This window comes from Tetrao urogallus, assembly GCF_951394365.1.
Source record: "Tetrao urogallus genome assembly, chromosome: 15".
Lineage (NCBI taxonomy): Eukaryota > Metazoa > Chordata > Aves > Galliformes > Phasianidae > Tetrao > Tetrao urogallus.
The window spans coordinates 14,326,448-14,398,536 of record NC_136828.1 but is presented as its reverse complement, the minus strand read 5'-3'; the positions used below and the strand labels follow the sequence as shown (position 1 = coordinate 14,398,536).

Sequence of the window (72,089 nt, the reverse complement as noted above, 5' to 3'; positions counted from 1 at the left end):
GAAGAACCAGAAGTATTTGCAAGCTGAATCTCATACACTTAAGATGGAAATACTAAAGCTTCTGCTGAAGCTTTAGTCCATCCTTAGTTATTGTAGTTATTTTCTAATCCCAACACCTGCTCTCCCACAGCCATAGAATCATAGAAGTGCTCAGGTTATGAAAGACCTTAAAGATCATCGAGTCCAACCTCAGCGTAACCGTACTCCCCTACCTCTAAGAGCCCTCTGCCAAATCACAGCCCTGAGCACCACATCCAAACGGATTTTACACACATCCAGGGATGGTGACTCAACCACCTCCCTGGGCAGCCCATTGCAGTGCTTAACGACCTTTCTGTAAAGAAGGGTTTCCTGATAACCAACCTAAACTTACCCTGGAAGTGAAGAGATGTGGAGATGTGGAGCTGATTTTTCAGTGCACAAACAACTTTCCAAAAACAGAATCCAATGACAGAAATGATGAGATTGCCAGCTAATTGTTAAAATTTCCAAAACATAAACATCAATCAAGCTCTTATTCCAACCGCAAATTATTTACATGAGGAATGAGATCCTCTGCAAGAATTGCCTACGCTTACTTCTCTTAAACATGCATCATCTAGTATATTTGTATTTTCATATCTGCTATCCATTTGGCCTTCATTCTCAGCATCTCCTTTTTAAAGTTTTATTTCTACAATGTACAAGATTGTTCACCCTCAGAACTCAATTAATGACTTAAAAAACAGGAAAGCAATAAAAGTTTCTACTTGAGCACAAACTGGAACGATATTAACTCTTTTAGAGAAACATAAGCCAGATGAACATTAAATTTCTAGAAAGGGAAGTCTCACACAAACATAGTAAAATAGACAACACTGCAAAGCACAGCAAAAAGTTCTGAATTTTTCATTGCAGGGAACAGAGAGTAAACAAGATTTCTCCTACCTATTTGCAATGGATAAGGATGTTCATTAAAATTATGAAGAGTAATATCTCATAAACAAGAGATCAAATCAGGATTTTCAGATGAAGTTACAGAAGCCAGATTAACACTTAAAAATAAATAACCACAGCCTGGAAAAGTAGGCTGTAGATGGGAAGAATCTCTCTAAAATAGGAGCTAGCTGGAGGGTCTGAAAAGCTTTTTGTAGAGCTTCCCTGCTTCTGACACTACTCTGCTGCTCTCAGATGCTAATTCTTTGCCTCCTCTGACTTTGATTTCTTGCCAGCATCCTTCAGTGCTTCAGCCACTCTCCCCAGCACCAGTGCTCTGAGCTCTCCACAGGCAATGCTATTTTGCTTTCCCATTTCTACTACCTTCTCTGAACTAGTGTTCTAGGTTATTTCACTGTTTCCCCTCCCCAGATCCAAAAATTCTCTTCCAGTCCAGTCCCCTTTGAGCTCCTGTACCCATTTGTCAACCTCTCTCTTAGCTCCCGTTTTCATTTTTCTTTCAACTCCCACAGTCTTTCTGAATTTCCCCTTACCTGCTCTGTTACCCCACTTTATTCAGGGCTTTCCTCTACTTCTTCCTGCAGCACTGCATTCTATCACAGCAGGAGCATTCACTTTGGATTCTGCACACATAGTATTGCAATTAGACAATTATTTCTCCCTCCTGTCTCCAGTCTTTTACTTCTCTGCTTATTAATTTTTTCTTAACATTTTGCCACATTTATTTGGTTGAGACAAAAAAAAGATGCGAGCAGAAAACTAATCAAACAGATCATACAAGATTAAAAAAAAAACGAGGGAAAGATTTTAGAAGAATAAGGAAGAAAACTTCAGTTTGAAAAAAAGGTTGTGTTTTTCATTCGTGACACCACAAAAAGAGGCCTGGAACAGATGGTAGAAGACTGCCTTATACAAGTTCTGCATTAAGAAAAGCAGAATACCGACAATCTGACAGATATTTCTCTATCTATTCTTAAAAAAGAAGATTTTATAACCTCTGTAGTTAGCCTGTCAAAGTGCTCTACTACTTATACTCATTAAACTTCCCTAATAATATACAATCTATAGATAATTATAATAAGACCTTGACTCTAAATATCACATCGGTTTCAAGTTAAGTTCATCAATTTTGTTGTTGTTTGGTTTTGGATTGTTTCAATTTCATTTTTCCAAAGTTTTATCAGGTTTTGGAAAACTTTACTTCCAATCCACTCAGACCACACGAAGAATAAGAACAGACACATAGGCAGTGGAGTACTGTGTCACTGCCCGTCTCTTGATAAACGCCTGCCACTTTGCACTGCTCTTTAGAGAGATCGAGTCTGCTTTTCTCCAGCATGGACCCAGAGGTAACTTCTGGTCCTTGCAGCTTTGGGATAGCATTGCATTGGCTGCAGAGCAACATAAAACCAGGCAATAAGGGATGTTAAGAAACATGCATCCAGCACCAGTGCCTAACCCCATAGCTGCACTGTGGTGCTTCCGTGCTGTCTCCTGTTTGCAGCAGCAGCACCAGCAGCCTGCTTTTTACTGATCCATCTGCAGACGTCCATGTTCACTGCAGGGAAGTTGGACCAGATGACCTTTAAAGGTCCTTTTCAATTCAAAGGATACTACGATTCTGACTACTTCTGCTTGCCTGATCGTGGTATCAAGCTACAAAGAGCCGCATTATTCTCTCCTCCCCTCTCCCTCAATTTTAATAAACCTACCTCATTTAACTTTTCTTCACAGGTCATCATTTCTGTACTTTTTGCTCTCCGAAATTTGTCAGTATCTTTGACACTGTTGGACATCAGTGTGACTCCCAAAGCTGAACATTATTTCTGCCTCGTTAGCACTAAATAGCACAGAATAATTACCTCCTGTTTCCACATACAACACGCTTGTGGCTTCAGGAAAGTCCCTCAAAGCTGGCACACAGTCTGTTTGCAACACACTCCACTCTGGGATCCGTGCTGCCGTGTGCTGTAAGGCCAACAAACAGCATGGTGTGTTTGTGCTGGGTGTTTTTGCTTCCTTCATAAATTACACTGCATCTCTATCGAATTCTGCAACATTAATTGTCATGTTGCATACAAGCTGTACATGAGTACGATGGAAGGAAATCAATGAAAGAATTGGTGAGTGAATAAAACCAAATTATTCACAGATCTCACGGTGACTTAAGTCACACAGCATCTTATACATTCAATAATACACTTCTGTGAAGCTCAGAAACTGGTGCAGCTTATAAATAGAAATTCAGAAAATTCTTCTGAAAAGACTTCTAAGAATAACTTATAACTTTGCATACTCAATCTCAAGCACTTGCAGCAACTACTTTCCAGAAGTCTTCAGATTTGAACCTAAGTGATGGGAAGTTAATAATCTGATCTCATCCCAATATTCTCCTCTGTAAGAAGGAATTTAAAAAGGAACAGCCAGTTAACTGAAATAAAAAAATAATTTAGATGAAAGGCAGAGCATGCACAAGCACATTTTTATTGTCTTCAAGCTTCATAAAGATGTGATGCAACGTATCCAAAACAGGCTTCCGAGAAAAGAAGCATATATGAAAGCAGACTGCCAAAGGTAGAACAGAGCCTAGCTGAAGTGATACAGCTCTAATCTGCTTTGAAGTGTCCAAAGCTTGTTTAGGGAGTGAAAATAATTTATAGGATGCCAGCACAGCTAAAGAATCAAAAATTCCACTTTTTTTTATAGTACGTCTATGGCATATTTGGGTGCTTTGCTCTGCCTTGTAACTGTCAAACATGCACGTTTATGAAAGCTGATGTCAGAACACAGCAAAGCCTCTAATCCTTGAACTACTTTGGTCTTTTCTGCCATGAACCTCAAATCTCATTATCGTTACTGATGACCCAATACAATTACCGACCAAAAAAAGAGCAGCGTCTCCTGTCTTCATCTAGAAGTATGACATTTAAAATCAGTAATTAACAGTTACTAAGCCTGTCTGACAGACTTTCATCAATACTGTCAGGACTTGTTGCAGAGTTTTGATCTGGATAATGGGGAGATAACAGGACAGAAAGGAATCATAGAATCATAGAATCACTAAGGTTGGAAAAGACCTAGAAGATCACCCAGTCCAACCGTTCACCTATTCCCAATAGCTCCTACTAAACCATGTCCCTCAACGCAACATCCAGTCTTTCCTTGAACACCCCCAGGGTCGGTGATTCCACCACCTCCCTGGGCAGTCCATTCCAGTGCCTGACCACCCTTTCTGAAAAGTAATACTTCCTCATGTCCAGCCTGAATTTCCCCTGGCGTAGCTTGAAACCATTCCCCCTGGTCCTATCACTAATGACACGAGAGAAGAGGCCGACCCCCAGCTCACTACAACCTCCCTTCAGGAAGTTATAGAGAGCAATAAGGTCTCCCCTGAGCCTCCTCTTCTCCAGGCTGAACATTCCCAGCTCCTTCAGCCTCTCCTCATATGGCCTGTGTTCCAGACCCCTCACCAGCTTCGTTGCCCTTCTTTGAACACGCTCCAGGGCCTCAATATCTTTCTTGCAGTGAGGGGCCCAAAACTGGACACAGTACTCGAGGTGCGGCCTGACGAGTGCTGAATATAGGGGAACAAAGCAAGAAGCAGACAGTACTAGTTATATGGCCCATAAGTAAATTGCAGCACAAACAATGTTTGAAAGTCATTCAGCGGCTCTACCCAAAAAGCTGAGACACAATTAAGTTACACCAAGTCAAATCAGCATAAATAACCAACAGGCAATAACCTACTCCAAATGCAACATGATTCCACTGCATGGTAAGCCACACCAAAACATGTTTCTAACAATACCCCCATACTTCTTCCTGCAGGAAATACCTCACACAAGTTATCTGTCTCAGTTCCAAAAGCAGATCTTTAAGTCAAGTCTGTCCCTCTCTCGTTTCCCCCTTTTCTGCTAACATGATATACAAGAGCCACTCCAAATTAACGCCTCCTACTTTATGTCAGCCCACAGCATCAGAGGTGATGCCAGTGGCTTTAAAATGAAGAAATTAGAATGTGCAGAACAGAGGTCCGTTGATAGTCCCAGCACTGAAGGACAAACAGCAGGAAAAGATGCACAGAATCTCCAGCAGAAGTTTTCAACTCTAGCAAGTGTAGCAATATTTTATTCAAAAATTATCAAATTCCTATTTGTTGATAGCTGATGACCACTATTACTATTAAAATTATTTTAGAGCAAATATGCATTCTTCAAAGCGTGCTCAATAATGGCAAACAAAAAGTCAACTTTACCAGAGTGATTTGTTTGAAGATTTAGTGTAAGTATTACTTTGTCTTTTTAATAAGTGCTCATGTATAGGAAACAGATTAATACGAATATACTTGGAATACTTTGTTACATCTAAAGGTTGTCTTTCAGAATATATTTTTTAATGTGCTGACAAAAATATTCAGTCTTGGCACAATTCATGACTTTCTTTTCAAGGACAATCTAAAACATTCATTTCCTTCTTCGTTTCCAGTTTTTTGACTTTCTGAAAAAGCTCTACAGAAAAAAATGCAAAGTTCATGGATGCTTCTGATGTTTGTGATGCTCAGCTGTGGAAATGGCAATTATTCTTTATGGAAAAAATATACAATGAATAGATAAAATATTCTCACATACACTTCAGAGACGAGCAGAGATTCAGTAATACAAAGGAAGTAGCAATAAAGACTCAATTTGTCAGATGAAGTAAAAATAGCTGTGCTGAAACTTAAAAAAAGAAGCGCTAAAAAAAAATCTGACAACTTCTCACATACAACTTAATTGCTCTCAGAATTGGGTGCTGTTTGTTTGTTTTTAAATATCTAAATATGGTGACAGAGATCTATTTTTAAAGATCAATTCCTACATCTTCCTGACAGCCCCAGAGATGTTACACACAAAAATTGTGAGACTTTGTCTTCTTCCTCAAGACATCAGAACCCAACTGAAGATCATGCCAGTTTTCCCTCACTTAAGCATCTTCATCTCAGAAGATCCATCTTTTATCCATAGCACAGTCAACATGGCCAGCCTGCTACTGTGCTTTTTCTTATTCTACAGCATTGATGCCAGGTATTTTTAACACGATTTCCTGAATCGCAGTACCTAAAAGTACCAAATATAAAATATACATAAACATATATAAATAAAATGTGCAAGTGCACACAAAGTACTGCGCAGTTTTGTCTTTCAATAACCTTTTCCAAACAGAAGTTTCAGTTAGGTTCCGCTGGGCGTACATAAACAAAAAGCCAAAAGAAAACGTTTCCTCTAAAAAATGTAACGCTTTATTGAAAATGGTTCCAGAAGAACATTCTGAAAATTACTCACAACTCAGAATCCCTGCCATGGTTTCATGTGAGAGAGAAATTAATTTTTATTTTATTTTTTCCAGCATCTCTTGTGATGCTGAAAGGGGCCAGAACCAGGACAGCTGATAGGATATTCTATACCACGCGACATCGAGCAAAAAGAAAAAGTGAACTTTGCAAACTGTGGGGAGTTGGCAGGGGGACAGCTTGGGGACTGCTGGACATCAGCCAGCGGGTGGTGAGCAACTGCTTTTTGCATCACCTGTTTTGTATTAATAAAGAGATATACATATGCATATAAATACACACACACCTCTGAAAATAATGCTTCCTGTATGTTTCCTTGGAATCAACAAAAGAACTCAACACCACTATTTGACAGAGCACAATCTCAGCTGTGAAGCACTGTTTTCCAGCATAGCCACCATGAGCCATGCATCTCTGCCAACAATGATCAGCAGCCTGCATTCCGTGCTCGTACAAACCTGCACCAGCAGAGTCACTGCTGCCACAGCTGCCACGCACCGGGCTCCTTCACAATGCTGACACCCACTATTCAGTCTTCAGAAACATTCACAAGCATTGGTGAGAGTCAGTGGGGGCCATTTTCTCCACAAGGAGGAATTCAGCTCCACCCTTCGCTCCCCCCACACTTCCATGTCAGGCGCCATTCTGTCCCAGTGCCCCTCTGCTGCCATCTGTCACACAGCAACAACCTGTTACGGAATGTTGGTGGGCAGGTTCAGCCTCTGCTGCCATCCCACCAACAGCTGCCGCTGACATCAGGGCTGACATTATAAAGCAGGAGGCACCTGGTCCTACACTTTTTCAGAAGTAACTAAAAAAATGCAACACCAGTTCTCATTGAACAAGTGCCCATATAGCAAAACGACTTCTTGTACAATAACTGATAATTTTACTGACAATCTTGGAGGGGGGAAGAAGGGGAATGGTAGGGGAACGCATGGTGAATTCCAGTGAATTAAGTTCTGTGTTAAATTCCCTCCTGCCCTAGAATTTATGGAGATAGAATCGGTAATAACACTTCTCAGTGTTAGTGTGCATGCTACTCAAGTTGTGCATTTCTCTTTAAAAAAAAGATTCTCTTTAAATTCCCACGGTAGCTTGCATGAGCACACGAAGCTCACATTGAATAAAAACCACAATCAGATGAGTACTAATGACTGCAAGAACTACTGTACCGGTGCCATTTCTCACACCCAGTTTTCACTCAGTGTACATTAAGAAGTCACTGTCACCTCTCAGCAACAGTGTAATGAATCACCATCAGGATTTAGAGAAAATTTCACAGTGTAGCAATCAAAAGACAGTTGAATATTCGCTGAGTATTTAAGAGCTGCAGAAATGTAACCTTTTATAATAGTTGTGAAAACATTTTATCAGTAACGGACAGGGCACTGATGACATTACAAAGTGCAGAATGTGTTACTGCTAGGGAATGCGTGCCTCCAAAAAACCAACAAAATAATTCTGAGACTCAGCATTCCTCAGGCAGATATCAATCATACAAGAATCAAAACTGATTATGCCCCAGTAACAGTGCTTGAAGTATTAGCACTACCTCTAATGCAACTCAGCATGTAGTCCCTTCACTTCACTGCTCAAAATGTCCAAAATCATTTGGAAATATTCAGAGAATGTAAAAGGAACAACTTTTATCTGATCTGCATGCTAATCTGAAACGCTATGAAGTGCAGGTAGGTAGGCAAAAGCTTTCAAAGTTGACTGTTTGAAAAGCCCAGAACAATCAAAAGGCAGCCATACGGACAAGTAGAGAACCTTAGCCATTCATCTACTGCATCTCCGCGCGCCTTCTGACTACTGGGGCTCTACAGCTGGCACTTACCCACGAGCACAGTTCTGTACTGTAGTGTCTGTATGCACCAACTCGGGAAAGTACAGGAGTTACTTCACTGCCAGCACCCCAGTCACTGTCATAGCACCACACACACACAGGAAAATCAAGTTCAAAGTGATTCTGGGAAATGAAAGAGCACTCTAATGCAGTTCAGTGTCATGAAGGTCTCCCCTGGGCTCTCATTTTTCTTTTCACTAATATTTTTTTAACTTAGGTTTCACAGAACTGCACATCAGGATAACGAGAAATTTAGCTATGGCATTCTGCCAGGTAAAAACCCTGAGTATGGTTTTGAATCTTTATTATTGTTTATTCTACCACTGTGCTAGGTTCACTTGATGACAAGCCTGTTAGTATAGAGACCCACTGATAGCACAGATGTACCACACAAATCTTACAGCAAGGTCCTGTGGTGACGTGGCAACCTCTGCCATGTTTAAGATCAGCAAAAAAATCCCATCAATGTCCCCAGTGAAATGTGAAGGGAACAAACTCAGACTAGAAAATAACGTTTCCTACCATAGGGTATTCCCTAGAAAGTAACTTACCTGTGTCCGATTTTGCAAGCAAATTCCATGATATTGACCAATTCTTGCTTTTTTTTCTTTTACTTTTCTATGAATTATTTATAATTTTATTGTTTTCATCACTGAAGTCCACTTAAAAGCATATTGTCTGGGTACACTGCGTTCAATTAATCACAAAGCTTGCTTTTGTCAAGTAACTGATTCACCACACGCACTAGGCCATATTCCCCACATAGTGAGAGGCAACCATGACTATGTACACTAGAATACACTCAGAACTTTGAGAAAAGAAAAACAAATCGTAAGGACAGCAGCAGCTTCTCACTGCTGCTGGGGCTTTGAGCCAGCAGAGCCCACAGCTGTCACGTTCAGGATGCTGAAGTCTCAGTCTTGTGACTTTTTGCAGGTTTTTCAGTGCCCTCTGTTTTTATGTTCCACCCAAAAGGGGAGCGAAGGAGTGACCAGATTTGTCAAGAAAACAGCAGTTAAAGATGTAGGAAATACATGAATTTCACTAGCTAACTGCTGCTCACTACTGCAGCACATGTCACTCTCACTCCTTGCGGGAGGAACTTTGTTCTCCCTTCACCAAGACTGCAAGCCGACAATACATTTGCAGTGAAATATTTTGTAAATGGAAAACAAACATTTACAAGCAATTTTCTCACGAAGAAGAACAGCAATTGAACTACTTGGGAATTGTTGCTCTTTGTTGGACAGCAATTAATTTTTCTGCCCGGACCCTGCAACTGTAGCTTTCACCATGACAAAAATCATTACACAATAAATGTTTGGGTGACTTCAAAACCTATTATTTCCTTGCCTCCATTGCTACTTAATTCCTCAAGAAAACGCTGCCTGAGACATCTGAACTGAGAGCTACATCACACTGTTAGTCTGGACAATTATTTAAAATACCAATAACAATGCACAAACACCAGAAAACAGACTTCTTTCCCATCCTTTTCTAAAAATATAGCATACACATATGTTTTCAAAGTGCAGTCAGTAAGTTACACCTACAATTTAAAAGAAATGAGGTTTAGCACTGAAAAATTACATGCCCCACACACTCTTGAGGATGTAAAACACTAAATTCTCATTAAAAATGAATCAGAATCCAGCATTTAGAGTCCTTCCCTCTGAAGATAGGCAACTCTTCACTGAAACATTACAAGCTTTGGTGAAATCATGTACTTCAGAGATTTTGGCTCCCAGCTTTGTGTTCTCATCTTGCTTCTGCAGAATCAGTCAAATACCAAGCACAATTTGAGTACTTTTTGCAAATACAACTCTAAGAACATGAGGAGTTATGAGTTGCATGTTTGGGAACTCCACGGTCTCTTCCTTTAAAAAAAACTCCTGCTTTTAAAAGTTTAATCCTGTATAAATGAAGTCGTTACTCTGTAATGCTGGGCTCCGGCGTCAGCTACACGATGAGAAATAAAGGCAAACAAAGCAACTAAAATAAAGCTCAGAAAGAGTGAAAAAGGGAAGGATAAGGTAAGAAGCTACAGCCATTATGGGTGCCTATCTATTCCAAAGAGACTGAACTGCTATATTAAGATTTACTAGAGCCACAATTCACATTAAGTTCATACCCAGCATGAATACATCATCCACTACGTAAAATAGAAATGAACACACGTATACATGCCCTGCGTAGTGAGACAAAACGCGTCATAAAAATCTCCAGTGACACTTCTAATCATGGACAACCCTCTTAGCATGTACAGTGTGTCATCTCCATAGCTCAGCAGCAGCTTGGCTGTGTCCCAGGCACCCCAGCGTTCTGCCTCACAGCCTCTCCTCAAAAGTAAGAGTGCCAGCGTGCTGCAGAACAAAGAGAAACACTGCACCAGATGAAGTCAGAGATAAACAGCTTTGCTTGGTCTCCCAAAGCTAATATACAAGATATGCTTCCAGCCAAACTCTTTATTTAATGCAAGAAATTCCAGGTTGCTTTACAGCAGCAGCAGTTTCATAGCTGTAGAAAATTAAATTGATCCCATCTCTTAGTGAGCAGCACACATGATTTATGTTGCAATGTAAAGATTAAGTCCCTTTCTTGTTTAATTAGGATTTGTCTTGTAAAGCGATTGATAAACCTGTCAACTTACTGCTGTTGATTATACATTTGAAGGACTGGTTGGATAACTTTAACATAATGCTATTTAATTATATTATCAAGAGTTTGCAGTGATTCAGTCTGAAGTTATGCGCTAGAGACATGGTAGAAAAAGGACTGGCCTTTTTCTACCCTAACAATTAGGTTAAAGGAAAGAGTACTTTCTTTCCCCCAAAATCGAAGGTAAAAGAACAAACATCGTCTTGAGAGCCCCTTGAACTGAAACACCTCTATAGCATTCCTTGCAAGCCCATCTCACATAACCATTTTATTAAAGTCAAGTAGCATGTTTTCTTACTTTCAGCATTTATTTCAAAACTTTAAAATCACCTCTTCAGCTCAGTCCTAGATATTACCTATCAAAATGCTAAGTTACACTTGAAGCAATTATAGCATTTCTGTCATCTTTATGTAGCACACACGTTTAAGTCATGTTTTCCTGATTTTTCTTTAATGTTTTAAAGCATTAAAGAAACAATAATGCACCAAACCAAAACTTAATTTGAACACTGTACAAAATCACAATTAAATTAAATTAGGCTCTCAGCCTAAGTACTCTTTTGAATGGCCTCTCACCCCAGGTTTGACTAATGATATTGCCTCAGAACAAAGCACAGCATCGCCAGCCTGCCTGGCAACTCCTTACTGTAACTGTCCACTAGTGGCAGCATCCAAAGAGTTCCAGTAATAATGTTCAACTGAAAAACTTCCTTCTTGGAAAACTTCCATACAGATTGATCAGTAGATACCCTGCTAGCCCCTTGCTATTTCAAGAACCTGAAGAACTCATTACATATATAAATAACGAAGCTGTCAGTCTTTCCATTAGCATATCACAAAAAGGAAAGCTCCTCCTGAAGGTGCAAGCACTTCACACCAGTGTAAGTGAACCTTCTACAAACACTCAAATGGGAAATACCCAATCTTCATGTAAGGGAAAGTTGGTATTTCTTTTCATACCTGGTGTTATCACTGTCAAGCCCCCTCTAAACCGCTTCCTCTCTTCTATAAAGGGCCCCTCATGGCCATTTTCTCTTTTTCTCCTCCTCAAGTTCCCCCACCACTTCCATATTATTAAGCTGCTAAAACTGTGATGGCAAACAAGCAAAAATCTGCAGCCTTTACAGCCCTGGTCAGCTGTCATCTTGAAATGGAACCTTTATCAGCTCAGCGTACATAACGTGCCTGGCCAGGACAATGTCTCCTGTTCACTGCCTGACTGAAACTGTCTTTAACAGAGCTACTTTTGCTTTATAGGGAAGCGTAAACAGGAACATCTATTGATCTTATGTTCCACTGTGTATTCTGCTTATTGCTGGGGGCAAATGTTAATCATCTCTCACAGACTTCAGTCACATGACTTACCCTGCAATGACTGCTTTCAAGTTTTTCTTCATATTCTTCCTAGCATATTCATCCCCTCCATTTTCTGCCTTGGAAAACTTAGAATCACTGTCAGGATAGCCCTGGAGCAAAAACGGTGAAATGAAGTTCAAATCCCCCTACTGCAACTGTCTTACAGCCAGCTCAGGCATTTCCTCATTCCCAAGCAGGAGTGCTGCACGGACAAGCAGGCTTTAGCTGTCTAAATCTACTTCAATCACAAACCTGCTGCAGAAAGCATGGCTCCCAGCCATCACCATCCTCTGCTCCACGACCCTCCTCATCTTGTAGCTACCACCCTACCAATCTACCCTTCCATGACACATCCTACATTTCCCTTCAAGTATTTCCCTTCACACACAGACATTCTGTGATCTTGTTCTTAACTGCCAAAGTATACAGAAAGTTTATTTTATTACATCAATTATATCAAACTTAGAGTTCATCAAATATAACCCAATTTACACCAATATCTATACTTCACTTCACACCTACATAAATATCTATACTATCCAATATTTACAGGACTGGAGGGGTGGGAAGGAATCTCCTGATCATTTAGTCCAACCTCCTGCACTAAAAGCAGGCCTCCTACAGTATGTTGCACAGGAAAGCATCCATGTGGGCTTTGACTATCTCCAAAGGAGACTCCACAACCTCTGAACAGCTTGTTCTAGTGCTCTGTCACTCGCAAATTAAAGAAGTGCTTTCTCAAATTCATGTGGAACTTCCCACATTCCAGGTTGTGCCTGTTTCCCCTTGTCCCGAGAGGTGTCAAGGACCTGGCCTCATCCATTTGGAATCTCACTCTACTCTTCTCCAGGCTGAAGAACCCAGGTCTCAGCCTTTCCTCATGAGATGCTCCAGCCCCCTCATTACCTCTGTGGCCCTCTTCCAGAGGCTCTCCAGTAGTTCCCTATCTTTTTTGAACTGTGGCACCATGGTGCTCTGCTAGCTCATGACATACCTGTTGACCACCAGGACATCTAGGTTTGTGCTCAGAGGTCCTTTCCAGTAGGTCAGCCCCTAAAGTGACAAGACTACCTAAACATGAGCTAACTTTTTGCTTAGGAAATTAATAATCTTTCCACTATTTTTATGAAGCTGGTGCAAAAATAAATGAATAAATTACAGATATTTGCTTCACAGTCACTTGAAGAGAAAATAACAGGCATTTCTAGCATCACATACAAAGAACGAGGCACAGAAGACAAATGTTCTCGATATGAAACATTCTGCAGCTGTAGCCATTTAAACAAAAGTCTGTAGAAGTACGTGTGATGCACAAAGCTTTCAGAGCTCTACTTCTCAAAATGACAGGAAGATACATAAAATAGGTTACTCAAAGCATTCTCCCCCCAAACTGGAAAGATGACACATAAAAGATGTCAGTTAATGATCCTCTCTGTGTTACCTACACAAGTTAAGGCTGCCATCAGCTGACACTGAGGGATTATACTTCACTTCAGAAGGAACTGTACTTGTACTTGCTCAGCTTTGATTTGTTGCTATGGTGGATCCTCTGAGCAGTCATGCAAAGACTTAAAGCCAAGTTTACGGTCTGCAACTGGAGAGAGAGCAACCACATCGCCAGCACCAGCTTCCCTTAGAGCAGGCGTGCAGTAAAGGCAGGGGTTCTGCCACTCCTGGGACTGAGCTACTCACATTTGTCCCCCCGCCCTCTACACTGGCATGGAACATTCAGTACAAAAACTGAATGTTTTTGTACAAGTTTCTGAAAGTACAAAAACTTCCCCCCCACACCAGTACCTCTCAGTAGCTTTAGTAAATCAAATTCATCAATTACAATAGTCATATTATAGTCACTGATTAATATAAAAGTAATATCCATCATTTTTCAAACACATTCGAGACACTGTGATAAATAGGAAGATTCTATTCTTACACTCAGTGGTTGCTAACACATGAATAGCAATGTGAAATCTGAAAAATTATGTGGTTTCAAATCTAAGAGAAGATCTATATCATCTATATCATCTATTCTACTATCTATATCATCTATTCTACTATCTATATCATCTATTCTACTATCTATATCATCAAATCTTCTACTTAGTATCTATCCTGCACATAATTAAGGCTACTAAAGATGCATAACCTTCAATGACAGCCTGTCTCATTCATTATTTACCTTTGAGCTTCAGCATAGATCACCAAATACTATCTGTCCCTTCGGATGAATGAAGTATTTTTTACCCTCATTATCCTTAAAGTTTTTTCTGGACAACAATCTGAACATAAAAAGGTCAGAAAAGCAAGAACAATTTCTAAGGTTATTCAATAAATAAACAAATACATAAATAGAAAGATTGATATGGGAAAGTGCAGCAAATGTTGCAGTCTTTGCAGTCTGGTTTGACAAGAGAACAAACTTGCCAACTTCCATCAGCTGTGAAATTCTTACTGTTAACCTGAGAGAACGTATGACGGATTGTGAGAACACTGGCTTGTAAGTATACGAGAAGAAAAATCACCTTCTTGTTTAATTGCAAACAATTCCTTTCCTTTCTCAGTCTAAAACTTACTAGCTTCTAACTAATAAATACAAGTTGTTGTATGCTATTAGAACAGAAACCTGGAGGTATTGTTAGTGAGACTCTGGATGTTAAATACTTAATGCAACTTTTCATAGGTGATTAGAATGAAAAGTAGGTGGTGTATGAACATAAAACAAAAGCAGATGAACAGTTGGTAATGAATGATGACTAAAGGTGCTTAATAATGAATTCATGTTAAGTTATAGTCAGGTTAGTAATTGATTCCTTTCATGTTCTTCCTCGAAGACTATTTATCAAATGCAACCTCTCCATACTTCTTGGCAACACTGCTTCTGGTATAAAGATTTTCTTTCAAGTTGAGCACAGGGAAGCTAATCAGTTGCTTTACAAAAACTCATGGCTAGAATTCCATCTTCAAGTTTTTAATGAATCAAATGATAACCAGTACGACCTTCACATTATATGTGCATCATCAGTACGGAAACAAGTTATGAAATCAGCACTCATTTTGCTTCAATACAAAACCAAAAATATAAAATTACGCTAGAAATTGTCCATAGATGAAACACGCTTATGCTTAAAACATGGAGGTTATTACAGTAGAATGACGACTACTATAGATTTTCCCAAGGCGGCTGTGGATGCCCCATCCCTGGAGGCATTCAAGGTCAGGCTGGATGCTCTGGGCAGCCTGGTCTGGTGGTTGGCAACCCTTGCCCTGTCCCTGGACGTGTTCAAGGCCAGGTTGGATGGGGCCCTGGGCAGCCTGGTCTGGTATTAAATGTGGAGGTTGGTGGCCCTGCATGGTGGCAGGGGTTTTGGATCTTCATGATCCTTGAGGTCCCTTCAGCCATGGCCATTCTGCGATTCTGTGTGACCCTGTGCATAGCTGGGGGTTGGAACTAGATGATCACTGTGGTCTTTTCCAACCCAGGCTATTCTACGATTCTGTGATTCTATGATTCAAGCTGCTGCTGAAGTTAAAAAACAACGTGTGTTGCAGTACATCACCAAATTCATGTTATATATATATATAAACTTTCAAAAACATAAGTTCTTTCTTGACAGCACAACTCTTTTTCCCTTTGTAAGGAAATCTTTACTAGTTTTTTTCTTGCATTTATTGGAAAAATAAACAACACCTAAAACCTATTCCCCTTACTATACTGTATTTTGTGTGTGAAAAGAACCAGGCAGTATTTCAAGCCTGGAAGTCCTAAGAGCTGTTACTTTCAAGCAACACCATTTAGAATATAGTATAAGTCAGTAGACTGCAATTTGAGGACTACATTTGTTTTTTGCATGACCCTGGGCAAGTCATACAGCAAGAGGGTGACTGACCCGAGTAAAGAGACATGCTGATGTTGTACAGCTTTGGAAAATTGAGCTGGGATACCTGCATGAACTGCCTGGTGCCAGGGACCCAGATTGGCCCATTCAGAGCAGAAATGGAGTTCACAATGGCCGTGCACAAAGCAACAAAGACAATCTGAACATGCTCTGAATTGTTGTATGCTTCAGGAGGAAACATCAGCTCTGCACTTCTTTTCGACATGGTTACTAAGACAAGGTCACTTGAATAGATTGAATCTATACAGATTTCACCTAACCTTAAGAAGAAGCAACATACACTTAGCAAAAACAATTAAGACAAAGTCAAGAAAATAAGATTTGACTAGGTTTATCTTTTCCCTAGCTCTTTCTTCCCTGGGCAAAGGAGAGTTTTACTGAACAGTGAACTCTGGCAGTTAACCTTCATTTCAGGGAGTAATACAGGGGGAAAATCCTATTAGGACAGAATAAGGAAAAGTGAAAAGAGATGGCCTCACATTATCATATATCTGCTTCTGCGTAGAAGTAGTCCGGAATTTTTTGGGTTACTCCAAAATGAGGAACGGTTCTAGACAACCTAGTTGACCAAGAATAGCTTGAACTGCTGAAGACCTTTCCCTGTAATCACCTCATACAGGAAATAGTCTATTATGGATTAGGTTACATAAACCCTGTTTCCACACAGGCTTCATACACTGCTTCACCTTTCATAACATGATAACAAAGCAAAATAACATTGCTTTCTGTAGTTATCAGAGGAGGACTGACAGAAGCATACAAAACAACAAGGTTGAAATAAACAGCAAAGATCAACCTTGGAGACTTCAATACGAGCAACGTTCCTAAAACTTAGAATTTGCAGGTATCAGGACTCTAAGATTCAGATTTATCATCAGTTTGATTGCTAACACCTTCTGCCACACTGAACCCTCCAATATAGCATTAGTTTGGAAAAGTCTGTACGCCCTGTTTCTCCATCCCTGGGCTGCTGCTAAACCCTCATCTATTCAGGTGTTCTCCCTAGAGGACGACAGCACAACGTGTTCTCATGTTCTCAAAACTCTGCCTGACCTTTTACTCACAGTCACCACCATGCAGCTGGCCCCACGTTTGACCCAACCTCTGGGGTCTCTACTCATCTGACCAAAACACTGTACAAACGCTTGCCTTTAAATTTAATCCCATGAAGATCCACTTGAAAAGCAGTCACGTTATGCTACAAGAGCTTTGGCCCTGCTTTTCATCACATCTCTGCTACATGTTGACAAAAACAGTTCATCTGCCTGAGCTTGTTTTTGAAGATTTGCCTGGTATTACAGGCAAGTTACAATGTTAGTAGCACCATACCATCCTGGTGGATAGTAAGATATTAATACTTGAGCACTGTAGCAAAAAGTGATATTTAAGTTTCACTGTATTCTCTTTCTCCTCAGGTAGCCTATGAAATGAAAACAGATTTGGTATTATATTTTGTCCTGGGGTACAGAAATAGGGAGCATGTAATCAAAATGCACCAACTTTTTTTTTTTTTTTTTTTTTACTGAAGTAAACTGGAATTCTCTGGAGCCTTGAAGTTCATAGAAGGATACAGTTCCAACCTCCTGTAAATTTTAAAATCTATATATTTTAGAATAAGCTCTGTTTTATTACTTCCTGGCTTCCAGTGCAGTTACTGCTCTTGAATATCATTCTTAATACACCTTCAGGCAGAAGTGAAGTCAGCTGATTCCCCTGAGTTCTTGAGACAAACACCATTTGGGGAATGAGAATAAATAGCTCTGAGAATCTTGAATTATTGAAACGGACTTCTTCCCAGCTTCTGTTTTCCCTTTTCTGCATTTTCTGCTGGTTGGTTAAAGACCCTTCTCACCCTTAGTCCACAAACAGGTCAACGCCTCCTCGTTAGTGCAAGCCAACACGGAGAAAGGAGGTGCCACACAAAGACGAGGAATGGCACTGGCCAAACCCCACCTCCTCCCCACAGACTGGGGGACGTGGGGCAAGCCGTCACCACCAGAATCCTCCAGGAAAGGGATTCTCAAAACTGCACTGGACCTGTGGAGTACACTAAAAGTCAATCAGGACCACGCATTTCCAAACCCTATCACAAAACTTAGGATATGTGTGAGGCGGCATTTATTTGTATAAACTCACCACTGAGGAAAAAAAGACTGCAAGAAGTTGGTTAGGGATGTCATTGCTATCAACACAGGTGGAGAGTAAGGGCAACTAGTTAAGTGAAGAGAAGCTCTTTTTTTTCCTCTCATGCAACTCCTTGCACTACTGATTTTCTGTGCTGAAAAGGAGGATGAGGCCTTGCCTAAAATAATCATACTGTAGAAAAGCTTGAAAAGAAAACTGACTATAGGTCAGATCCTGAAGAAGATGAGAACAGGAACAAAAGAGCAATGACACTGCTACCATGAAGATCACAGATATTATTTTGCTCATTAATTGCTCGTTACAACTCATTAAAGTAGCTATTGCTTCAAATTGTAGCAGTGCCCCCTGGAAAAAGGAGCATAAAGCAGAACTGTGATTCTGTAAGTGTAAGAAAGAGAAGTATTTTAACAATTTAAACAGTAGTGCTCCATGTTAGGCTTGGTTGAGTCCTTGGTTGGAGGGCACTCGGCAGAATTTTAATTAAGTAACTCTTCAAAACTTTGGTCTTATCAAGCAGAACAGTATAATTCTTTAAAAGGAGAATCTAAAAGCACTTTGCAGACATCAGCGATTCAGGCCTCTGCACAACTTTGAAATTAAAGGAGCATTATCACCTCTCTGACAAGAAGGCATGTTTTCTGAATCATAACTTAGCACTCCTGTTGCTGCTCATTATAAAACTTATTGTTATTCAACCGACAAAAAAAAAAAAAACAATTGATCCCAACTTCTCTCACTGGCTTCCAAGCAAACCTGTGCAATACACAAAACTGAACTCCAGGGAAACCGAGGCACAATGAGCACAAGGGATAAGTACCCTAGTAGCAAGCAGCCTTGTGACTGAGGGAGAGGAAGGACACAGGGAATGACTCGGTGACAATAAGTAAACAGCCTCCAGCTGACAGACAAAGGTGTTTAAACAAGACAATAAAGCCAAGAAAGAGAGAAAATAAAGAAGAAGTTGTGTATTATAACCCAGAATTGCTTTATTGCATGATTTTATTGTTTCAGTTAATAATTTCCAGCAATGCTATCATATATTTAAGGAAAAATTTCTCTATCCTTGAATGTTGTGCAATAACAAGTTGATCCCAGAGCAACACAATGCACGTGCAATCCCTTTCCTTCAGGAAAAACAAACCATTAATAAGCTGATCTCAGACTGCCTCTATCTGCAGTGAGTTTAGGCCTTGTTTAAACTAAAATCAAACTTCAAATAACTTTTAATCCTGAGAGTCTTAAAAACTGAGCAACAGTAACTCAGTGGATTATACAGGACCCTGCCATGTGACAGAGGTGAGCATGAAGTACAAACTCACAGAGCACAAACTAAATCATGCAAGTGTAGCTAATAGCCATGGACAAAGCAAGTCACCAACCTATGAACGGCAAGTCTGCATTTTAAATACACCTGAGAAAGAGTTGGAGAAATACCCAAGTAATTCCTAACACACAAGAAAACCAACATGTTTCTTTTTATCTTCCCTCTGCAGTCCTCCCTCTTACATATTTTCCTATAAGTTTGAAAGATAAGGTTTTTGTTTGCTTTTGGAGAGGTTTGTTTATTTGGCTGGTTGGTTTTTAATCTGTATAAGACCTACATCCTTATACTGTGGTACCTACATTCATACTGGCACATGTCCTCAAACCTAAGGCTAAACATAGAGCGAAGGAGTACAACACATTGCAGCCTTCTGACTGTAGAGCTTCACATTAGATGCGACAAAGTAAAATCAGATTACATTCGTGCAGCTTAAGAAAATCTGCATCAAGTGGATCACGTTGCCTTAGATTACCCATCTGTGGACTACAGTTCAGCAATTTGTACACTAGGCAAGTGACAATTCATCACCTCAGTAGGTAATAACCCAAATGCGAGCACATACATGCAGCACAGAAGGAGGTTGTCTGAAACCAGAGGGAACAGGCAAATAGCTAGCAGCGTACATCACATGTACCCCAGCCCCCTGCAACAAGCTGTACTTTATCAAAGCAGACAGGTACACCTTCAGGCAGTGGCAAGTACTCATACGATATTTACTAAGTCCTGAAGTTTCCTGGAAACAGTAAAAGCAACATTGAGGCTCAGCATGAAGGGCTGACTTGCAAGCCAAGTTAGTGAACATCAGGAGCAAGCGAGCAATCCTGCATTTTGCTCCTCAAATGATAACGACAGCATATGAAAACCAGTTCATGCAAGGAGGATCCACATAGTTCTCAGAACTTATCCCTTAATTCAAGAATTGCTCAAGTATAGAGCTACCAGGAGCAAGGGGAACACCCCCCCCCTCCATGGTCACAAAAGAGCTGCACATCCTCCCATCCATAGCGGGCTATAGGACACCTTCCCCAGCCTCACCCAGCCCTACTCTGGCATATCCAAATTCACTTTTGTTGACTGTAAAATGAAAATGCATCACAGCATTCAAGCAGCCTTTAACAGGTTGCATTCTAGCTTTGGTTTTTGAATTTATCTTCCCTCAATTTCCAGAGTCTGTGCCAGAGCTGCTGAGAGGCATCTAGTTGCTAATGCTGCACGTTAACTGTCACAACGCTTCAGTTTAAGTGGGAAAGGTCTGGAGAAGCCTGAAAGCCCAAATCCTTCTATATTAGTGCTGGCAAATCACCTTTAATAGCACCTCATCTGACTATAATAGAAGCTACAATTACTTTCTTTTATACAGAAAATACACTTTGAAGTATCGTATCAATTATAAACAATAGCACTTGTACCACATATCTTCATATTATCTTACGCTTTTCCTATTAAATCTGGTGAATTTCTGAGATGGACCACATAGCACAGGATTAGGGTCACATCCTGATCTGAATTTAGAGCACTGACTTCTACAAGAGGCACTTAGATGCTGGTATAGCGCTACATAGATCCTAAACTCTGAGCATTTGTTGTTGAAGTTATAAAGCTTATAGCAAGTGAACTGAAATGTGCAGACATCCATTTTTTGCAGTAGCATTACATAAAAGAGTGAGACCAGCCCAGGGAGGCAGGTGGCCCTCCAACAACTTGGAATTATATTTATAGCCATTACTGCCATGGAGAAAAGTACAAGTGAATCACCAATCACCAGAGAAATTTATAGCAGGAAAACACCTGCCTTCCCACCTGTTTCATTGAGTTCCTTTGTGCAGCCAAAATGCAAGCTTTGTTTTAAATAGCAATATGTTAAAATCCTCACGTAAGTAACGATGTGTTAAAGAGGAAATAACTGAAAATTGAAGCAGACCCTCAAGTTCTGAAATACACTTTTCTTACCCAAACTTAAGGTTATTTTAAATCCTAACATCCTCGAGTTATTCCATGATTCCATGTGGTTGTTCAAAATGAAAGAACAAACTTCGGGTGACCTTCACCAGATTTGTTTTTAAGAGGGTAGATCTGTGTAATTTTAGAGCATGAGAAATACTGGTAAATTTGGAATCTACTTCACATGCAATCAAAGGAGAACATACAGGCAGCACAACATAGTCACTACTTTTACTTTCTAATTAATCTCACCACTATCCTGAATTTTATCTTTACTTAAACCATTAGCTGTTCAACTATAAAAATGACAAAGCTGCCTTTTTTTTTTTTTAAATGCAGGGTGCACAGAACAGAAGCTGTATTTGGCATTAATTTGCATTAAGAGATTAGCTCTTCCTGCTTGCGAATTATCTCCTCCGTACGCAGAAAGCAGAGAAGGGAAAATATCAAAGGAAAATACATAATCCCATAGCAAGTGCTACAACTGGTCAAACAGCACCCGACATGTAGTTTCTCTAACTGTAAACTCGACAGCATTTACTAACTTTTGTTAAATTGCTCTATGAAGATTGCTGGTAAGCAGAGATCATTCCACACAGTGCAGAGATAAAACTCTAGGGTAAAACAAAGCAGCTGTTTAATGAAGCACAGCAATCCAACATAACATGATTTTACTTCAGGAGCAAGCCTAGGGAAAAAAATATAATCCGTCAAGGAGTTTCTGGAGGTTAGGCCAAGATTCTGGTCCTAATCATTGCATTACTGGCCGAAAAAAAAGAAAAAAAAGAAAAAAAAAAAAAAAAACAGGCTTTCTGTATTTGTGGGGTTGGGGTTTTTTTCAGCAAGCACTTCCCCATACACTTGCACTTTACTAGGCCGTGGCTTGCTGACAACTCTAGAGGAAAAACTCCTCCAAATATGTGATTTTTAGTACAATTTAGCTATTTCTACTCCTGTGATCTGGACTACACTAGCCTGCTTTAACACGCTTACAGCAAAATAGCTCAAGGTTACATGGCTCCTCGCACTGCATTAGTTTCAGATTCATTACCAACATGGAGAAGTTAAATACAACGGATGACTGGGAAATAGTTTCAAATAAAATGCTTTAATGTAATAGAATGAACAGTATTATTTGAATCACAATCTGTTGATAAAATCCTCAAAGAACTCCCCAAAAGACTTCAGGCAAGGACATTTATCCTAGAGCTGATCTTACCCTAAGAGGAGTGATCTGGAATAAGCTACTTGTCCAGGCAATTTACTCTCCAGCACTGTATCCTGTATTTCCAAGGACCATATGCCAGAGCAGTCATCCATACGCTAGAGAGGAAAGGAAATGCCTGCTAGGTTATCTATTCTTCTATTAGGAAGTCTAAGGTTCTACCCACTAACATCACAAATCAGTTTGTATTTCTAAAAAACTGAAATTCTTGAAGAGCTTCACCGCCAAAGAAAATATGCCATTATGAATAACCTGAGTGACAGCTGACTAATTTGGACACAGTGGTTTCTAATGGACAAAGCAGTGACATTCAGAGACTGACCTTACTGCTTGGATTCTAAGCAATAAAGAATCCTGGAAAAGTTTTTAGTGCTTTCTAACACAGATAAACATTTAAACCCTCTTCAATTGTAACATTTCAAAGCAAACATCAAGATACAAAAGCTAAGAGGATTAAGAAAAAGAAAACAAATTTAACAATAACACTTTTTAAAACAGTATTCAGAATGATACTGGTTTGTTCTTGAACTTTGTAGTCTTAGGTCTAGTCAAGGAATCTCCATCTGTCTTCTGTAAATCAGAGATTTAGCTCATCATGGCACTGCCCCAGCTTATAGATAGAACATTAGTTCACTCTGGCTATGCATACTTCACACCACAGTGCAAAGTCAGGAGGTTAAAGCAGCTAGTGAAGAATTTAATGTATCTATTTATCATTATACATTAAGTACACAAACAGTATACACAATACATTATATGTTGTTATTATTACTATTTTTTTTTTTTGTATTATTATATATTATTATGCAATGCTCAGAAATTTTACTTGAAATTAAATTTAGTCTCATCCCCTGGGCTGAATATCCCATCACAGCTGTGATTCAGAGCTGCCCAAGCAGCTAGCCATTGGCTTGGACTCTTGGCTCTCCATTAGGTGTCAAAGAAGAGCTGCTATGCAGCTGGAACAGCATTTCTTTCATTTCTTTCACACTGAATCTAGTACTAGTACACCAAGACTGCTCTGCGAGCCAACATGCAGTAAGTGCTGGAGAAATTCCAGAAAAAGTGATATTTCATTACTAGGAGAAGGCGTTCTTACCCAACTCACATACGGAGTACTTTTTACTACTAGCTAATCACACTCTCATTTCATCCCATATACATAAACACTTCATATACACAAAAAGTTGTTTGCTCAAAATAAAATATCTGCCTTGTATGTAGAATGTTCCATAGCACCTCACTTACTGATTAGGAAATCAGTACCTTAAATACTAAGACTTCACATTGCCCTTCCCATGGGCCTTGACGCATCAAACACAAATCAGAAAGATGTTGTGATCACGTCATTTTTCTTTCAGTAACAAATGAGCTCTACACCTTTATTTGCCCTTCTTTATTTCTAATTATGTTCTTGTGTCAAGCAATATAGGTATCCCAGTCTAATTAAAAAAAATGTAAAGGCTATTCTCAGTATCCATTCTGTTTAAATTAAAGGACTAAAGTAGTCAGTGCATAATTTCTTTCCATGATTCTTCAATATTTACTGATCACCAAAGAAATCTATTGTCTGCACTTAGGACAATAATAAATGAATAATGCAGCTCAAAGCTTTCTCACGGCATTCCAAGACGGGCAGAACTGAAGAACAGTAATAGTCCTGGATCTGAAGCAGCTTGCTGATTTCTGCTGTTCTTTTTCTCTTTAGAAGAGAAAGATAAAAAGCAAAAACAGGAAACAGTGAGATCCTGAAGCCTCTCCACAGAGTTTAGCCGCCCAACTACTACTGAAGCTAAATAAAGGTAATTACTTGCCCAAATACTTTAGCCTCCCAAATTACCACGCATAAGCCTTGAGCTCAACCCCAGCACTTCACTCAGCAAAACAGAACAACTGATCTCGAAGGTCTCATACACAAAGCCCTCAACAGTCCTTCACCACCCAGCTATGTAATAAAAGCCTTCACATCTCTGTTGTAGATGAGTTACCAGCAGCAGCAGGTTTGGCTTAACTACTAGGCTTTCATAATTTAAACACACTCAGCCTGCCTGTAAACAATCTACCAGCAATATAAATAAGTGATGGCAGACAGGCTTGGTTGAGGCTCCAGGAAAGTGACTGATGAATCGTGCCCCTCAGGTGAGGAGAGGCAGCCAATACAAATGATGCTTTTGAAACATTTGTGTGCTGCTGCTGCTTTGTAAGCTGCAGATTAGTTCAGGAGGAGCTGTCTCACCGTGGACCTGATAGTGGTGACATAATGCAGGAAGAACGATCTGATCTCTTTGCACAGGAGGTAATGTCACTTTCTGTCACTACAGCACTGCTTCAGGATTAAGAAAGTGAATTACAGACAGTACAGCTCAAACAGCAAGAAAATCTAAGGCAATTCATACTCAGTAAGGCATTACAGCTCCCAGCTCCTCAGCAGTTACCAGGGCCCCTGTGCGACTACACAAACGTTCACAGCCTGGAGAACACACCACTACTGACCTCTGTGTTTTGCTTTGGATAAGCCAATACCATTTCTCCAACTGGGAAGTAAAACATTACCATTAGATGCTGTTAGATTTATCATCAACTTCCTCTCAGTGTCCAAGAAACACTCCTGGACAGCTGCTAATCCATCTTTCAATTTATAGGTTGAGTTACTACATCACTGTGGCAGCAAAAAACTGACTTCCACAAATTCACCCATTCCTCATGGGAAGTCTTGAGAATTCTTGCTGTGTTTACTCACAGTGGCTGCTTAAACCCAGGCAAAAACCCTTTGCAGAAGTCACATACCAACTCTGCAACTCAGGGAAAAATGAAAAGCAAGCTCATTCTCAGCCTCATTTGACAGGAACAGTCGTTTAAATGAAGATAGTCAGAATTATCCATGCTTTTAAACCAAACTAAATAAAAGGAATGACACTCTGGGAGAGGGAGGCAGCACCGTGCTCAAGGTGTTTGGAAGACATTCTAGCAAAATACACTACAACAGCTTGGTTTTAGCTTTCACCAAAATACTCTGGTTTATGACTCAGTTTTTCCCTCCATATGGGCTGCGAGAATGGGGGCAGATCATAGAAAATACAACTGAAGGAATCTCACAGGAGAAACGCATCATAATCAAGGGGAAAAAAATACTCAAGCTTGGATTCTTGCCTCCATGCAAACATAGTTCATTCTCAACAAGCACAGATTCAGTTGTAGAAACTGCTCTTTTGTTCCTGCCAAACACTCAAACAAAAACTCACTGGGGAAATTTTTAACTAGCGCTCTCCACACACACACTGCAAAGCATCCATCCCCATTCGCTAAAGACATAAAACGCATTTTGCACAACAGCTGTACTTCTGCCTCAGCTGGTACTGCTGTAACCATTTCCCTGTCCTCTCATAGGAAGGAGAGAGAGTTCACACACACAATGCTAAGACTATTAACATACAATAAAGGAACCAAAGAGACTGAAATCCTTTGTTATCATAAAATCGTTCAATTACTACATCCTTACTGAGGGTTTTTTCCAATTTAAAACTGATGATGAGGCGGAGCAAAAATAATGCAACATGCCAGGCTGAATATAACAGGATGCCTCTCACAAAGAGCAGCATGCAGCAAGACCAGCATGCAGTATCATCAGGAATGAGGACCAGGTGACAAGGCAACCAATCCCCAAGGACATCAAGTTCCAACCCCCTGCCACACACAGGGCCACCGACCTCCAGGTCTGGTACCAGACCAGGCTGCCCAGGAACCCACCCAACATGGCCTTGAGCACCTCCAGGGACAGAGCATCCACACTCTCTGGGCAGCCATTCCAGCACCTCACCACACACTATGAAGAACTTCCCCCACATGGCAAGTTCAGATAGAGAAGAAACTCTTACAGCATCTGAATGTTGAAAAGAGAAGTGAAGAGAAACTCAGCACTGCATGTTCTGCATAAGGAAGCATTTGTATAGAAGAATGAGAGATGTGATCAAACCTTGGTCAGAACCAAGCTACATCCTGCATCTCAGAGAACTTTAAGTTTAAACAAACAGCACTACATGCACTGAACATAACACACACAGTAGTGCTGGTATTTCCTTTAACATGCACTTACTCCATGCTTTTTCTTTCTGTTATTGTTTTGGGATTACAACAAACCTGCAGCTAAACTAATTGTGCCACAACTGCTAAGGCTGCGTCAGCACTTTTCTTTGTAAATCTTTTTCAGTGGACTTCCTACAAAACAAAGTTTCTCAAGGACTGAAACTTGGAACGAAAGACTGCATTATCTTTAGAGACTTTAAAGAACAGATTCAGCTTGGCTTAATGGAAGGGGGGAGAAAAGATCGCTAGTTTGGGATATATAACTTTCCGCTACTGATTTTATACCAGCACCATGTTTATCCTCAATTAATAAAATGTAGAGAAACGCATTTCCTAGATGTGATTTTAGTTCAGTTGAGGAAGAAAAATTTTATGAAAGCCACCTTTCCTAAGTATGATAACTTTTCATATAGTGTACATAATGATTCTTTTTTTCTGAACATCAAAATCTATTGCCATAACCAGGTCCTGATCATACCATGCGGTTACAGGAATATCAAATCATCTTCAAATTACCTATTTATTTGAAAAAATAAGATAAATCCCTTGTGGTATGCTTTTGTTCCCTCAGTTTCTCTAACTATACTTAGAGACCTTCCCTAATTAGATGTCCACAAAAAAGCGTTGTAAGACAACAAGAAACTGGTATTACCTACAGTAGTGGCCTGGCTCCAGGTGGCAGGAATTCTACTTTAATAAAAGACAGCTCTTTTAAAAGAAAAAAAATCACACCTAGATCACCAAAGCCATTTTCTCTAAGCAGTGCTTTGAGAGCAGTTTGCACAATGACTTCCAAAAGTTAATGCTACTTGAAAGTCAAGAGCCCTCAGACTTGAGTGCCAATAATCTTTAAACAGGCAAGACAGAGGGATCGGGCACATGGAGGCTCTTCTCAAAAATCATCACTAGGGCTATAGAAGAGCCAAGATTTCACTCCTAGATTTCATGGCCCACCTAATGGCACACAGACAGAAGTAGGCTTACAACCCCTAGAACAGTTTCAGCAAAGGCTCTGCACATCTCTTTCTCCTTGAACAAAATCCCTCAGTGAAAGATTTTTTCCTCATATAATTAGGTCAAGCTCTGTCCTTTGACTTTTTTCTTCCGTACCTCTTTATTTCATTCCTGTAAGAACACATTTGAGAATTAAGAATAAATACTACAGAGGAACTACTCGAGTAATGCTTCATGTGGAAATGATTTCACAGGGGCAGACAGTGCCTGTGCTCCTGAGCAAACAACTGGAGCCCTGCCACACTACATAGGAGATAAATGTTCTTTATGAAGTGGAAAAAGACTCAGATGAGGCAGACACAGTGCTATCAAAAGAAGCCTGCATTATTTTTGCTTCAGGATGTCATGTCACGTCAGAATCCATAAACCCCTTCCACCTCAAAAGGCACTCAGCCTTCACAGTAAGGACACGTGTGCAAGACTTCGTTCAAATGAAACTTCTCACACTGCCTCTCTACAGCATTGCTGGCCCGCCTGGTAGCTCTCCATCCCACTTCACCTCCTTTCGCCATACAGCATCTGCTACTTACACTGAATGAAGTTTAGTCCAGGGAGATTCTGCTCAGACAAGGTTGGCTCAGCTTCTCAGAAACAGCCTGTCATATTGTAGTCGTGCGCATTTTAAAAGGTGCATGGCACACTGTTACTTACAGCTTAAAATAAGAAGATAAATATTCAAGTCAAGCAATAGAATGCAATTCAATCCCCACTTTGCTGTCAGAAATCTCCATTTAATTGACCAGCAATACCAAATTATATATAAAAACAAACCACTTGCTATTGGAGAGAATAAAGTGACAAATTATTATAATTTGAGATTTTCTTCTCATCTTCAGTACCTATAGTGATTCGACCCCATATTAAAGAAGCATTTCTTCTGCAGCATATTCCATTACAATGGGGAATCCCATAATCAGAAGAACATTATTCATAACAAATGCAGATGAATTTTCAAAATTGTCATAGTACTGATCCACCAACATCCAGAGACACTTGGTGGATGCTGGAATCTGAGTCCTTAGTCCTCATACAGGAATCCTATTTAGAGCCATCAACATTGGGAACTCATTGAATAAATACTACTGAGAAATACAGCAAGGATTTCATTTTAAAATAGGAGGAAAAACAAAATCAAAACTGATATTTGAAATACATGTTGTACACACAACAAAGTAGTGAGAGTCTGGCATAACCTGTGCATACACAGATGTTTTAAGGATAGTTTACATATACAAGGCCATGATGGACAGGATTCCTCATGACTACCTACACAGTTTGGGGGTTTTTTGGTTTTGTTTTGGTTTTTTGGGGTTTTTTGTTTGTTTGTTTTTTTAATTATCTACCTCTCCAAGCTTCTCTCAATAGTTGCAGTTTTGTTCTCAAAGTCTGCCCATAAGAGGCTATCCTCAGAAACGAGCCATTTTTATATAACAAAGATGGGAAAGGGGAAGTGCAGCCCTTGTATGGCATATCAGAGGTTGTCAAGGAAAACCATAAACACCAATACGTTCCAAAAACAGATATTAAATATTGTAAAAACTCACTCCTGGGAAATATGAAACAGTTCACCTCCAAATCATTTTTAATACCACAAATGAAAATGAAGTCTTTGCTTCAGTACCCTGGAGCACAGGATGGGCAGGCAGCCTGGAGCTGAGCATGACTAGGTAGGCACAGGCAGTGTCCTTGCTGACAGAGGGCACAACCCCACGGTACCGGAGCAAGAGGAGCACAGCTGGTCAGAAATAGCAGCCAGGGCAAGGCACACCCCAGCAACAGTCACCCACCCATACACAATTGCATTCGAGTCTGGAAATAAAGTCAATGGGTCAACATCATGACCAGTGCAGTAAGTGACCCAGGGGAGGCAAAAAAAAAAAAAAAAAAAAAAAAAAAGCTCAAGAAAGTACAACGAGACAGAGGTTAAAAGCAGCTCCCAAGGAAAAATGAGGTTTTCAGAAGTTCCAGAGTGCTCCATTCACAGCAGTTTGATCCCATGTCACAGTTATACCACATCAAACCTGGCTTTGAGTAGAGGCAGCCAAACCTGCAGGATGGGGGAAGGGCCTGCCACCTACTAACTGAGAACAGATGCATTACAAAATCCTGAATTTGGCAGCACCTGGTTATATCCACCAAAGGGTTGACTATTAAACTTATGTACCTAATTCTTAATTAGCTTGAGATTTTGGCTACTGAGAAACTTTGAAGTTCAGCAGCCAAAATGCTTACAGAGCGACAGATAGGTGCAGTAAGAGCTGTGAAGCCACAAGCACTGAGGCTATGGAGACCAAGAAACCCAGATTCCCACAGGTACAATTTAAGATATTATCAGAATTTCCAGGTTTTATATGGTGCTTCAAGGACTCACATTTACAATGGAGAATGTTTATGTATACATGCATGCACCAATATACATCCCCTACATATACAGGCTATACGGCACACAGTTATCGCTTTCTTCTCTGGCCTTAACTTTTTAACATGGAAATTCTTTTTGTCTCGTTGCTTGTATTTTTCAGCTATGTGCATAGCAAAATGTTTTGCTGATGCAGGATATCAGTGTGGTATCTTTGTTGCTATCCTGAATATTCAACATTAGCCTGCCATACAACAGGTGCGAGGATTACAGACAGCTCTGAGTCACATGCTTGCCCTGCCACTGTCTCTACAGTTAGACACCAAAACACCATTCCTTATATACAGTGGATGTTTATTACTACATATTGTTTTAATTCAGTATCTAATGTGCAAAGTTATTCCTCCTAAAGAATACTAAGTCCGCCCTAGCCCAGCTACAATTGAAACTGAAGTTAGAATTGCTCCCCCTCTGCTCTGCTTATGTTGCAAAACAAACAATTCATCCAGGTAATCAAAGTTGGTGCAAGAGGATACTGAAATGGTATTTCACACATTGTCAAGAAGTGAGATACAGATGTTCTCCCTCACGGCTAAATTTGTCAGTTGTGGCAGAGAAAGGGAACACTGCGCTGCACTCTGCCTTCAGATCACTGCTGTGAAGAAGATTTTTCATCTTCTTTACATAGTCTCACAAAACTTCACTCACACTAGAGGAATTAATCCTTTCCTAGCTACGTTAAAAAGTCACTAACTCAGTGCTATTAAGATTTAATTGAAGTAACGTTTGTGATCTACCTAAACTACTAAAGGGCAGTGCAGCAAGAAGTTTTAGGCCATTAACAAGCTTGCAGCTACATGTAATAGGAAGATGAGTTTAAATAAAAACCGCTTTCAAGTGGTTAATCAAGGAATGATTAATCACTGCTGTTCTCACCTTCATTTCTGCTCTCTTAGCAAAAGCTGTCAACCTTTCTGCCAACTCTAATGGTGAGTTTCATGCAACTGTACCTGATATTCTTAAAATTCATTAACTAGCAAGGCCACATTTTATTTGAAAGGGCAGGACGGAGTTGCATTTCATTCACTTCCCTAAGGATCTCATTATAAGGTCTCCTCAACATACATGACAGCAAGATCTCCTATATGTCATAAGGAATTGTTTAGATACTGTAGACATTCTTCCAAATCCTTAACACAGAACAGCTTGAGGTGTTCCAAGTTTCCAGTAGAACCCCTTGCTAGCCTCAGCTGGGCACTCAGACACCTGCTGCTCAAGGAAACCAGCAACCACTCACCACCACAAAAACAAAGCTGTAACAAAGTTAGTAACTGGACTGCTGCAGAAGCACCAAGGAAAATGGAGAAAGAAGAACATAGTAAAGATTACATAACTCCTAATAAATGAAAAATAAAGATGTTAACTCACTGATCTTGTTTACTCTTCCTTAGCTCCAGTTCTTCTTTTCTCTGCCCCCATGTATCTGAAACCCAGCAATTTCACTGCAACAAAAATAAGACTAGGATACACAAATACCACCTACTTCCTAAAAGACAGAACTCCTTCCTGTCTTACACCAGCCTAAAGGCAGTGGAAAGAAGAAATGGCTCCAACTTAGACATTGCCATTTGCTTTCAGAATGGAGCTACATGCTAGTCATAACAAGATATGAAAAAAGTTTTGCGTAGCAGCACTTCTAGAAAGACTATACAGAGAGTGAGTGGGGAAAAAAGAAACAGTTCATTTAAACTTGGGAAAATGACCCTCAGAAATTACCCTCAGAAGTAGATTTTGCCTCAAGTCTGTGCCAGACCTAGAAGCTCAACTGCCACAAAACTGCAGTTTGCCTTCAAAAAACATGCACACAGTGAACACTAAATGCAGCCTTGGAAAGTGACAGAGCAGCTGCCGGGTACTGAGTTGCTACAACAAGGCTTAGATTACCTCTTTGTAGCTCCTGGAGATCTCAGCTTGCTTAGGCTATGCTCTGATTTGTAGGATTTGCCCCCAAAGACAAATTTAAATTAAAAAAAAAAAAAAAAAAAAAAAAAAAAAAAAAAAAAAAAAGAGGTGGGGAGGGGAAGGGATAGAAAAAGAAAAAACAGAAAGAAAAATAAGCTATTTGACTGGCTTCAGAGCTCTTCTAAATTGGATGATACAGGGTGCATCAAGCAATAAAATAGCTTCCATAGCAACGCATACTCTCCCTACTTATTTATTTCTAGGGCATCTGTCAGTGACTCTGCTCCCTGAACACAGTTGCAGGGAGTGAAGGTTGCTTGCTGACTTGTAAACAGCCACCTACATTATTTCAGAAGTGCATCTGCACTGTTGTCAGAACGTACCTTGAGAAGGCAGGAAGCAGAAAACTGCTGTTCCAAACTGATTATAATACAGATTTGTTTCCCAGCATTTCCCAAACAAAGATTTCAGTACGGTCTACAAGTAGCCAAGAAGACACCCTGCAACAGCTCAGTATTACAGGCTAAACTTCCTGAAGCCAGAAATTATACAAGATCACACAGGTTAGCTATACAGATCACATTTCCATGTCTAAGTGGAAGACAAGTCTCTCCTCATAAGGAAACAATCTTAAATATTTTTAAGTCCTTCCGTCATCTGCTTTTCCTGACTGCATGTCAGATGCTCTTAAATATTCAGCTACATCTAAATTATAACAAACAACAGAACTTGAAGTAAAACAAATGCACAAATTCACAAAAACCTGTGCCAATGTAATGCTTTAGTTAATATATAGCATTTAGCCTTCAGTTGGATTTTCTTGTGCTAGTCCACGAGTTACACAGTGTAAGTAGCTCTCTTCATTTTCATCACCCTGGAAACACCACTACGCACAGGAAATCGAGTCCCAGGAATATAACTATGGATTTACTGCTTATAATACAGTAAATTTTTAACTTAGAATATTCTACTTCATGTTCTTAAAGAATTTTCCAGGCAAGTGTGAAAAATAATTCTCATTTTCTTTCAATTCTATATCTGAGTATTAGCAGTTGACAGTGATTTTGAAGATTATGAGCCCAGAGAGGAAATAAATACAGTCTGGTGGGCACGTACCATTTTCCTCAGCATCAGAGCTCAGGACTCATTTATTGAATAATAAAAAAAACAAAACAGACTGACCTCGTTTGTGTGAAATGTGATTTTGATACTAAAAATCTGCACCTAATAGGAAAAGTTGCTTATTTTGTTAATGTCTGAAAAACACAGTGGGGAAAAATAAACACCCACTACTAGTGCTACAGAATGCAGCACTTCCAGACACAGCAGCACTTCCAGAAATCAGTAAGAGCTAACACTACTTACCTCACAAAAAACATACCTGCTGTCCTCCTGCCATTTGGCGTTTTGCTAACATAGGCAGACTGAGGAGCTATACTATAACTTGTTTGGTCTGGTTTTTTTGGTGAACAACACTGCAGAGTCATCAAGCACATACATCACCCGCACGGTCAGTAGTTGAACTGTTACTGTGCTTTGGTTATTTTGTAGTCCACCACTGCTGACAGCACAGGGCAGTCAGAGCAGAAAGGCAGCTCCCAGGCACCTCTTATCAAAGCTGCAGTCTGTCTTAGTCTCTTCATAGCCCACATTATGTACTGAGGTCAGAAAGCAGCCATTTCTTATTTTTCCCAATAAATAATGAACATTTATTGTTTTGTTTACATGACTGCACACTTGAATTTAATGTATAAGTAGTGGCTAATTGGTTTTGACAGTTGTTTTGTTTTGTTTTTGTAAAACAAATCTTTAAAAATAGAAAAGCATACTACAAACAGATCACCCACTTACACTGACACTGATCACCTAGAGGTGTTACCTTCAGCTACTGCCGTATTATTTCACATACACCAGAAGTTACTATTCCAGCAACTTGTGTGCATTCAGCCACCTAAAGTATAACCAAGGCATTGCATTTCTCAACAAATGTACATTTCATTAAATACTTCCATTAAGAATTTTAGGACCATAGAAAAGCTCTCATGAACGATGGAGAAGTGGTGAACACATTCTACATTCTAAATTGCAGTGCACAAATTAAGCCTGCTCTCATTTAAACATTCATTGAAGGCTCCATTTTATTGAACACTGTCCTCACGGGAGGAGGAAGCATTGTTTCAGCACTCAAAAGACAATGCTATCAGATAAAAGAAATGTCTTTAATAAAGTCACCCACAGCACCTTTCTGTAATCAGTTACCAGTCCAAAGCCAAGATAAAGTGAGTGCAATACATTGATGTAAATCATCTAACAGAAAAACCCTAAGTGCTGTAGAAAGAATACCTGCACTCCTTTATTTCTGCTGAAAGCCACAACTGAAACATACACCTACACAACCATGGACTGCAGCCCCAGTGCAAGCTCAGACCAGCACATACAAACAGGAAGCATTTGCTACTGTCTGCAGTGAACACTCAGTAGCACCCTCCATATACAACTGCAAAGATTAAACATCAAGGAGCAAAAACAGCAGTGGAGCAGCAAAGCACCAAATGCTGAAACGTACTTTAAACTGTACTTTCACAGCATTGTTTCAGGAACGTTTGTAGCCCACTTTGATTTGGAGACATGATATGAACAGAAACAAAACAGAACAAGTGACAAGATTTAGAGGAGAAAAATCAAAGAACAAGTTACATCCATTAATGATTCAGGTCACCTGTACAAAAATGGAAGCAGCAGACAATGTCCATAGCCACAGAACTGTCAAGCAAACAACAAAACTCAGAAAGATCAGCCTTAAAGAAGCTGACAGAAATTTCATCTTACCAAATAGTAAATATGAAAGTTTTCTTCCTGCAGATAACTGAGATAGATGAAGGAGCACATCTAGAACTAAAGATATTTTCTTTTGGAAACAAAGCAGGACAGGAAACAATGAAAGGAAGACAGCCATTTTCATCATGCTTTCTCCAAACCAAGTTCTCCTATTACTTTGAGTAAGCTATCCAGAAACAACCAGCACTTCTCAGTGATCTAACAGAAATACCTGAAAGGGCTCTGATGCTCATGAAGTACTCCACACCCTAAGTAAACACCTAGTTTTTATATTTTGTCCATTTCCAGGCATTATAAAGCTTAACTGCTCCCAGGCACGAACACACTCGGGGGATAACACCGTGACTGTATGATGGTACCTCACTGTTCTCAAATGGCACTGAGCACAAAGCATTGCTGCAAAAACGTGGCTACACAACTACAAAGCCCAACTGTCTATGCTGTGACAGCCTGTGATGATTGCACTTTGTGTAATTACAGCTGTTTCAGCTGTAGTTGTACAGATAGCTGAATATTTGTACGTGCCATGTGAGCAGACAGAACCTTCCAGCAAAGTAAAGAAAAACACAATACATAAAAAAAAAAAAAATCTTCAGACGATCAATACATTGGAAATTCATTTTACAGAAGAAAACATATAAGCAGCAGAGAAGAAAGAAAACTAAAAGGAATCTTCGCCCTATTGTGGAGTACTGGATCTGAATTCTTTTTCATTTTTAATATTCACAGCAAAAAAAAGAGAAAAAAAGATCTTAAGACCAAGATGCAGAAGACTAAAAAGTCGATCTGAAATGAGCAGAAGACTTCAGCGCTGATCTAAAAACCGAAGCGTATAATCAATGAATATGAAGATGTTATAATTATGAAATAAACAAGAGAGGTTGGCTCAGCAGGTTATAATAACAAAAAGAGAATAGATAGAAAGCCTACCTGTGTCCTGGGCTTGCTGTGAAACTCCAAAGGAGGGATCTCCAAAAAGAGACCCTTCCCCACTGGTAGTCAGCTCCTAATTGGGTCTAGGAGAGGTGCAGCCAGGCTCCACCCCTTCCAGCAGCATGGTGAATTGCCTGCACCTGTGCTCCCAGGCCTGACTCAGTGCTGCCTCAGGTGATCAATCAGAGGTTCAGGCCGTGATTCAGCAGCTCCCATACCCAAAGAAAACCTGCAGTTTCTTGTGCTGCTCTCTGATTTAATACTTCACTACTGCACTGTTATGCTTTGGTGCTATTGAATGATTGGAAACAAAAGCAGTCTTTGGTATTCATATCCTGTTGTTACACATTGTAAGAAGAAAGAACACTTCTAGTGATCAGCTGTGTTATAATTAAGGTCTGTGGTCACCAGCTGAAAGCAGCAGCAGCTGTGGTCACCAGCAGTTGAAAAGGGAAGAGGTATCAGTTCTGAAAACTATATTATAGGTAAAAAGACAAAACTATGCATAAGCAAAAGAAACCAAATTGAAAAAGATTGCCTCTTCTGCCAAACTTGGAGAGAGATGGGGAAGGGAGGCAAGAATGCAGGAACATTATTTGAAAAATTTAAATGTGTGGGTTTTTTTATTAACATGATGCAAATCATAAAGATTCAGGTTTCCTATTCTCCCCTCTCTTGACTAAAAAACATAATTGGGAGTGTGTGGAATCAAAATAATTGATCCTGGTTGGTAATATTCTTCAGTTTGACAATAAGCATTTAATGCAAGCAACCATAGTATGCATTTGCTGCTCATTGATACATAAAAGCTCCCAGCAAAACAATAAGTCATAAAGCGTTTAACAGTTTACATTTTTGTCATTTTTTGTTAATGAATAAGACCTATAGCAGTCTCCATTAGGTCATTACAACACTGTTACAAGTGGCTGTAATGCATTTGTGATGTGGAATTCCGATAACAAAAATCATAAAACCATGATAGTGCTCCACTCTCACTGTCACCACAGCTGAAATGCACCGCTCACAGCCTCACTGCACTGACACCACCGTTCAGTCTCCATAAGTGTTCACAAGCACTGATAAGTGTCACTGGGAGCCCTTTTTTCTCCATGGAGGAATTCAGCTCCACCCTTCGCTCCCCCCACACTTCATGTCAGGCGCCATTCTGTCCCAGTGCCCCTCTGCTGCCATCTGTCACACAGCAACAACCTGTCACAGAATGTTGGTGGGCAGGTTCAGCCTCTGCTGCCATCCCACCAACAGCTGCCGCTGACATCACAAAATAGAAGGCATTATTTTCAGAGCAGCCCTCATATTCTTTCTTCGTCAGCTTCCAAATACCTCCCAGTTACCACAGGGAACAAAGGATCTCAAATGTCCTCCCATCTGAACTGCAAAACCTATGACTTCTGAGTTGTGCCAGAATTCAAGTTGTGTTAGGATGAAAACTTGAAGATTTACTGAGGGAAGAGGTAGAAACAGTTTCACCAACTGGAAAAAGAGGAAAAAATATTTTTGAACGAGAGCAGCTTCAGAATAGGGTTTAAAGAAAAAGAAGCTGACTTACACATGTGTTCTTCAGAATCAGAAGGAAATACACTTGAAAATTATTTCTAGGTATCTTTTGTGTAACTTTTTTTTTCCCCAACAGTCTAATTTCAAACACTTATACAGACACAAATGATGTGAAGAAGTGGTTTGAATATGATTAGAGAGAATGCCCTCAGCATGAGGACGACAGATAAATAAGTTTTATTCAAATTTGGACTTGAATATCCCCAGGCTCAAGGAAATGAGAGGAGAAATGCTCTGTAATGAGCAAAGAAAATTCTACCCACTCAGCCCCAGTCCGTGCGCTCCCTGAGGAGCTGCACAGCTCTCCTGCTCACAGCCTCTCACCAGCTCTGCTCCACCTCGCTGTCAGGGTGAGATCGCCGTCTCTTGCGCCTTCCCGTTAGCAGCACACAGCAGTCTGGCCAAGCCATCCCACCTACTCCTCTCACATTTCTCACCAACTTCTGTTAGCCCTCTTCATAGACCAAGAGATAACCAGTTACATAAAATAAGGTGAATAAATTCTGTTACCGCATAGTAATTACATAAATTGTACTATAAAACACTTCCAACAGCCACAGGTTTGAAGGAGGATTTTCTGTTGGTGAAAGAAGGTTTTTAAAACCAAAAGCTACGGCAAGGATCTGAATGAAAATCCAAATCCTCAGTGGTTTAATTTTTTTCCTGCAAATGTTTGGAATATTGAAGCAAAAAACAAAATCAAAGAAAAACATTTACATGCTTCAAACATTTTTTAAAAATTAACACTGTCTAATGAGCTCTATTTACTATATAATATTTTCACATTATGTAAATATGTGCAAATTCCCCTTGCAGCACAGATGTGGGGACACAATACAGAAGACTGATCCATCAAAACGCGTATCACAGACCAGAGCAGAGTTACTCGTGTGAAGGCGCTGTGAATCGCCTACAGCAGAAGAGAAAGTACTTTCTTCCAGACAGTGAGTGCTAGAGCGTTCTCCACATGGCACCACTCCCTGCGGAATCATCCCAGCAAGGGGAACCAAACTCCACTCATTTTTCCAATGATATTTCCAATGTTATTCTGATTAAATGCAGATCCCATAAAGTTAATGAGAAGTTATGAACAAACAAGCTCCATTTTTTTTCTTTTAAAAGATAGATAAGCAAATACTCCCACGTGGGAGTTCCATTTTCATTAGCGAAGACTTCACTCACCATTTATCTTCTGAACTATTTGAAGATGTGCAGAGGCTGTTGTGAACTGCAGCAGCCAGATCAGAGTCACAAAAGAGCACAGGACAAAGTGCTTGCTGTCTAACAGATGGAGCAATTAACCACACCAGAGAAATGCAGTAAAAGCTAAGCGAGAAGTGCTAGCAGGGAGTATGGTTTGCAAGAGCATTTAATGGGAAACTTGGCCTTTCTGGCCTTTTATGTATTTGTAAATTGATATTTTACAGTACTTTCTTTCTCTTGCTTCTTATGGCTTCTATTTCTACTACTTCAAATCCTTGTCTTACTGATGCAAACTTAAAAAAAATGTGCTTATTTCTGAGCTACTAGGAAATGAAAAGTCCTCAAGGTTCTGAGCAAAAGTTCAAAACAATATTAAATATTTTAATCACTAAGCTCTAAAAATTTAACTCAGTCTCATGTTAATGTCAATCAAGACCTTGATTTGTTTGACTTATTTTCCTGGTCTACTGCAGCTCCTGCTAGTTTTAGCCTAGAGTCACGGAGATTAAATGCCCCGGGCACCTAATAAAACTGTTCTAAAATTGTTAACTGAGCAAACGCAATATAAAGATTCACAAAAAGTGTTTTGTGCATGCATTGTTGCAAGCAAGAGGCATGATCTTAGAATGACTAAATTTACAAAAAAAAAAAAAAAAAAAAAAAAGCAACTGCCTAGAGTACAACCAACAACTTATTTCAACATTTCTTAGCCAAGCAGACAATATTACAAAAATTCAACAATTTTTCAGATCATACCAGATGTTCAAATTGAGTTTTCTGTGAAATTATATTCAGAAAAGTGTACTACAATAGAGGTTATGAAGAACAGTAGCTAGCTTCAATCTGCCTTCTTGAATATGCATCCCTCCTACTACAAGCTGGCAAGTGAACTTTTCTCCCAGTGAACATATTCATGTTTCTCAATTTTCTCAGTGTTTTCTGGTATAGCTCAGTGCACATCAAGATATGGGACACCAGCAGAGAGGGAAAAGGTCAGGTTCAGAGGAATTCCAAAGCATCTTGAATTTTGTTACAAATAGTGACAGTTCAGATTCCTGGAACTGGTCCTGCTAATGAGGGGAAAAAGGCAGCATGCAATCCACTTCTTATTTCTCAAAAATAATCTACCGGGGCACAAAGGGTTCTCCTTTATCAGAGCAGACAGTACAACAATTGTATCCCTTAAGACAGCATTAGCAGGGAATCAAAAGAGTAGATTTAGGCTCCCAGTGTGAGGCTTCCCAATTGTTTTGGCAGCTTACTGCCCGATCCTAATTGCTCCATCTCTACTATTAAGCTTTTGTATAACGTTTAATCATAAATATTTACTACCAGTATCATGTGGTATAACTAACATTTCCTCTTTTTTGCTTTTTTTTTTTTTTTTTTTTTTTAAAGAAAACGTTATATTTTCAAAAAGAAGAGACATTATTATGACTGAGAAAAATAACGATTATAGTAAGAAGTAACCAGTTATGTGCTTCTGTTGGCAAAGAACCTAAAACCAACAAAGATACTGACAGATTGACTTTCAAAAACCAGAGGATAAAAGGTATGAAAGAAGATAGTTTGAAATTCAGTCAACTGAAACATCTTTTTTTTTCTTCTCCTTTGCTGGACCCGAATCTCTTTTGGTAAAAATGTATCCAAGTAAAGTACTTCTAATTTTCAGTACTCACTCTCATACTCTTCCTTCTGTTCTATGCAGAGCATTATCACTTCTATTTTTCAATTGGATCTCTGAGGCTAAGCCCTTGTCTTTCCATAAAAACCAAGATAAAATACAGACAGGAAGGAGAGAAGATGCAATTAATTCATGTTGAGTGAACAGGAGGCAAACAGGAACTGCTGGAAAGAGATCACCCCCTCAAAGAAGTCATATATTATTTGATGACAATTAATTATACCTTTCAAAACATCTATGTTCCAGCACTCTGAAAAGCAGACAAGAGCATTCCATTTCAAAGAAAGCAGAACATAGCAACACTCACTCTGTAAAAGAATACACGAGAGAAAGCACATCTATGAATCACAACAGAAAGCTGCCTAGCCCTGCAGCAGATTCTTCCAGCCAACCGGATATATACAGGATAGAGCATGAAGGATTTTTGCATTTACTCAACTAAAAAATTCATGAGCCTGCAATATTAACACGATGCCATGTAGATTCCCAGTGACAGAGCCCTAGCCCAGCCAGGGCATTCCATTTCCAGCTGACATCTCATTACAACTTAATTGTATTTACACATCATTTGGGGCACATTAGGGCTCAATAACTAAGTTGATCAAGTATTCATTGTATGGTAAAATGTATTTCACAGCTATGTTTTGGGGAAGAAGATGGATTTTATATACCACATGGCTTCTGAACAATTCCTATTAAGCGTATGAGCAGAGTAACTTCTAGAAAACCGTGCCGGGGCAGGAAGTGCAGGGGTGAAGCTATCTGGGCCTGAGCCAGCAGAACAGGAACGCTGGAGTTGTCAGGTGGCAAACACACGAGGATACTTGAGGGGGAAGATCTTAGGATGGCTTCTCATCCGTTACTCTGCAAAGTCCATTCCTTGGGGGTCAGTACAAGCGAAAAAGTAGACCTGAGCAAAACTCCTCCTGCTAAGAGAAGAATCCAGGGCTCCAGCATGGTACAACAATTAAAACTGTGCCAATTTATTTCTTGCTCTATTCTCCCTTTTCCCTCTAATAGTTAACTATTAACCGCCCAGAAATTCTTGTAACAACAAGTGATAAGAGAAGATATCAGACCTCAATACCCATTGAGCAGAATGTTGTAAATCAAGCATGCTGCTTCTCCAAATATGAACCCACATTGAATAAAACAGCAAGATGCACATTTCACACAAAAACTTGCTACAAGTTCCGCTAGAGGTGACTTTCAAAAAAAATCACTGATCCTTTGCGTCACAGTATTTATTCTAAAGTAATGCTACTTTTGGAGTAAAAGCATTTGAGGCATTTCTCTCTTCATTCACAGTGACCAGAGGCATCCATGGGCAGCCTGCTAGGAGCGCAGCAGGAAGTACTCAGATACCTTTTTATTTCAGGTGGAATCTGGGTGCACAAAAAAGTTGTTCCTTTCCATACTAGCCTTGTCCTAAATTGTCAGGGATTACATCTTATTTTGGCTTGCTTTTACTACAGAATGACTGCACTTCACATGATTTCATTCCTCTTGTTTTTCAGGAATAATCAAGGTATTAACATGCTGAAATAGACCGGGGAAGCTGAAATATAACCCCACACAAGCACATGCAGTCACCCTGCTGGATAGCCAATGGCAGACCAAAATTCTGCTGCTGCTGAAACGGTCTCAAGATGATTTCATTGAAAGAAAAAGAGGTTGGTGTTTTCTTGATCAAAAAGTTAATTTTCCAGACAACAAATCCCAAAAGTAAAGAAATTGTGCACCTGAGTCCCATGATAAAAATGCATTTCATAATGTATTTATAGGTAAATGAGATAGCTACTTCATTCCAGTTAAATAAACTGTTATGTTTCAACACACAGTGTTTGCCTTCTTTTAATCATACAGCTTGATAGTTGGCAAGACAGATGCAAAGCAGTAGTGTGGATATTTTTCTTAGCCCAATCACCATTTCTGACATCTCTTCTCCAGAACTTCAAGCTCAGCAGATCAAAAATTCAAACTCAGCTTCAGTTAAGCTCATGGATGCTCCCAAGTTTGGGTGCCAGGGTGCAACAAAACCTAGAGCAATTATTTTGGTGTCTGCTTACTGGATACATAATTACTAGCAATAAGCACATGCATCTTTCCCTCCTTCTCAGATAGCAACCTTTCACACTTTATTATCACTTATTAAAGTCTCCTGCTGGCTTGATTGAAGTGCGTAGGCTGCACTACACTTACCTGCAAATAAAGAAACAAATGAAGGTGCTTTAAGTTACTTCAGAAGCTCTCCCTGTTATTACATGCCTCTTTTTCATATTATGCATTTCACACTTTGCTTTTGTGTTTCAGTTACAATGTTGTTTCTTGGTGACATAAAAGTAAAGCTTGACTATTACTGCCCACCCTTTTCTTTTTGTGCTTTCCCTCACGGGATGCAATTTAACACACATTACTGATGTGAATTCTTCTCAAAATCTTAAATGTATGTCTAAGCCAAGCAGGTTCTTACACTTCCTACCAGTGGATGGAGGAGTTTTCATCCTTTCATACAATTTTGTTACAGAATATACATAATCGTATCTTTCTCTAGAGAGAGCATGAAGCTAGTTCTCTATATAGCTGGAGTTCTGCACATAGCCAAAATCCTTCCTACAACTTCTTCAAAAACAAGATTGTTCTTACAAACTAGAAGCTGTTAAGCAGGGAAAACAAAACACCAAGTGGTTCATTTCATCTCCTATCAATTAAGAATGCATGCATTTGGGATTTCAACCTTACCTAGCACCTGCAATATTTGACTTCTTTAAAAGAAGTTTGCTTTCCCTGCCTTCAGGGATGCATAATGAAAGAAAAGACAAACCCAATGAGATACAGTAATGTCCAACTCCGCAAAAGGTTTCACCCACAGACTGCCAATTCAGTACCCACACCATCTCCCTACCCCACCTAACAACGTTATAAAAGCATTTGCTTTCTTTAGTTATATTTTAAAGCTATGAGCTGGGTCAGTTCATTATATCAAAAAGCATATCACAGCTTCAGAAGGTGTAAAAACATCGCTGCCATCTGCTACCACCTATCTCCTTCAGCTCTCCTCTTGCCCTGAAATGTTTGCCTCAGGAAAAAAGTTTGTGGACAATCAACATTCTGCTGTTGCCATTGCTGGAATTTTATTTTTTTCAAAACTGGCTGGATAAGCGGTCTGAAAGAGTCTGCTTTACAACCTGGTTTTTAACCTTCAGGAGGTTCTCCAGTAGTGAATGTCATCAGATATCAGATCATCCTTCTCCATGAACTCAAAGCGCATAAACCCAAAATGACAACTCTCCAGACTGACTTGCAACACAGTAAGTTCTGCACATTAAGTTACTCACATGAATTTCTGAAAGCTTCAATTAAATGCAGGTTTCTGAATTCTGATTGCCTACTTGGAAAACTAGAAAACTCTTTTTCCCATGACAGCTACACAAGGAAACAAATCACACAGATGTACTGCCAGCCTGTCAGTTCTCATCCCCTCCTTCATAACTTTTGAATGAATTGGCTAATTTTGATCAAATTTGACAAAAGGACCTGGTCTCAAAGATACCAAGTTCCAAGTTTCCACGAGAACTGACAGATGAGTAGGAAAAAAAGACTGATGTGAGCCTTCTCAGTGAGGAAAATATTGCTGTGTAAGCTCAGCAATTATCTGTAATGCTTGACATACCAGCAAGCTGATCATTGTGTATGTATCAGCCACACAATCCACTCAGAAGCAACCACAGGTCTTCTGCTTCTCACCAGCAAGGAAACAGAGGAATGGGCTGGAGGTACATTCAGGAATCAGTGCAGAAGCTGGGTTTTAGCAATGAGAAGGAAACAAAGAAAGGATCTGCAGCTCGAGTGGACAGAGTCGAATTGGGAACCAGCCTCACATTTATCAACTGTAATCAGATCATTTTTTTAGAGTTTGCAAAGTGTTTATAAACAATAACCCACAATAATCCAAAGCATTAAAAAAAAAAAAAAAAAAAAAAAAGATCAGAGAATGTCAGATGCGGCACGATTTAATGATGTTGCAAACAAGTTGCTAGTTAATTCAAGTTCAAGGCCAGCGTTCCAATGCTCTTAAATCTCCTTGCACAACCATGTGCTTTTTAGCTGTGTCTACATCAGTTCTATCAGTAATTGTACAGTTGGCACCTGGGTTGTTAGGGACATATCCCAAATTATTAGCACCTCAGTAACTGAACCTTTATAGAAGAGATTCTTGGCACGTTCTGGAAATACTCTTGTCTTTCCAGGCCTTTGTTTGGGCAACCATCTCAGCCAAGAAAACAATTGGCTCTCAACCCTGTCACTCCAGGCACTCACTTTTAGTTATTTTTCTATTATGGCTCCTTGATCTTTTTCAGATACTGCTCTCAAAGACACTGTTCCATTCTGTTGATGAATTACTACACTTACATCTGCTCGGATTAATAAACACTCCAGAACTGAAGGTCCATCTCTGCTACTGAGAATATTTTGTTTGAATTTTCATTCAGGCAATCATATCCCTGCCTCGTGCAGATGTTACAGAGCATAAAAGATAAGAAATCATTCCAAAGAAATCTGCATTGCAGTCATCATCAGAGTAAATAAAGGATAACTGACAGGACACAGCACACCAGGCAAATTATTGTGCTCTTCATAGAGAAACGTAATGGATTTCTTTTTCTAAAGATAGTTTCTCTCCTAGATCCAGAGGCTTTTCTATTAAATTCAATATTTTTAGCTCCCAAAAAACCATCCTGAGTTAAATTGCAGCAGCTTATTACCATCAGAGTAAGAAAGCAATGATAGATCACTGTGATTCTTCTGTCCTTGTTACAGGAATCAAAGAATCCTTTACTAACAAACTGACTTGCCTCCAAAAGCAGAAATCACACAGCTCCATCTTGTGGAAAACAGGATTCCCTTTGTTCAAGTCCTATAGATCACTTCTGTCTTTATTATTGTTTTAGTTTTAGATATTTTTATCTACATGTTGTTTTTTTTCCCCAATGCAGATATTTTTCTTTAATGAGTAAATTATACAACTCCATCAAGACCAGGAGCAATCTGCCTAATGTCTTTGTTTATAGTCTTACATTTAATTCTATTTGCCTGTAAGATTTTCCCAAACAGGTTCATACTTTAACAGCTCATCTTCACAAAATCAGGTGCTACTTAATTTCCTGCATGTCCTCCCTGTATTCTGTCTCAATTCATGTAAATCAACACAGAACTTAAATGTCAATGCCAATAAAGTAACCAAGTCATAACTTTTACCTTAGACAAATAAGATCAAGAAAAATGTCTTTCCAGACATGGTTAAAGATTCTGGAGACAGCTGTGCCATCAATCCTACCCCCCCGCTGTCCTCCCATTGTCCTTCTGGGAAGGGACAGTAAATCCAAAGTAACCACGTCACCATATGTGCGCCACAGATGGAATTATATTACAGACTGTGCTTAGAAACACAAAAGGTCTCCCTACTTCCTTCACCCTTCCTTGATAAGATTGGTGTTACAGGGAGAGAGAGCTTTAAAGCCCTCAGAAAAGACAAGTTTATAGTTATCCTTCTTATCCAACTTCTCTGCCAGTTACTGTACTACTTACTATAGAAGGAAAATACCCAATTTAAGATAATGTAGTTAATGCAAACTAAGAGTTTTAGACTGAGAAAGAAACCCAGGAATTTCAAGATTTCTGAACAATAAGGGCTTCTCTTCACAGTGGTGATTACTTACCCTCAGTTGTCTCACTCTACTCTTTTGTCATTGAGGGAGTATTTCATGGAAACTAAGAGAAAAGCAAGCATCAAACAAAAAATACTCAAATATTTACTCTGCTGCACATACTCATTTCCTCCATAGACCACATTTGGAACAATTATTCAGCAGGCTTTGCTTTCCTATTTTGTTCACTGTTCCATATGCACAGCGACCTGGTCACCACTATCATATTTCTAAGGAACAGCAGAGAAACAGTTCTAACAGAACCCAAATGTTGTGAAATTTTCTACTTAATATCAACAAGTCTCAAATGTAAGTTCATAGCTTGTCTTGGTTCTTATGACTGAAAATAATTGCTACGTAAGGGTTGGTCAAGGTGGAAGTGAAAAATCATAAGGCATTTATATAGTGTTTATACACAGCGTTCTACTTCTTTTCATTTTTCCTGTGTAACATTCATAAGCAAGGTATAATAGAATAGATTTGTCAGAGGTCTACAAACTGAGATTCATCGTGAAAAAGTTCCTTGGTCTGTGGCATGTAACTCATGGTAGAGCCTTTGCAGCTTATTAGGATATATGGAAAAATGCATTGTATTTGGAGAAGAATTTATTTTTCCTAAGTTGCAGTCTAACGCAGTATTTCTCCATCAGATTATCCCAGCCCACATTCACTGATGCTCTCTGAAAAAACAGTGAATAATATGACTCATGGGACTAGCTGCAGATGACTCTGGGAACGTATTTCCCATTAATTTACAATTGAAATGCATAAGTGGTCACAAATGACCACAAACATTCCCTCAAGTCTTATATTTTAATTACAAGGATAAATGATTGCAAGTATTTTCATCTTTCTTTAATTTATTTTAAATTAATTTCCAGTGTGAGAACCAGAAGTCCTAAGAGAAGAAGGAACTGTAGACGGGAGCTTTTGCTGATGATGAGAGATACCAGATCTGTAAGAAAAGTGTCCACAATCCACTTGAGAAGTTTGTAATAAGCTCCATTTGAACAGAATGGATTGTCTTTCAGTCACACTTTGTATCCCAAAACAAAGCACACATTTTGACATATGCACAGACAAAAAAAGCTGTTTCAAATGCAAACACGTGATAACCAAAACCAACTTGGACTGAAGTGCCATTTTGGACTAAAGCAATCCAAAGTAGTCTGAATCTACACAGACAGGCAAAGAAATGCAGTAGTGAAGTCGTCGTCTAAAAATTACCAGAGCTCTGTATTTCTAGCAACTTGCCAAGACCTCCAGTGGAAAAAAAAAAAAAAACAACAGAAGGGCATCTTGATTCGTTCCCCACAAAGCCCCTACTGAGGATGGTCATCAGCACCTCACCGCGCCAAGCTCACCATCCATACTGAGTCATTTTGGCATTCCTCCGGTCTGGTAGAAGTCAAAACAGTCGCTCTCAAGGTATGACTGACAGGAAAAATACCCCATCTCTTCCACCAACATTTTCTTATTGTATGAAATTTTGTGAGTATCAACTTGACTCCTTACTCAATTTTGTAGAGGTTTTTGTTTCTCTAAGAATTATTACTCTGAAACACCAGAAACCAAAATCAGCAAAAAGAATGAAGAAAAGGAACTAAAGGCAAGGATTTGCCAAGGTTCATACACCACCCCACCAGCATCTGTCACTGCTGACAGGTAAGGGCTACTTCTGAACCTAGGTGAACACATTACTTCATCCTCTTTATCCAATCAGTCTTCAAATTGCATTCCAGAATCTGCCAGCAGGGCTGCCAAATAGTGTCAATCATGGCAGGCTTTTCTGTGATCTGGACACCTTTTCAAGAGAAATCGGATGGAGTCTATCAATCTACTTTACATCTGCCCCTAAAGAACTTTTACCAGGAATAGCCAGGTTGAAATAGTAATCCACATATATGAAAAATGCATTCCCATGCTCTAAAACAAACTGTATTGTGGAATTCACAGTTGAAAAGCCCAAGAGTACTTCAAGTAATTCCAAGAAAGTGCCAAGAGAAAAGATAATTTGTTCAACAATGCTACAATTATTTCATTCCTCAAAAGTAAGCGATTAACTATTGTGTTAATTTGAATAAGTACTAAGAAAGTATTAAAGCAATATTACAAGGGAAATCAACAACATTACAACTAATTATTACAACTCTTACAAAAATACTTCGTAGGAAAACTCTGTATTGTATACAGTGTTTAGAAAGCAATTACGCAGCAGTTGCTGCTACGATTCTGGCACTTTTAATCAGTTGTGACCCTATGCATGCTCATTATTTCAGTGCATGCCATTAAAATTCAAATTATTTCAAAAAAGCATTAGAAATAATTCAGTATTTCCTGTTTTAGTGTGAAACAAATATATATGATTAAATGTTAATAAGGAAGGACATTCTAGTTCAGAAAAAACAACAACACATGACAATGTATAGTAAAAACATACCTGAATCTGCTGTCACCATTTCTCTGGTCCTTTTCCAATACACGTGTTTGGATAAGGCACTGAAACTGCCATCCTGAATTCCCTCATAACCTCACCAGGAGCTTTGGCTGCAAGAGATATCAAACATCAGACTGAAGGCTGGGAGAATTCAAAAGCCAAATGCCCAGAAGCCATGGCAGGTAACCAGTTTTAATAGAAAGGCTCTTGTTTTATTACGCACACATATTAATATGATTCTTTGGATCCTAAAGTACTTCAATCATCTTTCAAGGGTTTCAAAAACTTCATAATACATCCCTTTTATAGGATTATGAACTTTTGCAAGTGGGTTCAAGAAGTAGTGTTTCAAAGGCTAAAAGGTAGGTGAAGCGTATTTGCCAAATCTCTTTGAAAGTATTTTAAAATCAGAGGCCCTGCCAGCACACACCGCCACATTCAAAGCAGAGCTAAAACGCACTGAGTGCTACTATCTTCTCTTTCTTACTCTTCTCCCCTCTCTCCCTGGCACGGCTACTGTTTTGTCAAAAAACAAGTAATAAGTCCTTCAATTAAATAAAATTAAATTTAGGCTAAAAACAAACAATACCCCACACATAACAAAGACTCAGTTACTTTTACATGGTTTACTAAGCAACAGTAAGACAACGATAAACACACGCAGATGGCGGTTGAGCCTCCTTGGCAGTTGTGTGATGACCCATTCTGAGGTCTCATTTCCTTCATTTGAAGTGTTCTCAATTTACTGTATTTCTACCACAGAAAGCTATTCATAAGTAGTTCAGAATCTCCTTCATGTTTCCTTGCAGCAGTCTGCCTGCTGATCACAACTGCTCCTGTCACTCTCAACACATTTCTGAGTTGCCCTGTTATATTTTTGATACTGAGTTCTTAAATAAAAACAGTGAAAGCCATACACATAAATCCACTGTTCCAAACTTCTGATGAACTGGTGTTTCCCTTTAAGGTATGTGATTTTCATAATGAACATCATCCCAAATATCATTGCAGAAGTACGCTGCATATCAAACACCATACACTTTTTTCAGTTACATCCTCTCACAGTCTCATAAAGCAGAAGTCAACAAACACCTGGATTTATTGAAGGTTTACAATAATGAGCTGCAAAGTTGTTTGTATAAATTCCTTTTTTTTTAAAAGCCATAAGTAGGTGACTATCTACCAATTCTGCCCATCCATATTCGTGCAATTAGGATTTATTTTTTTTTTAATTGGCTACATTGTACATCCTCACTTGTTATAGACCCATAGCTCTATTTCAGACCCATGGGAGTATAAACAAATTTACTTACCAGATATTTGATTTTAAATAAATCAGCTCATTGTAGGAGGAGCAAAATTACACCTCCAGTTAACTAGTATCCATAGTAGGTACTTTATCAGCTAAGTACTTTGTTTTGGAATTTTTACCTTTTCTTTATGAGAGCCTTCTAAACCACTGCAACCAAACCTCACCCCACGCACCAAGGTCAGGAAGCACCTGCTATCTGCACTGCTGGCAGTCAGAAGCCCAGCCAGGCATGAGCAAAGCACACAGCGCAAGTGTTACACTGCTGTTATCCTGATGACCAGAAGGCAAATAAAAACACTCACATAAACTCATTGCTTTTGTATTCATCCTTTTTTTTTTTTTTTTTTTTTTTTTTTTACTTTTAATGCACTTTTTCCCCCATGAATGTGAAGTGACAGACTGCTAACCTTGTGGATAATTGTGCCGTACAATCATAACATCATAACATGTTTTAACAGCAATTGTCAGATGTAAAGCCACATTTGTCACACTGCCAAGCCACTGCCTGCACTTTCCGAGCAAAAAATGCCCAAACACAAAGCAAGCTACAATTAAACACGCTCGTCTACAAATGTTTGGTTTTAAAGTTACTGTGGAAAAAAAAAAAGGTTGATTATCAAACACAAGAATTGTAACATCAGTACAGCAAGGATGTTGACTTGATTTTGCAGAATTCAGCAAGGCTTCTACATATGAGATTGCTGAAGCAATCACAGGAAATGCACCAGAAAGGCAGACTGCGAATAGAGCACGATTTCCTGGGATGACAGAGGGGAGCACCCAAAAACAGAGAGCTGAAGAGTGGGAGGCAGCAACAGAGAATCTGAAAGCACGAATCGTGTCTCGAGATTTCCAGAAGCAGGTATCTTCCTGCACAGAACGCATTCCTGTCTCCAACCCAGCTGCAGCTATCTGTACTGAAGCCTCTCTCCCTCAAAAAAAAAAAAAAAAAAAGAAAAGCAAAAAAAAAAAAAAAAAAAAGCAAGAAATGTATGCCTCCATTCCAGTTTAAAAAAAAAAGAAAGACCATTAGTTTGTTCTTGCACCAGTACTGGGGTCAGTTTTCTATTTCATCCTCCATCCTGTATGTCTGGATCTGAAAAAAAAAAAAAAAATTAAAAAAAAAAAAAAAATCAGGGTTCTTCTCTTCCTCAAGAGGCCACCTGAGATGTGCCCAGGCTCTGTGACCACAGCTCTGTAGTTCTGCCTGTCCTGTGTCACGCTTCAGTTTCTGTTTCAAACTGTATTTTCATAAACACTATTTTAATCCACACCTCTTTAACATCACCTTTACTTTTGTGGACTTACATGTTTAGAATACTGCTCACTTTTCTGTCTGGGCATGGTTTAAGTCTTAAATACCATAAGGTTTGTGATTTAATACAAGTCTTCATTAACATACAAAGATTACATCTGTGCAGCAATGTACTTGTTTTCTTCACAAGAAAACAGTGAAACAAGCGGTGTGTTACATTTTCAAGAAAAGATTAAAAGTCTGATGAAATCTTTGAGCACTGCTACATAAAACGTTTTATCTGACTAACCTACAACCTGCCCAGGAAAGCATACATCAGCATAAAACAAAGCACATGAAGTTTGAAAGTGACTCAAAGGACTCTTGGAGCTGAGGAAAGACATTATATTATTATTCTAGTCTAAATAAGGAGCCAGCTTCAGTCCTAACTGCAAATTGATTGCTGCTGCTCTGTAATTAGAGATTTTCCACAGGCTCTAAAAAAAGTCTCCTCTTGTAACATGATGGAAAGCACAGCCATGACAGCAGAGCAGCAAGGTTCTAGTCTGCAGCAAGCGAGGATCTGCTCTAACGCAACAGCTGTGAGCACAGAAATAAAGCACAAAACTTGCTTACTTGTAGAAGGCCTCAGACATGCAGGAATTTCAAGGGAGACCCCCTCACCTCCACTGCCAGCCCTTAAATGAGGGCCCTGAGCTGGGCTGGCCCTGCCCTCCCACCAGGTGCTCCATCACTTTTTCAGGCCACAACTTAGCACTCCCACTAAACTTCTCTACTTCAAATTGAATATAAAACATCATTGAAAATAAAACAGATCACACATTCATAATACTATACAACTAAGAAATCTGAGAGGTAATTTGATACATATCTAACTTCTTGGACAGTTATTGGAAGTAAGGAGCATGAAAGATATATTGATTTGAAATGAAAGTACAGATCTGGATTCCAATTTTGATTCTGTACTGCACGACAATCCCAGGAAACGCGTCCAAGTTTATTGATGCTCAGGAGATGTCCCAAGCACTAAGAACTACAAGAGAAAGTTAGTTTTCTAGACATATTTCTCAGAAATACCTTTCATTCAAAGTAGGATACAAAAGCCAATAATTAATGAAGTAGAGAGAAGAGGCCGTACTGAAATCCCCAAACTCTTTCCCTTGCAATATGACACTGACAGGAGGTAGCACTATTTCTCACTTTGAACTGCCCAAAATAAAAAGGGAACAGTGGCATCGTACTGCACAGCATTTATACCTTATGCTTGCAATTGGACACTACATTTTTCTTCCTTGTAAGCAATTAACCATCCTTTTTCCCTCACTACAGTAGGACAGCGTCGCAGATGGCCATTTAAATTAGTTACAAGGCCAGCTGCACTTGGCAGAGTGGAAGCAGAGATGTGCCTTTTCCTTTGTTTGGAAAAAAAATCTCTTTTCCTAGAAAAGTGATCTAAATGAATGTGACCTGGTAGTTCTGCTGCACTAAAGAACTCAGGAAGAAGATACACATCCTTGAACTGAACATTCAGTTCTTCTGTCAATGATAGCAGAACGGCCACAACCACCAGATTTCATCTGTTAAAATGAAAGCCCTGCCATTGTTTTAACCTATTCGACAACATATTCCAAACTCCTGATTTCCAATCTCAACACGGTACGTCGTTCATCTTGGAGAAGATCCATACAAGGACTGGCTGCTTCGCTGGCAGGGCTCCAGCAGAGCACTGTGTTCTAAAGGTGAACAGCTGAATCATCAGTTCCTTCTTTTGTTCAGGCCAAAGTAGTTAATGTGTAGATGTCCTGCTACCAACTGAACAGCTTAAGACTTCTGAGTGCATACAATCATGTCCCTTAGAAATACATGACAGCGTTGAATATATGCAATGCATTAATGCACTTAATCTGTCACTGTTATATATTGCTACAATAAAGAAATCCCAACTTATTTCATGACTTTAACACCTATAAACTATTGAAGTGGAATATTCTACACAGTCATCACATATGCTACTTCTCTAAGATACACATGTGAAAAGTCTAACTCAAGATTGTTCAGGTCACTTATTTCAAACTATATGTATCTTTACACTTTTCAATTTAGCTTTGCAACTGTGGAAATCATTAACAGCTGAAGTTCAATTCTGAGTTCACTTAAGACAAAGTGAAGAAACACAACTGCTGTTCTCATGTGGCACTCACAGCCAGGAGGGGAATCGAGGTGAGGCAGTCAGTAATTCCGGGGTCTCACAGTCTGTGCAAAGCTAATCCAGGATGAGAACTGAACTTACCCTTACTAATATTTCCTATCCATCAGCCCACAGCCAGATCAAATCTTTAATCAGAGCTCATTGTTAACTCAGCAAAATCATGTCACGATTAACTTTCAGAATAGCTTCATTGGGAAAGAATAATTAGATTTTTCTTTATAGGAGAAATATTTTTTCATCTGTAAAGAATGTTCTATATGCAGACTGCTGGAGAAAAATCTATTGCAATCAATCACAGAAGGTGCCCATCTGAGAACTGAATGTTCCAAGAACACGAACCAATGTGCCTTTAAGATGACTTCTAATCTCCCAGACATGAAAGACTTCTTTCAATTTTGAATGTTATTTTATATTTACAGATACATATCTGAATTTCTATTTTTGTTGTTGTTTTTCTCAAAAAGGAAATTTCTATGTATTTAAGTCTGTATGTATAAATTGCGAGACTGGATAGTAAACCCATGCATTAATTCAGACACTTGCTTCAACAAACTTGTATTTTAATTATAAGCTTCAACAGCTTGCTGCTTTTATAAAAGTTCAGAAAGGAACAAAAATGCCAACATTAATAATGTGACACAAATATTAATCTCTCAAGGTTCACCAGTGAGTGAGTTCAAGGACTGACTGATAAACCTAACTAGAGAAAACACCTCAAAATGCACACAGGATTTGAGATCAGTAAATGTAGTCCATTTCACTTATGATGAAGTTAGCTCTGTGGGAAATTGAGAAATGCAAGAATACATGGGTGATTTCTGTGAAATCTGCCACTGTCTTATTAAGTGGATGGCAGAACGGAGGCTTCCAACACCCCACAGCTGGGGCAGGTTTTCTCACCAAGCTGACGCTGTTGGTCAGGCTGCACAAGGGATAAGCCAGGCGCACTGAGCCTCGGCACATTTTCACAGCTGGAGATACTGAGCTTCTCTTAAACACAATGGCAGGATGGAAGATATCATCACACGTTGGAGAATTTACCCAAATATTCGTTTTCTTCTCACAAGGAGTCTCCCTCAACTCTTGACATTGTAAGTAACAAAGGTTCATTACTATATTGCACAAGAACTGTTGCTAGTTCTCAGGCCAGAGCATTGTCACTACACACATGAACAGATGAATGACTTACTTACGGCTTCTTGTGCCTTTCTCTTCTTTAGTAACGATTAATAAGTTGTCAAAATTAAAATTTTAAAAAACAATTGGTTGCCAAAAAGCATATCTTATGTCGGTTTGTCTTCGTTTTTTCATTACATTCATAACAACCAAAACAAGCAATAAGCCTACCTCTGGTTATTTGTTCTCTGGCACCACCATACACTTAATCTACCTATCACATATCATTAACTTGATGAATAAAACAGGTGAGTTAATGCATTTTTTAAACGCGTAAGTAAATGGCATTCTTGGGAGTAGCAGACTCCGCCAATCTCATGTGATTCATTGGCTTGAAAGTAGCCTACACTTTGTATGCTTTTATCATTTGATGTGGAATTAACCTCTGACAGTTACTCATAATGTTCATTGCATATGTATATAAATGAGTTCTAGTTTTTTTTAAATAAATACAAGTCTTCATTGATAAATAGAGCTATATTAGCAAGTATTCCTCTCAGTATGTTTCTTCTAACCTGTTCTTCCCAACTAGAAAATTATACATCACTCCTGATTCTTACCATACGTAATCCTGTTCCTATACAACTTCTTTCTTGTACACTTAGGATTTTTTTTCCTAATATAACTTTAATGTTTCACACACACACGCACACACAAAGACATAGAAATGGAATGTAAGAGTTTAGGTCTAATTTCTGCTCTTCTAAGATAACCCTGACAAATGACAGCCCTCTACTGGTTAATAAATACATTAGCAGAAAAAAATACATCCCACTGTATTTAGTTAAAGTAAATATAGATGGATAGATGGATAACAGACAGAAATAACCCAGCTAATGAAATGCTTCCAGTATTATATATATAATTTTATTTTTTACTGCCAGAAAACATTGTTTCTAATACAGGTAGGCAGTAGCAGGCCAAGGATATGGCTGGATCCTAAATTACCTGGACTTCTCTAGAGAATACTGTAATTCCTCAAAGAAACACTCTTTCATAAAACATTAAAAAAACAGTGATGAATGTTAATGATAACTGTCATGTTATTGTGTAAAAGTTTGATTTGGGCAGTAAAATCATCAATATCCTAAGATAGAAGAGACCCACGAGAAACAGGTCCAGCTCCTGACTCGAGTCATGGAAGCCACAAGAATGAAATGCCATCCAAGTAGGAATACTATTTTTCTGATACTATTATGTCCCTAAGTGAGCTCTGAATGCTTATTAGCAGCCAGCTATAAACAAGAACCAATGGATGGCACTTGGCACAGTAACTGACAATGTGATCCGGCTTACAAACTCAAAATTGCTCGGGTATCTGCGTAAAAATTCAGAAATAAAGTGTTTGAGAAAACTAAAAATTAGTCCCAATATTTTTATTTACACCACTTGATCCCCATTTTAGATACTTTTATGCTTTGCTGAGTATTTGTACTGCATGTTACAAAGAAAATGATTTATAAAATAGTTTGAAATTTTCCTACATTAAAGTAAAACCACCAAGTGGCAGATTTTAAACTAACGCATAGTAGAGTGCATGGTCATTAGCAATGTTCACCCAACCCATAAGGAGCAGAGGAGCATGTTAGCGGCTGGGCGCTCCGTTTTTCCTTACCCACATTAAGGAAAAAAAAAACCAACTACCTACATGCAGAGCACCAAAGCAAAACACAGCAAGTATTTATGGGATTGCACCAGACGGCTGACTCCAGAAACCTGATAAGGGCACTTTATCAGAAGAACCAGTAAGGCTGGAAGGGACCGCAGGGATCCCTCAGCACCAGAGGAAATGGATCCGAGCAGCCAACCTGAGCCTCCCGGCACGGCTTACAGCCACAGCTCGTCCTACCGCTGCTACCTGCGAGCAGAGGCCACCCGACTCAGCACAGCCTCCTTTCAGGCACTTGTAGGCAGTGAAAGTAGCCTCACCTCCTACAGATCTAACGATCCCCTCCAGAGCCTCGCAGCGTCCTCTCCGGACGCTCCAGGTCTGGATGACGCTCCGCTCACGGCAGTGCGGGGCGCAGGGCTGAGCGCGGCGCCGAGTGCCACCACCGGGATGGCCTGGGCCTGGTTGGTCACCTGGGCACGCTGCCGGCTCGCGTTCAGCAGGAAAACAACCAAGTACTGGGGAACGTAGTGGGAGTTAACAGCCCTTCCACGGAGCGGAGCAGAGGTTCGGAGCACGTGCCGCTCGGCAGGGACGGAGGCGGGCAGGGCCGGCCCACCATCACCCCGCTGAGCCTGCACAGTACTTCCTGCCAGAGACCCAGAAAGTTCTGTGTCTTTAACGAAGGTCGGAGACAAGTTTCTCTGTCCTTCACCCACCTGAATTCTGGGGTGCTCCTGAGGAGTTCCCTTAATTTACAGCCGACCGGGAAGCGGCTCTGAAGTCCCTCAGCACTACGGAGCCCTTCCCACGCCATGCCGAGCGGCCGGGCACGCGCTGAGGTGCGGCTCCGTGCGCGGGAACGCGGGCCGGGCTTCAGTCCGCCTTTGTTGTTTAAGGAACGTAAGTAAGTAGTAACTAAACATGGATAATTGGTATTACAAACTCGAACGACTCCCAGGTCTCACATCTGCAGTCAGTACACCGACCTCATTGTAAGAGAAAGCAAGGGGCTCAGCTCACCTCACTGGGAGCGCCCGGGGGCGGTTTGAGGACAGCTGAGTCCCCGCCCCACCTCCTTTTCCACACCGGCGGCTCCTGCCTGGGCCGAGCAGGGCAGGACGCGGGGCACCGGCACCGGCACCGGCACCGGCACCGCCGCTGCCGCTCCGCGTGAGGGGGCCGCGCTCCAGGCGGGAGGACCGCGCGCTCCGCCCGGCAGAGGGCGCCGCCGAGCGCCGCTCGCCTCGCAGCTCCGGGCGCGGGCGCTCGGCTCGCGCGCAGGCGCTGCCGCAACGGTCGCGGGGCGGCGATGGCGGCGCTGCTGGAGCACGAGAGCCAGATCTTCCTGGACCTGTTCCATCAGGACGGGCTCGTGGTCTGCGCCCGCGGGCTCGGCATCGATCGCTTGCTGTTGCGCTTCCTCCGCCTTTACTGCGAGCCCGCCAGCCTGGTGCTGGTGCTGAACACGAGCGCCGCCGAGGAGGTAAGCGCGACTCCGTGCGTTCCGCAGGGAGCGGGGCGGGCCGGAACCGGCAGGGGCTGCGGACTTCGAGGTGAAGTTCGGCGCCGTGGCCGCCCTGCCGTAGCTGCCTTTGGCAGCGGCGCTTCCTTCCCGATTCTTACCGCCTGTAAGGCGGTATTAAAATCGCCCGTGCTCTTCAGAAGTGCTGTAAGTACTGTAATGACGCAGGGGAGAACTGGCTGCCAAAAGTTCCAATTTACGGCCCTTGTGTCTGCTACTGCGAATGTGCGGGGCTGTCACCCCAACAAGGCTTAACCGCTATAGCCACAAGAAGCGGAATCACAGCTCTCTGTGGGTAGCATCTCACGCTGCCGTGTTTTCAATTGGTTTGGGGCCGTTTTTCCAAATAAATGGAACGCGTGTAATTGAGATTCTCTTCACATCTGTAATGAAGTTCTGTGTTCTCATCGTGCCTGCTGTAGGAGTACTTCATTGACCAGCTGCGGTCGGATGGAGTTGTGCACCTTCCTCGGCGCGTCACCAACGAGATCCCCAGCAGTGCCCGCTATGAGTTCTACACGCAAGGGGGGGTTCTCTTTGCAACCAGCAGAATCCTCGTGGTCGACTTCCTTACCGACAGAATTCCTGCAAACCTCATCACTGGTGAGAGCTTACTGAAATAAATGGATGGCTGTTCTGTTGAAAAATACATAAAGCTTAACTCTGTATAGAGTCCTATTAATGGTGTTCAGGTTAAAGAATTATTTCTTTAAGAAGGCTTAGGTGAAAGGCACAAATATGTAGCTCCTTCCTTTTTTCTTCTAATGGTCGTCACAGAATCACAGGGGCTGGAGGAGATTTCAAGAGATCATGGAGTCCAATCCCCTGCTAAAGCAGGTCCTTGCAAGAGGTCACACTTGTTTGCTTTGTTTAATCACACAACACTCACATTCCTTTTAGATAGTGGATAATGCATCCGTATGGATTTTGATATCAGTAACCACTTGGAAAACAATCACTGGTTAAATTGCCATTGATGTAAGAAACAGAAGCATTCACACTGCCTGCATCGCTTCCCAAGTAGAAAAATTGTCTGCGCCTGGTGAAATAGCATCTAGAATACTCTCAGAACACAGCCTGTGATTGAAACTGATTGCTAGTGTGTGTGGTTGATAAGCATGCAGTTTTTTGCTTCAGTGAATTCCTCATGACAACTTTTCCCATCAAGTAAAATAACAGTACCTAACTAATGTTCCTCTTGTAACACCTTACATGCTTTCTATTATTAAATAACAATGTTCTAAAGATTTTTAGAAATACCTTGAGACCTCCTGTTGTTGTATAGAACTTGTGCATGCTTGTTTTCCCATGTTCTGTTCCCTTTCTTTCCCTGCTTGTCTTTATATTCTTGTGTAAGGTGGAAGCCCTCTTAAAGCCCACAGAGCTAGTAAAACAGATATTAAGAGCCAGGTATACAGGAATATTTCAGTGTTATCGAATGTTAACATTTTAATAATGGCTGAATGTGACTGAGTATTGAATGCTAATATGTGTGTAAGTTTTTGCTTCAGAAATTCTCATTTAGTCAGTGTATGAGATGTTCTAATCTGTGAAACTTTTAAAACAGTTTTCATGCTACAGCCAGAGGACACCACGTTCTGTTCTGTTATTTCTAGGTTAAAAAAAAAAAGTAAAGTTTTGAGACACCCTACTTTGGGTTCTGTGTGGATGAAAAGAAGAAACACATTAGACTTAAAAAATCAAGAGCCTCCTGACCTGAAATGACCTGTGGATGCCCCATCCCCGGAGGTGTTCAAGGCCAGGTTGGATGAGGCTCTGGGCAGCCTGGTCTAATATTAAATGTGGAGGTTGGTGGCCCTGCATCTAGCAGGGGGGTTGGAGATTAGTGTTCCTTGAGGTCCCTTCCAACCCTGGCCATTCTGTGACCTAGAGTTGTCGCACTCCCCGTAGTGCCACCAGAGGTCAGTGTGACAGCAGCTTTAGCTGAAACGTGCTTCTGTCAGAAACATACCGCCTGTATGTCAGACGCTGCAAAGTCAGCAGAAATTTGTTTCTTGGGCGATTAACGTAGGAAAAAAAATACAGTAAAGTGTTTCAAAGAGATGCAGCATGTCAAAATGAATGAAGAAAGTTGTTATAAAAGTTAGACTCATTTTACGTCTGTCAGCTTACTGAGGCATGCAATGAGAGCTTTACTGTTTGATGTCTTTAGCTTCCATTTTAGGAAGATGTTTATTATCTGTTTATTATATTGTTATATAATGATTATATAATAATATAATGTTATGTTATATAATGTGATATTATATAATAATATAATGTTTATTATATTATTATGTTTATTAATGGAAGCTGTGAACAGATAAGAAATATCAGGTAGGCCTCTCCTCACAGGGGGAGAGTGGGAAAAACACAGCATGCTGTAAGCCTTGGGTTTAACAAGTCTTGGCTGAGTGAAATATAAATCCCAAAAGTGTTTGCCTGAAAGGCTTAAGGCAGTTTCACTATCATTTCATTTCTCTGTATGCTAAAATGCATATGATAGTTATTTCCCAATGCTCATAGCCCTGAATAAAGTTGCTGGTGTAGCAGTTGAATTGGAAATCCTTTCTGTCCACAATTGTGAATATCAATATCAGAAGGATGGGAAATAGCACAGAAAATGTTTTCAAAAGTTCTTTGAGAATAGTTCAAGTTTTTTGATAATCAAAGAAACATATTCAACAAGTCTATGATTACAGAACTTCTGTAACAAAAGAGTTCAGATATCAAACTTGCTCTGTGGTGATACTGCGTTACATCTTGCATTCAGTCTTCCTCCCTTTGAAAGTCCCAAGTCCAAGTTTTGTTTGAAGAATGAAGCACTGTGGAAGCTACTGAGTCCTGCTACTTGAGCACAGGATTTTTTTGCTAAGGATCATCATTAACCCAGCTCTGTAACTGGGAGGCTCTGTGGTACCGAAAACAAGGAGTTGCTAGGTTTCAGGAGAGGGACTGACTTTTTTATGCGGGCAAGCAGCGATAGGACAAAGGGGAACAGCTTTAAACTGCTATTTTATGAACTCCTGTAAGTTTGTTTGACATCATTTTAGAAGACTGAAATTGTACTTTAACAGAAGCAGAACAGTAAGACAAACTTGAGGAAAATATATAACTTATTCAGTCTTTCTTTACTATTTTTTAACTTGAACACCATTTATTTTCCCAGGTGTCTTGGTATACAAAGCACATAGAATCATTGAGTCTTGTCAGGAATCATTTATACTGCGACTTTATCGCCAAAAAAACAAGGAAGGCTTCATTAAAGCTTTTACAGATAATGCGGTTGCATTTAACACTGGTTTTTGCCAAGTGGAAAGAGTGATGAGAAACCTTTTTGTCAGGAAACTTTACCTGTGGCCAAGGTAAGGTACCTCTTTACTACACTGAACTTAAAATTACTGTGATTGCTACCATGGACTTCTAACAGAATGAATTTTATGTAGTCACACTGCTAATCTGTATTTGTATTCACAAGCTCATTTCACTCATTTATTGGCAGAAGTTATATTAAAGATGTTAAATTTCTCGAGGTATTTTTGAGAATAGACTCAAGTTAAATCTATAAGAAGCAGAACCTTACAGTATAACCATCCTTCTAGCCAGTAGAAATCATAGTAGATAGTGATATTTGTAATAGTTTAAGAAAAGTGTAATTTGTTGAAGGTCGTCTTGAAGCCATGAAGTAACAGGAATACTGTCTTGCAGTGCTGCCATGCACGGGAGGATTTGTTTCCAATCGTGAAGAAGCTCCATGATTATCTCTGTGTTTTATTGGTTTGTGTTTGATCAGTTGTTGGTTGTTTTTTTTTGTAATCTTCCTCTATACGTATGTAATCTATGAGGAAGATTTCGAGATAACTGTTGGAAACTAAGTTGCCAAGCCTGTGGCATGCATTCAGTCTTTCAGGAGCAGTAGCGCAGACGGAGTTGGTCAGTTCAGCTGATCAGCCATCAGTGCCTTGGGCAGGGGGTATGCATAACTGCTCCTTCTGTCCAGTCTAGAATGTGTTTCACACCATCTCGTGTTCTCATGCTCTGCACTGTGAACTCAGAATTTTAAGTTTTCCTTTTAGCATTACAGAGAAATAGAAATGGACATAGCCAGGGTAGGAAACGTTGAACACAAACTCTGAATTTTCTTCCTTGGCTTCTGAGCTATGGAGAGACCTGAGGGTAGTAGTGTTCTTCTCTGTAGTCTTCTGTTAAAATCAGCTAGCACCCACATAGCAATGGCTTCACTGTTACAACACAGCCCCTATAGCCAAGGGCCTGCTGCTTGTTATTCAAAGCTAAGGATATCACAGTGTTTGCCAGCAGATCCATGTGAGTCCAAAGGGTTTATGAGACCATTACAGTTTCCTCTTTACGACATCTTTTGTTTTTACTTTAGGATTTGTTACCTGCAGTAATGATGTGGAATCTAGTGCAGTAATTCTCTGGGGATCAGTCACCAGTGCTGTGGGCTCATATGATGAGGATGAAAACAAGTCGTAGTTGGGGAATCATCAGGTGGTTTATGAGACTATTCATCAAGACTGTAGTCTTTGCCTCTGTAGAGTTTTGATTTGCATTTAGCTTGTTTACACTTAAGTCAGTTGTAACTTTTGTTTGTATGAATTTTTTTGAATTATGGTGTCAAGCATTTATGTAAATATTAATAAGCTGTTTTCCTTGTAGATTTCATATAGCAGTGAACTCATTTTTAGAGAAGCATAAACCTGAAGTGGTGGAAATACACGTGTCAATGACCCCTAGTATGCTTGCTATCCAGACCTCAATCCTGGACATTTTGAATGCATGTCTGAGAGAACTGAAGCGTTACAATCCAGCTCTTGAAGTAGAAGATCTATCTTTAGAAAATGCTCTTGGTAAAGCTTTTGACAAGGTAATCATTTTGATTGTTTTGCTACGTCTTGTAAAGGGATTCCTTTTAAATCCTCAAACAGTTTGGTGTGCAAACAAAAACATTGTAAAATAATGAAATTACCAGCAGGTGATGTTACAGTTTGCCAGTAGGATTTTTGGTGAATTGTCCTCATTGTTCTTACTTCATTTGGCAAGTTCCTACATCAAAAACATTCTGATTGATGCTATAATAACAGAGGTGGGTATGCCGTATTCTCACCTTCTTTCCGTGCCCAATTTTTCTCTTGAATTTCCTACCAGCATTTTCTATTTTCTTTATTAGATGAAGCATGATCTATAACAGATAACACACACATGCATGCAGCTGTTGTATTTTTAACCATCGTATATTTGAATTAACTGTGTGTGTGATGGCGTTACTGGCAGGTCTGCATACTTATGTATACTTTCTGTAGAGTAAAATCATACATTTCAACATTTGCCTATTAACTGTAATCTCATTTTGACACGAAATGTTGTGTACTTTAGAAAATCTGAAGGCATTTCTGCATTGTATTCATCTTCTGTTAAAAATTAAATGACATTACAATGACTTCTACTTTACCTAAACAATCTTAAATACTATGGGCAGAGGCCAATGAAATATATATTTATGCATATGTGTATAGAATATTAAATATAAATACAGAATATGTATATTATATTTTTATATATATATTTGAATACATATATATTAATATTTATAGTACCAAATTTTAAATAAAATACGGGAAAGAAGATATGTACTGAGCACATTAAATTATATATAACTGCTAATTGTTAAACAGCCTAAGTTTTTTGAATTTTTGAATTTTTTATGTTAAAAAAAAATCTATATTACAGGTGTTTGATTTTTTTTTTAAAGGCATTCCTACCTTGATTAGTATAGTAGATATTTGATGTCTTGAACTTTCCAATTTATATTTCTAGACAATACGTCACTATTTAGATCCTCTTTGGCATCAACTCGGAGCTAAGACAAAATCTTTGGTCCAGGATTTGAAGATTCTGCGTACTTTGCTACAGTATCTAACTCAGTATGATTGTGTCACTTTCCTTAATCTTCTGGAGTCACTGAAAGCAAGTGAAAAAGCTTTTGGTGAGAATTCAGGTAAGCACTGAATACAAGTTAATGCATGAAGTAGTGAGCTGCTGATTCTTCTAATCAACATTCCCAAACACACGAAGGTATCCAGTTAGGTTTTATATAACTGGCCATAAGGACGTAGGTTTTTATTGACGCATAATGCTTTCATCTGCCCACATAACTGCTGTTACTTAAGTGTGAGATTTGTATTGTATTTCAGCCTTTGGTTCAGCTAGTAGTTAGTGAGCAGGTAGTGCAGGTTGTGCAGCTAATCCGGATAAGAGACGTGGGCTCTTGGAAAGGTCTGAAGCATGTACATTTCATATGTCATTTTCCTTTTGTCTTTAGGTTGGCTGTTTCTTGACTCCAGTACTTCCATGTTTGTAAATGCTCGAGCCAGAGTTTATCGCACTGCAGATGAGAAACTGAATCAGAAAGGCAAAGTCTCTGAAAACAGAGATGTAAAGAAGGAAAATGGTACTCATCATTCCTAATTTTAAATTGGAGAGTGTCACATGATTTTGAACAGTCTGCATATTCTTACTTGTGCTGTGGTTATCAATACATGGGTCTTACACAGCTCTAGACTAAATCAGCAACGTAAGACATCAAGGCACAATCTTTGCTCAAAAAGTATGTAATAAAAGCCAGAAAGATTCTTCTCACCTTACTCGCCTAATCATTAGGAGAGCTTGTATGGGATTGTTCTTGAATTGCATAAGTATTTAATTTGATCTTCTTCATTTCATTTAAAGGGATGAGAAGCTGCCATTATTTTAATTTAAAATACATAGATACATATTCAAGAATTTCAGAATTGAAGGACAAGTGAACACTTCAACTTTTTGTTTCATTAAAGCATTTTTCCCTATTTTAAATGTTAATAATTTTAATGAGTGTTCTTGAGCCCCACCAGTATAACAAGTTGCATATGTAGGCTATTGATTATTGTGCTTGCCAACAGCTATCATGCTATGACATTGAACCATTAATTTAAAGTTATGAAGAGTATTTTGTCTTGTAAGAGCTGCTATGTTCAATTGTATTTTGTTTCAGAACTGAAAAGGGAATTGGTTCTAGAAAGTAACCCAAAATGGGAAGCTTTGAGAGAGGTACTGAATGAGATTGAAAATGAGAATAAGAACAGTGAAGACCTCGGTGGTCCAGGTGAGAGGATATTAAATTATTTTAATAGTTTTAAATATAGTAATTTGTGAACTTAAAGTGTTTATGTAGAAGTATTTGGTTGTAAAGCTACTACAAAAACTTTACACATTAAAATGTGACTTTTTCCAGAACAGAATCAAACCAAAAGCTGAAGGTGGCCACCAGTGGTTTGTGTTTGTGCTTCCATTTGATGGAACCAGATGACTTCTCTACCACTGTAACCTTGGGCTGGCACCTAATCTCCATAACAATTCCATAGTTGTCTCACTATTATCTCTTACCCAGTGTGTTTCTAACTCCTTTTGTGCTTTTCCTGTTACAGGATTTTTTTAATCCCCTTAAATTTCACCAAGTTTTATTTTAGGAAATTGTGAGGATAAAAAAGTGCTCTTTTCTCCCACCCACAGTGTTCTGGCTGTGGATAAGAACTGGCTCTCTCACCTAGTGCTGTAGGAGTTTATCTGAGTCAGCTAGCAGAGAATTGTTATTTAGGGCCCACAGCTGTCAGTAATACTGTGTGAAACATGTATTTTTTAGAATCCGTGACAAAGATGACAGAGGCTGAAAACTAGAGCAGTCCCAATTAAGTGGTCTTATTCTGCATTAAAAAAGAATTTGTTTATTTATTTATTTTACATAAAAGTTGTCTGCTTCAGTATATAGTACCTCTGCTTTCTTTCAAATGGTTAAAAGAAAAGAACTGATTTAGGTGGTGTGAGAATAAGGAATGCTGAACTTCCATTAACCTTCTCTGATCTAGTTTGGTACAAAATGTGGTGTAATTCAGACTTCCTCTAAGTCCACAGCAACTGTGACCACCAAGTGTAAAGGCATTTGGCAGGCATGCTTCTAGGATCATTAAAAATACTTTATTTGCTCGAGATGTCTTGTGGCTGGGTAAAAGGAATTACGGTGTATTACAACATTACAAGATTGCAAACATGATGTTGTTTCTTGACTGCAGGGCAAGTTCTTATTTGTGCCAGTGATGACCGAGCTTGTGCACAGCTCAGGGAATACATAACCGATGGGGCAGAAGCCTTTTTAATGAGACTGTATAATAAAACACTTGGAAAGGATGAGAAAGCCGGAGAAGTGTGGATTAAGGACAGAAAAGTGGTCAAGTCCAAAGGAAATGCCAGACCAGACATGGGACCTCAAGCCAAAAAAGCCAAACTCCCTACTTGTTCAAAACAAAACAAACACAAAAAACAGCATGACCAAACTATAGTCCAAATGATAGGGAAAACTGAGGAGGAAAACAGAGAGGAGTTGGATGTGGAGGACAACAAGGAATTAAATGGAAGCCAAGAAGGCAGTGTTGAAGAGACCGTTCCTGAAGATTTCCCTGTGAACTTACCCTCAGATTCTTACTATGGTATTTTCAAAAACCCACTCACAATTATTCATCCGCTGCAGGGCTGCAGTGATCCCTATGCTCTCACTCGAGTGCTGCATGAAGTAGAGCCAAGATATGTTGTACTGTATGATGCAGAGCTAACTTTTGTTCGGCAGCTGGAAATCTACAAGGCAAGCAGACCCGGGAAGCCTCTGAGGCAAGTTGACTTGGTGCTAGTCGAGAACGTAGTTGGTCAAATTTTTATCTTAAAAGAAAAATAAAATCTATTGCACACTTCTGGCAATGCACTCTGGTTGAACCCCAAAGTTTCAGTAAGAACAGATGATGTTGATAAATGAGGGAAAATGGGATATACGTTTTTCAGGCAGTTACTAATTTTAAATGTCATCTTTTTTTCCCTCCAAACCTGTAGGGTTTATTTCCTCATCTATGGAAGCTCAACAGAAGAACAGCGCTATCTCACAGCCCTGAGAAAAGAGAAGGAGGCCTTTGAAAAACTAATTCGGTAACAATTAGTTTAATATCTACATTACTAACTTTTCACATCGTTTCCTTACGTGCTTGTATTTTAAATGGTGAAGTTTTTAACCATGAGAAGACTTTAAATAAGCTACTCAACACAACTGGTATTTTTACTTAATTGTCTATGAATTTCATATTGGAAACTGTTTTTTTGTCTGCAGCTAACACTCTTGTAAGATATTTCTAAGGTTTTCATAACTTAAGTAGTATTCAGGAACAAAACAATAATTTTCTTTGACGTTGACTTCTCACCAGCTTATACTTCTAGTTCTAGTAATTAGTTCTTTTGTTTCATATGCTCTAAAAAGTTCTAAAAATAAAAAGACACTTGGAAGTGCTAAAAATTGAGAATAAAAGTCTAGAATCTGGATTGCAGGTTTTCAATTAGCATTCAGCTCTACGTAATTTTGCATCTTGCTGAACAATATTAATGTATATTAATCTATTGACATTTAACTGCAGTTTTTAGTGATTCTTGGTTTGTGAATCCTTAGAGAAAGGGCCAGTATGGTTGTTCCTGAAGAAAGAGAAGGAAGAGATGAGACAAACCTAGACCTAGTAAGAGATGTTAAGCCTGCCTCTGCTTCCACTGACACACGCAAAGCAGGTGAGCAGTTCCCAAAGTTAAGCTGTGAAAAAGACCTGTAGCCTTCTGTGGTTGAACATCATCCAAACATGTGGGTGGGTGACTGAGGAACACCGATTCTGCAGTCCTGATGGGGAACAAATAGTGTCTGCCCTAGTCCATCTCTCAGTCTTGTCTGTGAAAGAACAATGAATTACGTTTTCCTTTGAAAAGGAACTATAGCTTAATTAGTGTTTTACCATCAAGATGAGATAACATCTGGACTATTTCTGGACAGCCTGTGGATTATGAGACCAGCACTGCCTGTAGTGAGATGGAGAGAAATAAAAACAGTGCTTCCATTATGGAATGCGCTTCAGAGAAGGTAGAGTTGGAGGTCATGAGTAGAGGTTAACTATTTGTTTTGCTCTTCAGGTGGACAGGCACAGACATCTGCCCAACAGACTGTAATAGTGGACATGCGGGAATTTCGTAGTGAGCTTCCTTCACTGATTCATCGTCGTGGCATTGACATTGAGCCTGTTACTTTGGAAGTTGGAGATTACATTTTAACTCCTGATATCTGTGTCGAGCGGAAAAGTATCAGCGATCTCATTGGTTCCTTAAATAATGGAAGATTGTACACGCAGTGCATTTCTATGTCACGTTACTATAAGCGGCCAATTCTTCTGATTGAATTTGATCCTAACAAACCTTTCTCCTTGATTCCACAAGGGTCCCTGCGCCAGGAGATTTCCAGTAGTGACGTTACTTCTAAACTGACCCTTCTCACACTCCATTTCCCCAAGTTACGTATCCTGTGGTGCCCCTCACCCCACGCTACTGCTGAACTGTTTGAAGAGTTAAAACAAAACCGCCCACAGCCTGACGCAGAAACGGCAATGGCGGTCACAGCAGATTCTGAAACTCTTCCTGAGTCAGACAAGTATAACCCTGGTCCTCAGGACTTCCTATTAAAAATGCCAGGTGTTAATGCAAAAAACTGCCACGCCTTAATGAACCATGTGAAAAGCATTGCTGAGCTGGTGACACTGTCAAAGGACAAACTCTGTGAAATTTTGGGCAATGCTGCCAATGCCACACAACTCTTTGACTTTATTCACATGACCTACAAGGAGGCAATATCTAAAGAAAAAAACAAAAGATGACTAATGGGACTGACCAGCATATGTTGTAGATAAGCTTTTCTTGCAGGGTCCTGTGGCAAGGTACGTGAAATGTTTTAAGAAATGCCCTCTAAAATAAGCAGCTGTTTCCTGCTAATGCTGTTCCATCAGGTTTAATATCTGAGCTAGTTATTACTGAAGGCAGGTTTCATGAGGAAAATTTTTAATCCAGAAATGCAAATGATTTTTATTTCTATAGCACTTTAACAAATTTTATAACAACACTGAATGAACTAAATTCTTCATCAAACCCATAAAAGGTAAATGCTAAGTCTTACTGATAGAGATGTTTCCTTTTGAAAGGTATGCCTTCTTAAAGCTAAAAGCTCTTTCACCTCATTTACTTGAAAGTAAAATATAGGTTTACCATTGGGACTATTCTTTTAGGACAGAGGTGTCTTCTCTCATATGATGTGATGGCTTTCTAGGTAAGGCTTTCCAAAAGTATTAACGGTTCTTCCAATATTGTTGTCTTTCCATATCCTATTGCACTTGTATTTTTATGTCTTAAGTAGAACATCTGTCAGTGAATTCAGTAAAGTTGGTGTTATTTAGAAGATACCTTAGCATTTGGTGCAGCATAAAGCAGAGAGGAAATAGGATTATTTTGATAGTTTATGAATGCTTACGTTGTTAAAAACCACTTGGCTGTGATGTGACAGCCGTGCAGCAAACTGCAATTGCCAAAAAGATTGATCATTACCAATCTCTCACTACATGCTAATGTATTCACATTAGCTGTTTACAAACTATTACCTGTAAAGACTTGCATGTGTATACTTTAAAATTTTAATGACAGATTTATGTGCTCTCATAATTAAACAAGAAGTTATTAGTTTTCTGTTCGGGCTCAGTAAAGACCATATGTGCAATTTCAGATTTAATGGTTTGCTGTGCATTTGAAATATAAGTTACTAACTTGTTAATTTACGGTCTGAGCTGTGAGATTTTGAAAATGATCGTTTTTTTCTGCAGATGCAAATTTCACCAATAAGAAGATCCATAACAAAATTAGAATTCATTAATTTAAAAAATAAATTATTCTAACCCTACATACCTCTTGCTTCTGATTTCCCTGTACTGAGATCAGAACATTTTTGGTTTTAGTGTGTAGCTAAGATTAGGATTTCTATTGCTGGACGTGCTGCTTTTTTCACTTGGTATAAAAGTCCTTCCGTGAGGCATTTGGTTATTCAGAGCAATAAGGCCAGAAATGTTCTGCATAGAGAATGCCTGAACAGTGGTGCTAGGATACCAGAAAGCTGAACGACAAATATAATTGTCCTAGATGTGTGTCCTAAGGAACTTGGCTCAAAAAAGTGGATTTGAACATTTGGAAACACGTACTTCACTAAGATCTGAAACAAACTGGGATTTTTGCTGGTTTTGACAGTTCTGACACACAGGATTCCACGTCAGCTTTGCCAGTATTTTTTTTCCTTAGGTTTGTGTAAGGTGAAAATAAAGGTTATGTGAAGATGTTGTAATGCCTTTGCTGCATTATATGCTAGATCAAAGTCAGTCATGCAGTGCAATCAAATAATATATGTATATATTATTTAATCAATGTTGTTTTAGCAGAATTTTTGTAACTATTTTCTAGTGTTTTCTATTCAGTGTTTTTCTTTAATATACACTGCAGTTACTGTTGTGTGGCTTTCCTTCTTTTGTCTGGATATCTTTACGAGGTTTGGTTACAGTCTAGGTTATAATAATCTCTGAATGCACGTTAGTAGTTTGTCCTTCTGAAGCAATAGTAACTGTTAAGAAAGGTGGGAGATGTCTCACGTCATGAAACCACCTGAAGTTGAAGTAACAAAGCCAAGGTGTCACACTTCACCTACGTGCAGCCAAAAAAAACATGGGAAAATGAAGAAAATCCTTTGGATGCATTCTCTGACCTTGCCGTGTTCTTTAGCTTTCTTTCACCAAAAGTAATGAATTTTCTGTATCTTGTCATTGCTTGACTCTTAATTTTGTGCTTTTTTATTTAAAAATAAAAGTCAATATGTGAAATCTTTAGCTTCTATATGCTTTGTGGATGAGTATGTTACGTTACCAAAGTGCTTGTGTTTACACTTTGTCCCAGGCTTTGCTAGCTTGGTGTTTCTTCTAGAATAACAACAAAACCAGAATCTCCTTGTAACAAAGGCAGCTTCTATTGCCAAAGGTTATTTTGCACAGGGTAGGTTACCTCGTAGTTTCTGTGTCTAAGTTATCTGGATCCGTTCCCACTTGTGGTGACAGTTGCAATACTTAGCTACAAAAGCCAAGGAAGCATCTCACTTGCCCCTGTTGTCTCAGCAGTTCCCGAACCACAGCAAAATAAATCTTCAAAAAGACCTTTTCTGTATTTCTAGTGCCAGCTATATTAACTGCTTTCAAATTTATGTTTGTTGTGGGGGTGTTTGTTTGCTCAAGATAAAAATTGTTAAAAGCTTTAATCCAAAACCTGAATCTTGGATTCTAACCAGACTGGGGGGAGCACTCTCAGTTAGGAAAGACAATTATCACATTTTTTCAAAGGAAATGAACAGGAACTTTCCAGCTTCCTAACTTCCCCAAACCAAGAATAGTTAAGAAGTAATATTTATTTAAAAAATTTCAACCTGGAGTACAAGTAATTTCCTATAGAAAATCAAAACTAGAAAGAAAAGCTACCTTGTGCTCTTAGAAATCTTGCAAAAAGACATGAAAAGTCAAATCAGGTGATCAGGGTGTGAGAAGTCACAGAGGGGGAATTAAGGCAAGAGTTGGTGAGTGGTGCTCACTGAGACTGAGGTATGAGTTTCATGAACGGCCACATACAGAAACACAGAATGGCTTGGGTAGGAAAGGACCCCAGGGATCACCATGTTCCAACCCCCTGCCACAGGCAGGCAGCCACCAGATCTGGCACTACACCAGGCTGCCCAGGGCCCCATCCAGCCTGGCCTTCCTCGAGCACCTCCAGGGACGGAGCGCCCCCAGCCTCTCTGGGCAGCCTGTTCCAGCACCCCACCTTCTGCGTAAAGAAATTCCCCAGTATCCAATCTAAATCTCTCTTCTTTTGGTTTAAAACCATTCCCCCTTGTCTATCGCTGTCTACCCATGTAAAAAGTTGATTCCCTTCCTGTAAGTCCAGTTCCTTTGGCCTATCTTCATAGGAAAGGTGCTCCAGCCCTCTGATCATCTTCAGGACTCTCCTCTGGATTCCCTTCAACAGCTCCACACACATTTAAGCCTTGGTCCATAAGGACAAATACACATTGTGTGCAGCATTATGGGAGAGAGCTGAAATCTGAGCTGGAGCTTTCCAGCTGAATCACAGCTGCAGCAGCACAAGTATTGCTGATGATAAAACTAGGTTGCACAACTCAACCAGCCACATAGTTCTCATCCCAAGCAGAAAAGGGACATGAAAAGGATGGTGCTTAAAAGGTAGGAGGAAGAACATGAATAATTACTTTTCAGGGAGCGCAAAACGACGTGACCACCTTCAGATTTCCCCCATTTGTTGCTAAGCAGCATACTTTAGTCACAAGCTCTGACTTACAAAATGAATGGCAGCCTCCCCACATTTTGCTATTTTTACATTTTGAACGGTTCTTCTTCCAAGCTTTCATTATAGCAAACAAAAATGCTTTAACAAAAAAAGATGGCCAAGAGATATTTGAACCCCTGGGGAAAAAGTCTTCATTGCTACCTGGGACAAGCAGGTCATGGACTCCCCAGTCTCCAACAAGGAATTAAGGAGAACCTTCATCTCCTAC

General features: G+C 39.6%; 1 protein-coding gene across 1 annotated transcript; it reads left to right on the top strand.

Annotated features, from left to right (window-relative positions):
- Window positions 1-57,328: 57,328 nt before the first annotated feature.
- ERCC4 (ERCC excision repair 4, endonuclease catalytic subunit) lies at window positions 57,329-68,319 on the top strand (the record flags this gene model as incomplete). The annotated part of the gene is made up of 11 exons (XM_079542915.1): window positions 57,329-57,502; window positions 57,964-58,144; window positions 60,711-60,906; window positions 62,222-62,429; window positions 63,380-63,560; window positions 63,885-64,013; window positions 64,593-64,703; window positions 65,668-66,259; window positions 66,476-66,568; window positions 67,080-67,192; window positions 67,586-68,319. The coding sequence occupies 11 exons, from the start codon at window positions 57,329-57,331 to the stop codon at window positions 68,317-68,319; spliced, it is 2,712 nt and encodes a 903-aa protein (XP_079399041.1).
- Window positions 68,320-72,089: the final 3,770 nt, after the last annotated feature.